This window comes from Gracilinanus agilis, chromosome 3 (genome assembly GCF_016433145.1).
Source record: "Gracilinanus agilis isolate LMUSP501 chromosome 3, AgileGrace, whole genome shotgun sequence".
In the NCBI taxonomy this organism is placed as follows: domain Eukaryota; kingdom Metazoa; phylum Chordata; class Mammalia; order Didelphimorphia; family Didelphidae; genus Gracilinanus; species Gracilinanus agilis.
This window is the reverse complement of record NC_058132.1, coordinates 502,761,077-502,833,165: the sequence shown is the minus strand read 5'-3', so window position 1 is coordinate 502,833,165 and position 72,089 is coordinate 502,761,077. Positions and strand designations below refer to the sequence as shown.

The window sequence follows — 72,089 nt, the reverse complement described above, 5'->3', positions numbered from 1 at the left end:
CTAACATGAAATTTCTCCCTAATTTCTCAGTTTCTCATTCTCCTTTTTTTTTTTACTATATACCATGCACAGTCCAGATTTTTGACTTTTGTTCTTAAGTTCTAGATTTTTATCAAAGTCCTATCTTCCCCTCCTCTTTATTTTTTTTAACTTAAATTTTATTTTCCTAGAGACAATGGAGGAACAAAATAGGAGAGGAAAGGAATCCAGAATAGATTAATAAACAATTATTAGGCATCTACTGTGCAAAGCAGTATGCTAAGTGTTGTGGATATAAAAAGAGTTCCAGTTTTCTTGTAGACCCTGTGTTTGTAAGATAGTTTGAGGTCTACAAATCTGGACATGGAACTTTTAAAAACAATTTTTTATATGCAAGAATGAATTTAACTTGCTGAATATAAAGATTGAACTTCAGTCACTGTAGGTTTAGTAATTGCTTAACATATTCAGATTTTATTACTATAAAAAGTTGAACTGCAACCCCCCCCCCTTTTTGTGTGTGAAAACATACTAACTTTATTACATCTTTTTGAGTATGGTTTGTTATTAGATTCATGACACAGGAAAATATTTTTTAACACAAAACTTGCTTGACAAAAGCATCTCACTTCACTTTGGGAGTGATTGTTCTTCCCCTTTAGTTTTATTTTATTTTAAACCCTTCCCTTCCCTCTTCGAATCAATACTGTGTACTTGTTCCAAGGCAGAAGACTGGTAAGGGCTAGACAATGGGGGTTAAGTGACTTGCCCAGGGTCACACAGCTGGGAAGTGTCTGAGGCCAGATTTGAACCTAGGACCTCCGATCTCTAGGCCTGGCTCTCAATCCACTGAGCTACCCAGCTGCTCCCTCCCCTTTAGTTTTAAAATATTTCTTCTTTGTTGTTATAGCTGTAAACCTTAGTAGTAGTAAACTCAGTAGTAGCTGTAAACCTAAGTAGACTTTCACCATTCAATTTATCACTATTTAAAAGGTGGGAAAGTATCCAAGTGACCCAAAGATTGCTGTGTGTTTGGTCTTTAAGATAACACAGGTCATCATGGGATATATGGGGAAGTAAATGACAGCCATCTTTAACATTGATTCTTTTTTTGGGGGTGGGGGTGGGATTGTCTTTAATATTGTCCTTTGGTTAATATGTTGTTGAAGATCAGAGGTGATTTTTTTTTTCAATTAAAAATGCCCATTGATTTTTCTAACTCCTTCTCAAAGACCTGAAATCTAAAGGTGAATTCTAGAGTCTTTAGAATTTGTGTAGCACATAATCTTTGATGGTAAGGAGATTTTACCCATATCTACCCACATATAGTTTCTTTTGCCAATTCTTCTTTATACCTTTACAATATTTCTCTTGTGTTTCCTTCTTTCCATTCACATAACCATCCTCCCCCCCCTCCCCAATCTGTAAATACTTTTGCAAGAAGCTATGTTGGCCAAGCATGATTGCTAGTTACTTGGTTGGAACACAGAATGAAGTAAGGGCGGTTGAGCTGGCATGAGACCTAAAAGTCAGCTGGGATGTGGCTATATAAGCAGAAAAACTCAGAACATCAGGGTCTCAATCTGGAGATACTGGTGGGAGGTCGGATTATCTCAGGATTGTCTCATAGCTAGGTTTAGGTGCCTAAGCTGCTCATAGACTATTCTGTACATAACAGCATCCAGCTTCAGTATTAAACAACATCTATAAAAGTAACATCAACATACCAACATAAATACCAACCAGAAGATTAACTACAAAAGCCAAATCATCATGAACTGAAATAAAGCTTCAAGCTATTAGGATCAGGCCACTGGCCTGGCCAGGCAGTTGGCCAAGCAGGCCTCAAGATACCAACTGCTTTACAATCAATATATTTAGATAAGGTCTAGGATCCTCCTTTAATCCCTCTCTCCTTCACAATTCACCCAATCCTTTCCTTTACCTAATTTCTTACTATTAAATAGTTGATATAAGAAACCATCACAGACCTGGTTTATTCTCAGAGTTCCAAGGAAGTTGTCAGTTAGAGATCCACCTGGCAACTGGGGAAGGAAACTTCATAACTATTCATCTTCTGAGTTAATCCAACAAATTGCAGTCAGAGATAGAGATCAAGGTTTATTATCCTTGAAGTTATACCATTGGATTATACAGCCACAAGGAATCCTACAGGAGGAGGTGGGAAACAATAGAAGATATTGATGAAACCTCCTATGTGGATGGAAAGATAAGTTTACTTAAAGGCTGCTTCTGTGGTCTAGCTGCTTCCTATAAACTGTATTGAACCTGCTAATAGGAATGAGCAGTTCACTTGTTCCCATCTGTTGTCATTGACTAATGAGGGAGTGATTGCTTCCCTCAATTAATAATCCAATGGTATGATAACTTTAAGGATAATAAACCTTGATCTCTATCTCTGACTGCAATTTGTTGGATTAACTCAGAAGATCAATAGTGTCATATTCAAACTCTGGGAGTTGAGAGTCACACCTTGATTGACAGGTGAAGACAGTTGGACATCAGAATGTTCCCAGAGGCCATGAGGACAGGAGGAAAGGCAGTTGGCCAGAAAGGATATAAATACCCTGGCAGCCCCCTGACAGGGACCCCTTGGACCCCTTGTCTTTTGGGACCTTGGCTTTTGTTTTGGCTGAGCCTTGCCTAAACTCTTGCCTTGGACATTTGATCTTGAACACTGATTGACCTGTGGATCCTCTGATTCTCTCTGAATCCCTAGATATTTAGGCACTTAAACCATTTCTAGATATTTAGGTATCCTGGGGCCCAGGGGGGATATGGGAAGTGGGTAGGAGAAGAAGAAGAAGGTGGTAAAGGGTGGCATTTCCTGAAGGCTGTAGAACTAGCAAACAACGAGCAGTAAGAAGCTGAGAGAAATCATCATCAATATTTGCATCATCCAAACAGTTTGCTTACTCGGGTTTGGCTGTGGCCAGGCTGAGCCAGAGGAGGTGAAGAACAAACCCAGCATTACTGAACAACCTACAGTCCTGAGGGATTATTGTCATAGCTTTAGTGATAGGGTCACCTATTCCCCAACCCATTCCTGATCATTCCTTTCCCTTGTTAAACAACATAGATAAAAGTTATTAAGTACCTTCCTGGAGTAGTTATTCCATCACCACTCTGGGGAGGGAGCAATGCAGTCAGATGAACATTATCCAAGGCTGATAGAGCCTAATACCAATTATCAATCAACCCCAGGTGGGACCTGAAAGGGTTACCCATCCATTGACCTTTAAGGATCCTGCCTGGGCACTGTTATAAAGAAGGGCAGTTATTATAACCTCCAGCTGGGTGGCACGAAAATATAAGTAATGGGGTCACCAGGGACATTAAAAATCAACTATGGGGTTTGTGGGAACACTCTCTGGGATGTAAGAGAGACTAAAACTGATCACTGAAGTCTTGTACAGCTACACCACTCCCAACTGGAAAAATAACAGCCAACTGTCACTCTGGCCAGAGGTCTTGAATTAACTGACAAGGTAACAAGGTGAAATTGGGTTTTAATTAGAAACAACTAAAAGGAGGGATAGGAATGACTACTCTAAAATCTTAACACCTAATAACAAAACCCAAAGGGACAGGGAAAGACTTATTCACTACACTAATTTAAGCTATCTAACTAACAGGGCCCAAGGAGCTATACTGGAGTCTCTGGGTTTCTGCCTCAAACCTGGAACCTGCCAGGCTTGAGTACAGCTGGGGCTTTTGTGGCTTTGGGATTTCTCACTGCAATCCACTGATGATGTCTGGATGCCAGGAGCTACAGCTGTCTCAGGAACTAAGCAGTAAGGGTTTTGCTTGAAGCACTGTCCTCTTCTCTTGTTCTTTCCTTAAATGCCACACCACACAGGATCCCAGGGGAAAACAGGATGCAAGGTGTCCTTTGCTCTGAGTTCTCCCAGGCTGGCAACAGTTTTTGCCTGCCACTAATGGAGTCCACACACAGAACACACATAGACTTCCTCCTCCTTCATTCCAACCTGGAATTCCCAGCTCCAGCTCCTTCCTGCTAGGTACTTCCTAATCAATATATAATCAATACCTAATAACTAGCTAATCTAATCTTACTCATAACAGTGGCAGGATTCAGGTGTCCCTGCACCAGCCATTAGGGAACCTAACCAAAGCTCCCTCAGATTAATATCTCAGATCACTACTACTAATAACCAGCCTAATAGTGGTAGTATACAGATTACACTATTCTTTTATAACAATAGTTATGAAGTTTCCTTCCCCAGTTGCCAGGTGGATCTCTAACTGACAACTTCCTTGGGACTCTGAGAATAAACCAGGTCTGTGATGGTTTCTTATATCAACTATTTAATAGTAACAAATAAGATAAAGGAAAGGATTGGGGTGAATTGTGAAGGAGAGAGGGATAAGGGAGGATCTTAGACCTTATGTAAATATATTGATTTTAAAGCAGTTGGTATCTTGAAGCCTGCTTGGCCAGTGGCCTGATCCTAATAGCTTGAAGGTTTATCTCAGTCCATGATGATTTGGCTTTTGTAGTTAATCTTCTGGTTGGTACTTATTTTGGTATGTTGATGTTGCTTTTATAGATGTTGTTTAATACTGAAGCTGGATGCTGTTATGCACAGAATAGTCTATGAGCAGCTTAGGCACCTAAACCTAGCTATGAGACAATCCTGAGATTATCCAACCTCCCACCAGTATCTCCAGATTGAGACCCTGATGTTCTGAGTTTTTCTGCTTATATAGCCACATCCCAACTGACTTTTTGGTCTCATGCCAGCTCAACTGCCCTCACTTCATTCTGTGTTCCAACCAAGTAACTAGCAATCATGCTTGGCCAACATAGCTTCTTGCAAAAGTATTTACAGATCGAATGCCCATCCCCTCCTACCTGGATACTGAAGTAGACTTCTGGTTGTTCTGTCTGCCTTGAGTATGTCTCCTCTCCAATTCACCAACTCAGCTGACAAAGTAATCTTCCTAAGACTTTATGATCCAATAACATTGACCTTTTTGATGCTTCTCGTACATGGTATTTTATTTCCTGTCTCTTTCCTTTCTACCAGATGTTCCTCCATTTGTGGAATGTTCTCTCTCTCTGCCTCTGCTCCTTGACTATCAGTGCATTTTCCTTCAAGACTCAATTCAAATCCTACTTTCCAAAGGAGATATTTCTCCTATTGGATCTCTCCTTTTCCCTTTGAGTTTATCTCCCAATTACTAAAATAAAGTTCTATCTAAAACATAAAAACAGCTAGGTACACACAAGATATAAATATCTCTATCTCTATCTAGTGATATCAAGAGGTATCTTATTTGTACTGGTTATATATGTTTACATGTTATATCTATCCATATTTCTAGATATAGATCTACATATCTATTTCTTGTGTGTATCTGTTGTGTATATATGCTCTGCCTCCATTAGAATGTGAAGTTGAGGGGGAATGATCATGACTTTACTTTTCTTTGTATTCCTATTACTTAGCACTGGTCAGGCACAATAGTCAGCTAGATGGTTCAGTGAAAAAAAAGTCAGGCCTGGAGATATGGGAGGTCTCGGGTTAAAATATGGCCTTAGACACTCCCTAGCAGTGTGACCCTGGGCAAGTTATCTAGTCCTTACTACTCTTCTGCCTTGGAACCAATACATAGTATTGATTCTAAGACAGAAGGTAAGGGTTTAAAAAAATGTTTGTTGACTGATTTAGGTGAAGATGTCTATTACTCAGGTGTGGGTCTGGAATTTATGAGAGTTTGGGGTTGAATATTTATTTGGTAGTCATTCGCTTAGAGGCAATTAGACTAATGGAAACTGGTGAGTTCACCAAAGGACAGTATAAGGAGAGAGAAGAAAGGAATGTCTAGAATAGAACTCAGAGTTAGGGTGTGAGTGATGGATGATGAGTCATATGTGATGGGGGTAACTCTGAAAGAACAGTCAGGCAAGAAGTAAGAGAAACAGGAAAGAACAGTGTCATAGAACCTAAGGAAGAAGAGTGGATACAGGAGCATACTATAATGCACATCTCCCTCCAACCAGTAATATAAACTTAAGCATCCCTGATATTCCTTTTTTGTTTTTATTTTTGCTTCCTTCTCTTTGCTCCTTATTTTTAGGGTAAATTATAAATTTTACCTCTTATAGAAAATTCTTTTAAGAAGTATTTGTTAAAGTGTCTACTGTGTGAAGGCACTGTAGGTACAAAGACAAAATGAAACATTGTCTGCCCTCAAGGAACTTGTATCTTTCTGCTGAGATAAAACCTGTAATACTACTAAAATTTATACAGTACCTTATGGTTTGTAAAGGCCTTACAGATAGTATCATTTTATCTTTAGAACAACCTTGAATGCATAGGTATACAAGTTTATACCACATAGTTTTAAGGGAGAGAGAATACTAAAATCCCAAGGGGAAAGAGGGTCAGGGAAGGCCTTTTGTGTAAGAGGTTGTATCCAAATTGTACTCAGAAGGAAGCATGGGGTGATATAAATTGTAGGTGAAAAGAGTGTGCATTGCAGAAAATATGTCAAAAAGCAGAGTTAGGCAATGGAAAGGTTATGTATGGGGAGCAATTGAGCCAGTTTCACTAGAAGGAAAGGGAAGTAGCATTCATATAGTACCTTCTGTGTGCCAGGCACTATGCCAGATGCTTTTTTCAAATACTCTCATTTCATTTTCTCAGCCTTGCAAGGTAGGTGCTAGGAAGAATGTTTGAAAGAGTAATATAAAATAAAACTAGACAGGTAGATTGGAGCCAGATTGTAGGGAGACTTTCACATTCCAAACAGGAAGTTTTTTATTTCATCCGAAAGACAGTAGACAGCCATTGAACATTTTTGAGCCAGAGAGTGATTTATATATGATTAGAGAGTGATTAAATATATGACTAATTTTTATGATGTTTGTATATACTCTACAAATAGTTCTGTTGTATATAGTCAGTGTGTAGAGGGCTGATTTTGCAATCAGGAGCTGGATTCAAGCTCTGCTTTAGACACATAGTTATGTGAGTCACCGTGTCAGTGTTCTAGTGGAGACTTAGAATACCAAAAATTAATATTATCTACTTTTATTCATTTTGTTAAACATTCCCCAATTATATTTTAATCTGGTTCTGCCTACTTGGGAGTTGTGCACAGACCTAAGTGATAAATGAGTTGCTGATCTGCCTTGATAAAATAAGTTTCTTGGGAAGGATTTCCTTACTCTGATGAAGTAAAAAGTTTAGACTCTTCCCTCCTATCCTTTCCCCTTCCTTGAAGATAATGTTATTTAAAAATTAGTTTCAGTGGGTTGAAAGCCAAGCCTGAAGATGGGAGGTCCTAAGTTCAAATTTGTCCTCAGACATTTCCTAGCTGTATGACCCGGGACAAGTTACTTAACCCCCATTGCCTAGACCTTACTGCCCTTCTGCCTTGGAACCAATGCCTAGCATCAATTCTAAGGTAGAAGATGAAGGGTTTTTTTTTTTAATTAGTTTCTTGTTTGGTTGTTGAGGCACATTAATTTTTTTACTTGTTTTTATAATAAAGTTTTTAATTTTCTATTTTTAGGCTTTTCAATCCCTTGGGGGGTTAAAATCATGTCCCAGCCCCCAGTCAGTCAAAGAAGAAAAAGTAGTGAGTATATATATGTATTTTTTTTTCTTTTTGCTAGTATTTTATTTAAGATTTTTAAAAAATTATTTATTTTAAAGTATTTTTCCATGGTTGCATGATTTATGTTCTTTTCCTCTCCTCTTTCCCTTCCCCTCTCCTGGAGCCAAAAAGCAATTCTAGTGGGTTATATGCATATTATCTTTTTTCTTTTTGCTAGAATTTTATTTAAGATTTAAAAAAAATTATTAGTGAGTATATATTTTAATTAGTCACATGATTATATGAATTATGCTTTAAATATGATTTCATGAGTTGATTTTAACCAAGAGACCTAGTAGATAACTAGTGTGATAGAGACTTATGCTTGACTTTATTTTATTTATTTAAAAACCCTTACCTTCCGTCTTGGAGTCAATACTGCATATTGGTTCCAAGACAGAAGAGTGGTGAGAGTTAGGCAGTGGGGGTTAAGTAGCTTGCCCAGAGTCACACAGCTAAGAAGTGTCTGAGGCCAGATTTAATCTAGGACCTTCTGTCTTTAGGCCTGGCTCATAATCCACTGAGCCACCCAGCTGCTCTCTTATACTTGACTTTAAATTTACCCATGAATGCATTCTTTAGTTAAAGCCACAATGATTGATTTAATAATTAGTAAGGATTCTCAGACTTTCTTATCTGAAAACCATTTCATCCAGGTAAGATACCTGGTTTCATATTCACACTAAACGAGGGGAAAATGCAGTGCCAGATCTCATAAACACTTAATGCAAAGAGTAGTCTTATTTTGATGGATGCTGTCTTAGAAAATTGTAGCTGATAAAGCTATACAACAGTAGGGAAAAGCTTGCCCCAAGTGGATTGTTAGTTCCCCTTTCTGCTAGTTTTAATAGAAAGCATGACTTTCTGAGGATGCTTTGTTGATTGGGGGATTAGACTAGATGACCACTAAAGGGTCTTTTCAGTTCTAAATTATTTTGTTTTCAAATAACAGAATGAGTTTAATATATTATTAATTTGGATTTAAAAGGAAGGCTAATTTGAACTAGTGGAAATTAGAAATTATAGCATTAAAGATGCCTTTTCAGTAACAGTCATTGCAGTTAGTTTAGTAATGCTCCTGTATTGTTCAGTGTTTCTCTGAATTGACTTCTTTTTAAAACCTTTACCTTCTGTCATAGAATTGATTCTAAGTATCAGTTCCAAAGCTGAAGAGTGATAAGGGCTAGGCAACTGGGGTTAAGTTACTTGCCCAGGCTCACAAAGTGAGGAAGTGTCTTGAGGCCATATTTGAACCCAGGACTTTGTAATCTTCTTCCTACAGAAGCTGGATATTCCTATTTTGGAAAAAACAAAACAAAAACAGACTAAAGCACCATAAAGCTAACACTCCAGTGAGCATATAAGGCATTTATTATCGGAGTTTTTACTAGTGCTTGAAATGAATAGCACTTGCCATGCCTTTCCCTGGCTCAGATTCCTGTTCTACTGATTTTGTATTCTCAGGTGAATGAGATTTTAGTTCATGTTCCTTACCTAGGTATATGTTTATAGAATCCCAACATGTAATAATAGTAAAGGGTCTTATATATCTGGAAGTTAATAATGAACAATATTCCATCTCAGCCCTTTATGATAGAGTCAGTGTCATGACTAAAGTCTTTTTAATGGTTTAGAAATTAAATTTTCTTGGCTAGAGTCCAAGGACTTTGATTTAGATTTTAGATTTGCTTTCTAATGAATATAGTCTTTTCTCAATTGGAATAAGATTTTGTTGCATTATTTGAAATCAAAGTATGAAAAGTATCTGTGGGGCAGCTGGGTGACTCAGTGGATACAGTGCCAGGTCTAGAGAAGGGAGGACATGGGTTCAAAGTGGCTTCAGAGACTTCCTAGCTGTGTGACCCTGGACAAATCATTTAACCCCAGTTGCTTAGTCCTTTCTGCTCTTCTGCCTTAGAACTGAACTTAGTATCAATTCTAAGACAGAAAATAAGGATTTAAAAAGAAAGAAAGAAGAACAAAAGAAACCTAGCAAAAAGTAGCTTTGAACGAGTTGGTCCTTTTGTGTTATATATATATATATTTAAAAAAAAAATTTTTTTTAAACCCTTATCTTCCATCTTGGAGTCAATACTGTGTATTGGCTCCAAGGCAGAAGAGTGGTAAGGGTAGGCAATGGGGGTCAAGTGACTTGCCCAGGGTCACACAGCCGAGAAGTGTCTGAGGTCAGATTTGAATCTAGGACCTCCCGTCTCTAGGCCTGACTCTCAATCCACTGAGCTACCCAGCTGCCCCCTGTTATATATATTTTTAAACTCAATTAATTAATTAAATAGTTAGGAATGTTTTTCCATGGTTCCATGATTCATATTCTTTCCTTCTCCTCCTTCCTCCTCCATTCTATAGTTAACAAGCAATTCAACTGTGTTTTACATGTATCATTGACCTTCTGATATATTTTAAAAATAAAGGTTTTTCTTTTTCTTAAATGGATTTATTAAATTATTTAAATTTCAGGACAGAATGGTCATAGGATTTAGAGTGGTAATGAGACTTCAGAGAAGATAATCTATTCCATACTTTTCATTTTATAAATTAGGAAACAGGTCCAGAGGGATTAAGTAATTAGCTCATAATCATATAGGTGGGCAACAATCAATAAGGTGAAGTAGGAAACGAATTTCTCCTCAATAATAATGTGAATTCTTGTAAAAATTGTTGTATTTTCTACTAATTAAAGGTTTTTATTCATAGGATGATACTCTTCGTTGTTTAAATATTAACGGCCGTGTTGGTTTTGAAAATTTGCCTGATCAGTTAGTTAACAGGTCCATTCAACAAGGGTTTTGCTTCAACATTCTTTGTGTGGGTAAGTGCCATACTTTCTGAACATTTTTTAATATTCCCAAAACATCCAGTACAATCTGTTTAAAAAAATCACAAATGCTGATTTAACATTGTCATAAGCCTAGGAAGTTGAGGAGTTGTACGTAGAAGCCCAGAGTATTGCCATTTTGATTTTTATTGATTTCCTACAAATTGTATGTGTAATTCATCAAGCAAATGTAGCCGTTGTTGATAGAATATATATTTTTTGATATATAGATGTAATTGATAAAAATTTAAAAGTTTTACTGAAAATTGATAGGAGCTTTTTATTAAAATGTGTTTCCTTCAGTCAACATATATACTAATAGTGTAGCTACTCTCATGTGCAGATCTATTAAAATTTTTTAACTTTATAAAGAGGTTCTCATAATCAAAACCATTTGGAGCCATTCCTTACATCTATAGCTTTATGGTGATGTTTTCAATTTGAGACAATGACTTAGTATTTTAAAATTAATCAAAATATCAAAATATTGAATTATTAAAATATGACACTTAAGTTGTTTTCTAATTCCTTCAAGAATTTTATTACTTTTCCAGAATTCCGGTATGTTCTATGTATGTTTTTTTTTTTTGTGTGTGTGGGAATCTGATGGGCTATGGAGGGTGCTATAAAATAGAAATAATAATAGTACCTCCTCTGCAGGTTTGTTATGAGTATCAAATGAGAAATGGAAAGTGTGGCAGAAACATAGTAGGCACTATATAAATGTTAGCTGTCATTAGTAACTACTATTATTAAGCTTTATCATTTCAAGTGCTGGGGAGTCCTGAAGCTGCATTAGATTTTTGTTGTTACTTATATACTCTCATTTATTTGTGAAATTACTTTTCATTGTAGGGGAAACTGGAATTGGAAAATCAACTCTGATTGACACATTATTTAACACTAATTTTAATGATCTTGAATCATCACACTTTCACCCAAATGTAAGACTTAAAGCACAGACATATGAACTCCAAGAAAGCAGTGTTCGGTTGAAATTGACGATTGTCAATACAGTAGGATTTGGTGACCAAATAAATAAAGAAGAGAGGTTAGTTTTTCCTTGTTGGTAAAACATTTACTTAAAATTGTTAATCATTTAAAATCTTGGGTTTCTAAAAAACTCTTTGTCTTTATGGAATTACTATGGCAGTAACACCTGTTACCTCTGTTATGCTTTTACCGTGTTGTATCTTTTTATTTTTGTCCAAATCACATTTCCTCTCCTAAGTTTTAAGGACTTTAGGAGCAGGGATCATATTGTTTGTTTTGTCTCTATTGACTAGAACAGTATCTGAACTTCAATAGGTATTTAATAAAATTTTTGAATGAAGGAAAAGTGAATCTTTCAGTTTTTTTGAAAATTAACTTGGATAAATTTTTTTTACATTTTGACATGAGTTACTGCATGTAAGATTACAATAATTTTATAATTATTTGATGACTGATTACTATTAAATACTACTATTTAATCTAATTATCACAATATAGTTTTATTATAGTAATTATTAACCATGACATCACAGTATTTATAATTGATTATTTATAACTATGTATTTTACTTATTCACATATTATAATTATTATTAAATTTTTATTGTTATTAACATTTATTTTATTGTATAATTGCTATTACTATTAATATGTTAATTCTAAATATAATTATTTAAGTGTTAAGAAATCATTTATAAAACTTAGTGAAAGGTACAGATGCTAAATAGTAATATGATGATTGGAACCAAATCAAGATAAAAAGTTTTTAAAACTTTTAAATTAATTTCTACCCAGAAATAAGGAATTTTCTGAAAAAATTTAAAAACATAAGCATATTTATTTATTATAATTTTCTACATTTTTATAACAAATCCTATTTATTATATTATTGGCATGTTACATATTATATTATATATTAAAAACTAAATGGTAACTCAAACCCAGTTTAAACAGGGTATGACACCAGAATCATGTAAGTAAACAACATTCCTTTAAGGAGTAAGTCCCCTCATAAAGATATTTTTCTTTGTGTAACAGTTCTTTTTTGTTTTAAAAATAGATTTACTGCTTAGGAAGCTTGATGTTATAATAATTGAGCCAGAAGAGTTTGAAATTTAGAGAATTCCTATTTTAAATCTTTTTATGAAGTAAAAAAAGTTTTTTTTGAAAAGCGAGTAATTCTTTCAATTTCTTTTCTTTCCTTTTTTTTTGGATTTGTGCTTTTCATATCTCAGGTTTATGTAAAGTAAAATACATCTGTTTTCTTCAATTGTGTTACACTTTCGTGAAGTTTTATTATTTTGGATGAGTGTCATAAATAGACTAATTAGAATTGTTTTAATTTTACTGCAAATGAATTATTAACTATTATTTTCAATAGTAGCTATTACTTGCAAATTAATAATTCACCTAAGTACTTAGAGAACAGTTGAATGATTAACCAGAAACTTCAGAAACTTTTCTGATAATAGAAGGTATTTATATTTACAGAGGAAATTGCTTTTGTTGCTTTTTTTTCAAACTCTTATCCTCTGTCTTAGTTCTAAGATAGAGTAGCAAGGGCTAGACAATCACGGTTAAATGACTTGCCCAGGAAGTGTCTGAGGCCAAATTTGAACCCAGAATTTTCCTGGTATTCTTATCCACTGTGCTATCTAGCTGCCCTGCTTTTGTTGCTTATAAAAAAAATTTTTTTTTTAATTTTTGTTCAGACCTGTTTAAAAAAAACAACTAAAAATCATTCACCTAACAGGTGTTCATCAGGTGTGAGATGGTGGGGGAGAAGAAATAGTGTAAATAAAGGCAAGAACAGATAAAATCAAATACACCTTTCCTTTTATAAAATTACAAATTACAAATTAAGTATCAATATCAACTTCAAACTAGTTGTGTGTGCTTTCTCCTATATCCATTTTCAGGCTTTTCTATGGCCACCTGTAGAAGAGCAAAGAAACTATTCTTGGTATTGTGCTACATTTTAACTTCCTTGTGCCCAGCCATTCTTCCACACATATCAGTGGCATGCCAACTACTAGCTTACATTTGTCAGTGGCCATAGATGGTACTTTCATAATGAGCCAATGATTTGACAAAAGTGAACCTTGATCACAAGGAGGTCTTGCTGAATTATAAAAGGGGACCATCCATAAGTGCCTCTGGAAATGGTTTAAAGCATGTGCTTTTCTGATAGTTTAGTTTCATTGACCTTTATATGAAGGAAAGCATATTATATTCATTTGTAAAAATTGTTGATTTACCACAAATCTCTGCTATAGTATAAATAAAATATCTTACTAGAATATGTATATATGGCATAAAATACTTGAATGATTGTATTCTTTTTCTTCAGCTATCAACCAATAGTTGATTACATAGATGCTCAGTTTGAGGCCTATCTCCAAGAAGAATTGAAGATAAAAAGGTCTCTCTTTAACTACCATGATTCTCGAATCCATGCTTGCCTTTACTTTATTTCACCTACGGGACATTCTCTTAAGACACTTGATTTGTTAACCATGAAGAGCCTTGATAGTAAGGTGAGATCTGGCAAGCAATCAATTCATTAATTTACTCATTTTCTATTCTTTTAACTTATTTATGTGGGGCTTAATATATATATATATGTACATATATCTTTAAAAAATACACTTATACATATTTAAATAACTATTATTATATGAGTGTGTATTTAGCCATTTAAAAAAATTGTTCAGTGATTAGGATACTTTAAAATATTTTTGGATATCTGAATATCCCCAAATTAAATAACTTTACTATGTTCAGGTATATTTTAAAAATATTAGAAGATACTGGGGGATTTGAAAAAAATAATATTTTATTTTCCCAATTATATGTAAGAACAATTTTTAACAGTCATAAAAAAAAATTTAGATTTCCAAATTCTTTCCCTCCTTTCTTCCCTCACCCCCCCCCCCAACAGTGAGCAATCTAATACAGATTTTGCATGTCCAATTATCTAAAACATTTTTCCATATTAGTCAGTTTGAGGAAGAGATCTCAGATTTTAAAAAAGAAGAAAGTAAAAAGTATGTTTTAGTCTGCATTCAGACTCCATCAGTTCTTTCTTGGAGGGCAATTGACATTTTTCATCATGAGTCTGGGATTGTCTAGTCATTGCATTGCTAAGAAATAACTAGGCTATTCACAGTTGTTCTAAAAAAATATTGCTGTCATTGTGTACAATGTTCTTATGATTCTGTACTCTTCACTTTGCATCAATTCATGTAAATCTCTCTAGATTTTTCCAGAATCATTCTGCTTGTCATTACTTCTAGCACAATATTTTTCCATCACAATGATATACCACAACTTCTTCAGCCATTCCCCAGTTGGTGGATATTGGGATATTTTTTAAAATAACTGATGATATAGACTGGACTTTATGTTTTATAAAGCACTTTTTATGTCTTATTTAAGCCTCAGCATAACTCTATGTGGTAGGTAGGATGGGTCATAGAATCATTGATTTAGTATAGGAAGGGAATTTGCAATTATACAACGTGACGTCTTCATTTCACAGATGAGGAAACTGAAGTTTGGGTGATTCTTCCATGGTCACACAGGGAGTATAGCCAGAATTAAAACCCACATCTTCTTACATCAAATCCAACATTCTTTCCACTAAATCATAGCTACCTTTCTTGGTGTATTATCTAGAGACTCCTAAATGTTTAACTCTTACTTAATGGTTCATAAAGTGACAAGGAACATTGAAGTTAAGACTTTAATTCCTTTTTTCAACAAGTTAATCTATTTTTGAATGAATTTAATTCATGAAATGGTAATAAAAAAAGAAATATGAATTGTTGCAATATGCTTATTTTAAACTACTAAATTCATCTCTTGGCACTATTAAGTAAGAGAAAAAGAGGAGAAAGTTTACCAAGCAAGATCTTAAATGAAGTACTCTAGTACTGACAATGGTATGAAGAGAAACATTTCAGTATGTGTGATGATCCTGGCTCCTGGTCAAACAAGAAGGCAGGATGCAGAAAGCAGAAGCATTTGTACTATAAATTCAGTCTTACATTGAAATAAGAAATGGGAACTTTGATGCTGAGACTTAGTTAATGTGCAGAAATGCCATAGCTGTTGATTGCTAGCAATTCCATAGTTGTTGACTAGACAAATAAAAAATTCTGTATTTGTAGTATTTTAATAATTTTAGCAGAATCTCAGTGAAACTTACTTGTTGTTCCCTTCAGAATGGTGAAGATGTCATAGCTGATCAGAGTCGTTTAACATATATAAATAAGAGAATTACTACTAGGAAACATTAAACTGCTTTATATTGATGAAGCAAGCATGCTTGAAGAGGGAGGTGCAAATGATTGACTTGTAGAGTCAGCAATACTGTAGATGGGCAAAAAAAATGAATAAAGAACAAATAGCAGATAGCAGTTGGAAAACACTCAAATGTCAAAAATTGAAGAATAATATGAGATTTAAGTATAAAATATTGATATTATTATTTTTAAACCCTTGCCTTCTATCTTAGAATCAATACTATGTATTGGTTCCAAGGCAGAAGAGCAGTAAGGGCTAGGCAATGGGGGTTGAATGACTTGCCCAGAATCACACAGCTAGGAATTGTCTGAGTCCAAATTTTAAACTTAGGACCTCCTGCCTCTAAGCCTGAGTCTCAATCCACTGAGTCAACCAGCTCCCCATAGATATATTATAATAGTAAAAGCATAGTAATGTGTTTTCATTTTAAGAGGATACTCATTTATTAATCAAATTGCTTTTAAAATGTCTGTTTTTGAACTTGCTAAATGTAGTGTTTCAATATCATCTTATTTCCTTTGCACCAAGAAGTTTTATAAAGAGTTGCCAAATCCACTAGATTATTAGTCAAATAAGCATAAAGTTGAAAGTTAACAAATTGATTTACTGACATAATAGGGAGCCAGTAGAAAGTCTTTTCTGGATTGTCTTCTTTTTTAGGCAAACTAGGTACCAATATGCCCCAATTTTCTGATGATCCCTACAGTTTCTGTCATGTAGACTTTTTCAGTTTCACTCATTCTTGAAATGTGCCTGTCCAATTTTTTTTAAACAAACAATGAGACTCTCAAATATAAGACTCAAGAGAATCATAAAAAGGTAAACAGGAAAGGGTCAATGTCAAAAGACATTCAATAAGGTTAAATTGTGCACATCCCTACATGGAGGGATGATTCTTCTAATACCAAAGAACGTTGTCGTTATTAAGGCAGTTAGAAGGAGTATACATAGATAGAAGGCCAGGGTATGAATTGAATATGATAGAATGATATAAAAAATAGAACAAAATTAAGGCATGAAAAAGAGGAATGCATTGGGAGGAGGAGAAAAGGAAAACATAACGGGGTAAATTATTGCACATTAGAGAAGCCTGAAAGTACATTCACTGTGGAGGGAAAGATGGGGGAGATGAGGAAGAGAGCATTTTAAATCTTACACTCCAGCAGAATTGGCTTAATAATGAAGAACATTCATGATCAATTAGGTATAGAAAGCTATCTTACCCTACAGAAAAATAGGAGAGAAGCAGATAAGAGAAGAGGGGTGTGGCTAGTAGAAAAGAGGGCAAATTCAAGGAAGTCAGAAACTATTTAAAGAGGGGTAAATGGGATGGAAAGTAATACACATTAGTTACAATAGTGTAACATATAAGAATGTCATTCCCCAGTTGATTAATGGTCAAAGGATATGAACAGGCATTTCCCAAATAAAGTAATTAAAACTTTTTTATAGTTTTGCCAAATATGCTCTAAGTCACTATTAATTAGAAAAATGCAAATTAACTCTGAGGTGCCACCTCACAACTTAATTAGATTGGCTGTTATGACAGAAAAGGATAATAATGAAACTTGGAGGGGAGGTGGGAACCCTGGGACATGAGTGCATTATTGTGGGAGTTGTGAACTGATTCAGTCATTCAGTAGGGCAAACAGTACTTACCCTTTGTCTCAGCAATACTATTATTAAGTTTGCATCCCAAAGAGATGGCCATCATTGGGAAATGGCTGAGTAAATTATAGTATATGATCATTTTTTTTCTTCAAAATTTTTTTTCTTAAAAAATTTTTTTACTATGTTTCCATGATTCTAATTGTCTCCCTCCCCCCTCCTGGAATTGACAAGCAATTTCATTGGGTTATACATACATATTATCATATAGTATATGATTATAACGGAATGCTATTATGCTGTAAGAAATGATAAGCATGAAGAGCTCAGAAAAACCTGGGAAGACTTACACTCTGAAGCAGAGTGAAATAAGCAGAACCAAGGGAACATTGAACAGTGGCAGGAATACAACAGTGTACAATGAACAACTGGGAATAAAAGCTATTCTCAACAATACAGTGATTTTAAAATATCCCAAAGGACTTGTGATAAAAAATACCATCTACTTCCAGAGAAAAAGAACTGAGTTTGAATCCAGACCAAAGCAAAATTTTTTCACTCTCTTTTTTTTTCTATTTGAATTTCCTTCCACAAAATGGAAAAATACCATCTCATGTGGGGTTAGTGGTTGGGAAGAAGAGGGAGAGAATTTGAGACTCAGTAGTCTTTGAAAAATATTAAAAACTGTTTTTACATGTAATTGGGGGAAAAATTAAGTTAAAAATTAAAAATACTTATAATTAAATGACTAATATCCGATTTTTGACATTTATTTGATAGGCAATTTGCCATGAGTAGGGCAAATAGATGTTAAATAAAAATCACATAGTGAATCAATAGAAATTGATGGAGTGGAAAGAGAAGAGGAAAAAATAGGCTCTTAAGTATTATTTTAGTGCTTTGTACTATGGGCTTTGACACTTTACTGTATTAGCATAAAGCTCTCACTTCTTAACAACCAAAATTGTTGTGCAGTTGAATAACTGAGTTTAGGAATAAGCAATACTTTTTTTTTCTTCCTTAAAGGATCTTTCCCATTACTGGCTTATCAGAAAGTCTAAAATTATGCTGGTACATATTTATTCATATTTTTAATGCTTAAAAACCTTTTGTGAAAACTTAGATGCTCTTGGGAGATAAAGCAAATAAACTAGCACCTTATTGGGGAAAAGTCCCTGATGGAATGGAGAGATAACATAGAGATAACTACTTTGGTGGTATGTGGGAAGAGAGCTAGAGGCAAATTTCTATTGCTTCATGTGTAGGGTTGACCCTGATCTCTCAGCATCTAAATTAAAAGTAAATAGAACTATTTTGTGAGTTAAACTATCCAGTTTGAATAGCTAAATATATTATTGTTACCTGAACTTTTGGAAGTAGGAGAAGTTAGGGAAGAAAAGACTAGATTTCTAAACTAAACAGATAGAAAATTGATTTTATGAATATTGGGCCTTTTTCCTTTTAAGCATTATTTGTTAGGTAAGTATCTATAGTTTATGTAGTGTATAAATGATACACACTAAACATAGGATCCCATGATTCTAAAGGTAAAAACATTTTTGTTTAGACTTCATTTTGACTAGGATGGACTTTATATAAAAAAATACAAAAATAATCTTGGATTGTCTGGTTTTTTACAAATATCAGGTAAATATCATCCCTGTGATCGCCAAAGCAGACACAATTTCCAAAACTGAATTGCAGAAGTTTAAGCTCAAACTAATGAGTGAATTGGTCAGCAACGGAGTCCAGATATACCAGTTCCCAACAGATGATGAAAGTATTTCTAAAATTAACTCCTCAATGAATGTAAGAGCTTAGAATTTGAATATATTTTTGTTCTACATTTACAAATTAAATACAAATGCAATTTATAGCTACCATTATTGACTACTAATGTGCTTTTGACTTTAGTTTAATGTACTTTTTGACTTTGAACTTTGAATTACAATGAACACACTGAATTAGAACAGCCTAATATGGATGTTTTGTTGATGAGGGAAAATTTCTTCATTCGAGTTCTTAAGAATTATTTCTTCCTATTCTTATTCTTCAAGCCCTCTTAGGGCTGAAAGGAACCTTTAAAACTGAATTGCATTTACTTATCTTAGAAGCATAATTTACCTTTTTTTTAAAAAAATGAGTGTGTGGTTAAAACTTTCTTTGTCAAAGCTTTCTAGACTATTTCAGTCATTTAAAGTCAAGGGGAGCTTTCTAATGTCTATTGAAAATTTAAACTAATTCTATCATAAATTAAAGTTAGAAGAGACCTTTCTGTTGCCTCAGTTCTTTTACTGTGTCTTCAATGAAAATAGAACATGTGCACATACATATAAATGTGTATATGTATACATATATATTTTTTAATTTTTTAAAAACATTTATTAATATTCATTTTTAACATGGTTACATGATTCATGCTCCTACTTTCCCTTTCACCCCCCGGCTGATGCACATTTCCTCTGGTTTTAACATGTGTCATTGATCAAGACCCATTTCCAAATTGTTGTTAGTTGCATTGGTGTGGTAGTTTCGAGTCTACATCCCCAATCATGTCCACCTCAACCCATGCATTCAAGCAATTATTTGTCTTATGTTTCCTCTCCTGCAGTCCTTCCTCTGAATGTGGGTAGCGTTCTTTTCCATAAATCCCTCAGAGCTGTCCTGTGTCATTGCATTGCTGCTAGTACAGAAGTCCATTACATTAGATTTTACCACAGTATATCAGTCTTTGTGTACAATGTTCTTCTGGCTCTGCTCCTTTCGCTCTGCATCAGTTCCTGGAGGTCTTTCCAGTTCACCTGGAATTCCTCCAGTTTATTATTCCTTTGAGCACAATAGTATTCCATCACCCGCATATACCACAATTTGTTCAGCCATTCCCCAATTGAAGGACATACCCTCCTTTTCCAGTTCTTTGCCACCATGAAAAGCGCAGCTATAAATATTTTCGTACAAGTCTGTTTATTTATGATCTCTTTGGGGTACAAACCCAACAATGGTATGGCTGGATCAAAGGGCAGGCATATGTATACATATATTAAGTATGCTAAATATATATAGTATATAACATATCCTATAATATAAAATAATAAATAACATACAATAAATATATGTACACATGTTTTTACGATAATTTTTTTTTTACATTTTTTTTGTTAGTGATAAGTTTATCTTATACAATGTGACCAAGGGGCAGCTCCAAACGTTCTGGTTCAATAGTTTGGTTAATGAACAGACCTTTTTAAGGAAGTCTTCATTGACTGTACTATTTTCATCCCACATTTCACTTTCCAGGGAAGTCACTTTCTTGGTGAAAACTGCCATCCCTTTCTTATTCTTGTACCTGTGAAACCTGTTCCTCTTATTGGAGGTATGAGTAGAGGAAGTCCAACTTAATTTTGATGATTACATAGAGATCTATTTTTCTCTCAGACCCTAAGTCACTGAAGGAACTAGTTGAGGTGGTCTCATTTAGTAGCTTCTTGGCTTCCTCTTTCTCCGTGTCTGGTTTAAATTTATCTTCAAATATAGCCTTTGCTGGTGAGGACCCAGTATTGATAGTGGCCTGAGGCAATTAAATCAGTTGATCCACTATGATGTAGAGGTGAGGTCTAGTGAAATTTCTCTTCCAAAACCCAGGCCATCCACATGCAATCTTTATAATACCCCAAAAGCATCCATTTTAGCATCTGATTAGTTGTTCTCAGTAGACATCCTATGGAATGAATTTTCAAGGAATTCCAATGGAATTCCAAGTTAGAAGAGATTAACTGGACTATCACATCACTGCCCACTGTAGTTGCACACAGCAACAGATATATAAATATCTTTATATGTAATATGCTTATTTTAATATATAACTCAATGTACTTATAATTCTTAACAGCTCTTATCAGGATCAACCATTCTTTCTATTGTTTCTCTATGTGCCCCAAGAATTATACCTACCTTATAAACTATTCCCATGATGGTTATGCCTGCCTTCCCAGCTATTGGAACTTATTCTAGTACTCTCCTTCCTTTTTAAAAATTTTTTTTGAAAAGTTGGTTTCAAGGGATGCATTTTTGTAGCAATTCTCAAAAGGGAAAGTGTCGAATGGAGCCTGGCATATTGATAGAGTCATCATCTTCCCTGTAGAGCATTCTGGGGCTCTGTATTCTTAACTTGAAGAGCATATGAATTCTTTATTGGCATTTTTTTCATCAGAACAAGTAGTCTCTTTTTAAAATACAGTTTTGCCTCAAATAATATATTTAACATATCTCTAATGATAGCCATACATGTTTTCTGCAGTTTTGTCTTTCAGCCTTTGCTTTACTCATTTCTCTCCTTGGCATTTCTTTGCCCTCCTTACCACCTTTGGAAATCCTATGTATTCTTCAAATTCTAGTCCAAGCCTTAACATCACAACTTACTGAGCTTAATTATTTTAGTTCCCCCTCTCCTTTTCCCTCCTTTCTGTAGCACTTATTATATATTACTTATTTATAATACGCTTGCTTGCTAATCATCCTTCTAGGCAGAGGTGCCCTAGAGCCAGCTTGAATTAACTTGTGAACCAATTGTTAAATTTGTGAGCATTTACATCTCAGAAATGGGCGTATTTGAAAAATCAGGATTTGATTTGTTTTTTTGATTGTCTATACTTAAGAAAGTGATGGGTGATTAAACCATAAAAATCTGTTGTGTGTATTTTTTTTCCTTTCAGAGAGCTGATGATTAAACATTTACCAGCATACCTCATCTTCTTAATGAGTTAAATATATTTCCAAATAAGGAAAAAAAATCTTTTACTTATTCCATTCAATGCAAGATCATTGCTATGATTTGTAATTAATCAGTATACAATAAATGTATTTTAATTGATCGGTTTCATTAAAGAATTTAGGGCCAGCCATTATAGAATGCAATTAGTTTATACATTAGTCACTGTACTTTTCCTTCTCCAAATCCCCTGATCATTCATTGTTAACTGTTTTATAGAATAACCCCTTAGCCAATTATGTGTCTATTTGATTTCATCCAAACCAGTTTTTTGAGTTTCTTGGTAAATATGTCAGCTAGACCAGAAGCAATGCTAAAGTCAATAACAATTGACATTTATATTATGGCAAGGTAATTTATTTACATTATCTTTTTAAAATCTTCATAATAGTCTTTATCTACCAGTCAGTATCTAAAGCTAAATTTACTTTCATTGCTATTATACAGTCAGTTTTAAGTTAATGTTAGCTGGAAGTAAAATGCGAGCTCCTTGAGGACAAGGTCTGTTTTTTGTATTTGCCCTTATGTCTTCAGTGCCTTATCCAATGCCTTGACCATAGTAACATTGAATAAATGTTTATTGAATTTGCATATGTTATATGTATATTGTTATTGATACTATGTATATTATTATTTATAAGGGTAAGATCTAAAACTAGGTAAAACCTAGTTTTAGAAATTTAAGATGTAATATAACATAAAAATATTATTTTAAGTAATTTTGTTGATACTCTTTTCATCCAATTACTTGGAAACTTTGGTGTGTCTATTTTCATATTAACATGTAGGTGTGAAACTGATAACATCTTTTCCAGGGACAATTGCCATTTGCTGTTGTGGGCAGTATGGAAGAGGTCAAACTTGGAAATAAAATGGTGAAAGCTCGCCAGTATCCATGGGGCATTGTTCAAGGTGAATATGCTGAATAGGAACAAGTATTTGGATGATTATTTTGTATATAGAATAATGATTATAATTTTCAATAAGATGCAATAATAATACTAATTTAATATTAATAGCTATTGTTAATTTAGAAAGGTATCTAGAGGGCAGCTGGGTGGCTCAGTGGATTGAGAGCCAGGCCTAGAGAAGGGAAATACTGGGTCTAATCTGGCCTTGATCCTGGGCAAGTCACTCCATTGCCTAGCCGTTACCACTCTTCTGCCTTGGAACGAATACATAGTATTGATTCTAAGATAGAATGTAAAAGCTTTTTTTTTTTTTAAAGGTATCTATAAAATGGAATTTGGACCAGCTTTCTGATCAAGGGATTATTGTAGATGATAATTAGTTGCAGAAAAAGTTTCTTAAATTTTTTTGGAGAGCTAAATCTAAAATCTTCAAAAAATAGAGCTAAATCTAAAATCTTCAAAAAATAAAATTAAATTAAATTTGAACAAATACAATAACGTTTAAACAGGTTTCTATGCAAATTAAGATGTACAGTGCAGAGCAAACAATGTCTTATGAATGAAAGTTTTAATTGCTTAAATGTTACATTTTTATGTATATACAAATATATATGTGTATACACACACCCCCCTTCCAAGAAGATTATTTAAAATAAATTTGATCAGCATTCAAATTCAAATTATGCCCATGTGTGAGGTTTTTAAAATATATATTTAATACTTCACTACAACTAAAGAATTAGTGTTTTCATTGGTGGGGCTATTTCTTCTAAGACAAATCACAATTTCTTTATGCTTTAGTAGTAGACAGCTTTGAAAAGTGTTGTGCCCTCTCTCCTCCCTCCTCCACCCCAAGCACATAGCTGGAGTCTACTGAATGCTTGTTGACTGATTGTTGTAGGGACAGATCCTTTTGTGCTAAGCTTCTGCTTGACTGGTCCTGAGATAACAGTCTGTTCCTGGGATCATATATCAATCCTTTTTTTTTAAACCTTTACTTTCTGTCTTAGAATTGATACTAAGTATTCGTTCTAAGGGTGTCAAGCATAAGGGCCAGGCAATGGGGGTTAAGCCCATGGTCAGACAGCTGAGAAGTGTCTGATGTCAGATTTGAACACAAGCTCTCCTGTCTCTAGGCATGGTGCTTTATCCACTGAATCACCTAGCTGCCCCTATCAAACTTTTCTAAGTACCTGTCATACTTGTTTCTTCTTCTGGATCCCCAATATAATAATAATAGTTGTTAACATATATGCATGTATTTGATATATATTACATATATTTCACTGTTGGCTATCTAACTCTGATAAGAAAGTTCCTGTTTTTTTCTTAATGTAAGAAATGTATAAAAATGAAATTATTCTTTAAAAATATTGGTCATTGTAGCATATCACATGTTATTCCTGGCAGGATGACAGCCATATTGGATTTGCAAACAACAGTTTATCAACCATGGAACAAAGAACCCAGCCAGCTGGCAGGGGGTGGCACATGCCAAGTTTCGGTTGGAAGATCCTCTATAAATACTGAGAGCTGAACAGCCTCTGGGCTCTCTTTTTTCTGGGTTAGGGAGGCAAGAGGTTGTCTACTGCAGGAGGTTAAATTGGTATTGACAGGCAGGGTTCAGACTACTTTGCTAATTATATCAATCACTTCATTATTGATAAGGCAACTGAGCCTTAATCATCTAATCATCTAACAAGATTATTCATCAACATTTCATCATTAATATTTCTGAAAATCTCTAATAGCTTCTGGAGACTCTCAAAGTCCCCTGGACTCAGCACCTAGGCCAAATCTCTATTTATATATCATCCTAATTTATTATACTTATTATTGGTTAAAAGCTCGATAGGGTTCACCTTTTTCCCTCTCTCCCATCTCCCAGTTTACTTTTCCTTCAACTTATCCAATAAACCCTGTTAAATCTACAAGCCTCTGACAGCCTTTACTTATTAAGCTGGTAGCCTACCTTGTTGAGGACAAAGTCATCATCTCTTTGTTAACGAGGTCAGATCTTGGAATCAAGCCAAGCTGATCCAATCACTTCAAGATCAAGCTTGTGCTTGGATTGTAAACACTATTAAGGTCCCAGAATGTCAAGATCAACTTTCTAGTTCATCAAGGCCAACTGATTCCTAAGGGAACTGTTACTAGGGCATTTAGCCTTTCACAAAATTCCATCTCCTTTCAGTGGAGCTTTTATCAAGCAGTTGTTGAAAATAATCCTCTGACCTTCACAACTTGGTTGAATATCAGTGCTCTACTATATGAATAAATAACAAGACCTTAACCACCATAACACACATTAAGGTTATACTCATTTGAACACAGCGTATTTAAGCGATAGAGAAAACATACTTACTGTCATATATACTATAGTAATATGAACTGTGGAACTTAGGTACTATTTAACTAAAATTGCTCAGAATCATAAATCTTAGAAAATTGTATCATTCGACTTTACTACTTTGAAAATAGAGTAAACTTTACTACCTTGAAAAATTTTTGTACAAATAAAACAAATATTGCCAATATTAGAAGGAAAGCAGAAAATGGGGAATAGTCTCAAGAATAGAAAAGTATTCTTTATCAGCACTAGATCAAATGACCTGATGACATTTGTTAATAGATTGTTATCAGAGTACTATTAGAATGGTGTAGTTATTTCTGTGTTATATACATGTATGCCAGTGGATAATTAGCAAATAGCATAAGATGCTATCTACCCATTGGACATTGAATTTTAAACATTTTCCTGATTAATTTTGCTGATAATCTAAGTATAATATAACTCTTTTGCCCTTGAATAGAATACCTGTCATAGATTATAGTTTATATACTTATTAAGCTTGTAATTTATAAGTTATTTTAATTGTTTATATCAGACTTAACTTTTATCTACTTTTCCTTTTTCTGACTAGTGGAAAATGAAACTCACTGTGACTTTGTAAAGCTCCGTGAAATGCTTATTTGCACAAATATGGAGGATCTGAGAGAACAAACTCATACTCGACATTATGAACTTTATAGGCGATGCAAACTGGAGGAAATGGGTTTTAAAGATGTAGGCCCAGAGAACAAACCAGTCAGGTAAGTTGGGAGTTCTTTTGTATGAGGACAGATAAAGTGTTGTAATATTTTTTAATATATTGGAAAGGAGACCACCTAAAGGAGAGATCTAATAGACTTGAAATTTTTTTCTTATTTTTTTCTTCTAAATTTTACAAAACCAAATAAAACAAGAATTTCTATATACAAAGAAAAAAAGATTGTACATAAATGAAATCACAAATCTCTTCTATGTATAGCTTACTTTTCTTCATATATATGTAATAAATCCCATCCATAAGTGTCCCAGCCCATTCCCATCATCCCCACATGACAGAAGGCATTGTCTGGGAAACTTACATGTTCATACAAATTAAGTTTTTCATATTTTCACTTTTTAGTTCACTTTCTGAGGGAACATTTACAATTTATTCTAGTATTATAATTCTGTAATTGTGTATAATATTCTCTTGGTTTTACTCATTTCACTGTTTATTATCCCATGTAGTTCTTTCCAAGTTTTTAAAAAATCAGTCTGTGCTTTGGGCTTTTTATAGCACAGTAGTATTCCATCACAATCATATATTACAATTTGTTTAGCCATTCCCCAGCTGATGGGTATCCCCTCAATTTCTAATTCTTTGCCACCACAAGGAGAGCTGCTATAAATATTTTGGAACATAGGAGTTCTTTTCCTTTTTTTCCTGATCTCCTTGGAAAACAGACCCAGCAAAATGAGTATACACAGTTTTGTAACTTTCTGGATGTTATTCAAAATGCTCTCCAAAATGTTTGGCTCAGTTTACAGCTCCACCAACAGTGTATTAGTATCCCCATTTTCCTGCACCACCTCTAACATGTATCATTTTGTTCTTTTGTCATTTTAGCCAATTTGATAGGTGTGAGATAATATCTCAAAGTTGTCTTGGTTTGCATTCCTTTAATCAGTAGTAATTTAGAACATTTTTTCATATACCTATTTATGGCTTTGATTTCCTTATTGGAAAATTATCTGCTCATATCTTTTGCTCCTTTATCAATTGGGGTATGACTCTTATTCTTAGAAATTTGACAATGTTCTTTATATATTTTAGATGTGAGACTTTTATCTGAGAGGCTGCCTATAAATACCCCCCCTCAATTTTCTGCTTTTCTTCTAATCTTGATAACACGTGTTTTATTTGTACAAAAACTTTTCATTAACTTTTTTTCATTAAAATGTACTCAGAATTGTTCATTTTATATTTCACAATGTTCTTCATCTCTTATTGATTTATAAAATCCTCTCCTATCCATAAATCTGGTAGGTAATATATTCCCTGTTTTTCTAATTTACTTATGATGTCTCTTTTTATGTCTAGATCATTTATATATTTTGATCTCAGAGAATGGTATAAGATATTCATCTATACTTACTTTCTGCCAAACCAGCTTCCATTCGTCCCAGCAGTTTTTACTACATAGTGATTTCTTATCCCCGAAATCTGGATCCATGTTTTTGTCAAATACAAGTTTACTATAATCTCCTACTGCTATTTGTCATATGTCTGTTCTGTTCCACTGATCAGATTTCTACTTCTTAGCCAGTACTAGATAAATTTGATAGTTACTGCTTTATAATTCAATTTAAAATTTGATACTGCTAGGCCTCTTTCCTTTATATTTTCTCCATTAATTCTTTTGCTATTCTTGATCTTTTGTTCTTCCAAATGAACTATGTTATTATTCTTTTCTAAATCAATAAAATAATTTTTGGGTAAATTAATAGATGTCATTAAATAAGTAGATTAGGTAGAGTTGTCATTTTAATTATGCTAATGATTTTATATTCTGCTATTTTGCTAAAATTATTTTGTTTAGGATTTTCATATCCATATTCATTAATGAGATTGGTTTATAATTTTCTTTTTCTATTTTTGCTCTTGTTTTAGTTATCAGAACCATATTTATTTCATAAAAGGAGTTTAGCAAAACTCCTTTACCTGTTATTTCAAGTAATTTATTTAATATTGGAATTAGTTGATCCTAAAATGTTTGGCAGAATTCACTTTTAAATCCATCTGGTCCTGATTCATTTTTCTTAGGAAGTTAACTTATGGCTCATTTAATTTTTTTCTAAAACAGGTTTATTTAAGTATTCTATTTCTTCTTTGATCTAGATAGTTTTTTTTGTAAGTATTCCTCCATTTCTCTTTCATTTTTAAATTTGCTTTCTTAGAAATGAGCAAAATAATTCCTATTAATTGCTTTAATTTCATCTTCATTAGTAATAAATTCATTCTTTTTATTTTTAATGCGACCTGTTTCATTTCTTCTCTTCCTATATTTTTTATCAGATTGGATTATTAATTTTGTTGATGTTTTTCATAAAACCAATTCCTAAATTTATTTATTAATTCAGTGATTTTCATACATTGTTTTATTGATCTCACCTTTAATTTTTAGGATTTCTACTTTGATGTTTAGTTAGAGATTTTTAATTTGTCCTTTTTGTAGTTTTAAAATTTTTATTCTCAATTTGTTGCTTTTTTATTTCTTCACTTTATGAATGTAAGCATTTAGATGTGTAAATTTTCATCCAATTACTGCTTTTGCTATATCCCATAGGTTTTGGTATTTTTGTCTCTTTATTATCATTCTTTTAAATTATTTTTTCAGTGATTTGGTCTTTAACCCACTCATTCTTTAAGATTATTATTTAATCTCTAATTAGTTTTTACTTTTTTGTTTCCATGTCTCCTATTATATGTAATTTTTATTGCATTATGATTTGAAAAGGATACATTTAATATTTCTGCTTTTCTACATTTAACTATAATGTTTTTGTGCCCACATATATGGTCAATTTTTGAAAAAGTGCCATGTACCACTGAGAGAAGGTGTATTTTCTGTTTCCATTCAGTTCTCTCCAGATATCTATCATATTTAACTCATCTAAGATTCTATTTATCTCCTTGATTTCTATGTTATTAATTTTTTGGTTAGATTTATCTAGTTTTGAGAGGGAAAAATTAAATACCCCCAATGCTATTGTTTTGCTATCTATTTCCATGTGTAACTCATTTAGTTTTTGCTTTAAAAATTTGGATACTGTAACATATGGCACATATAGGCTTAATATCTATAATGCTTTGTTATACTTTTTACAGCATTGTTGTCCTGTTAATCTTTTTTTGATTATATCTCTTTTAGCATTAACTTTGTGAGAGATCATAACTACCACCCCTGCTTTCTTTGAATCAGATGAGGCATTGTATATTCTGTTCCAGCCCTTTATTTTGACTCTATGTGTTTCTCGTTTTTTAAGTGTGTGTCTTATAAACTACATATTGTCAGGTTTTAGTTTTTGATCCATTCTGCTATGATTTTCATTTTATGGATGAATTCATCTTATTCACATTCAGTGTCACAATTACTAATTGTGTATTTCCCTCCATTCTGTTTTTCCTCACTGTTTGTCCTCTTCCTTTCTTTTTGCTATATCCCTCCTGAGATGTCCAATTTCCTCTGTCCACTACCTCTCCAGTTTGTGTCCCTTTTTAGAAATCTTCCATTATCCTCTCCCTTTGACCTCCTAGACCCAAATTAGCCTGCCTTTCTAAAGATCCCTTCCTTGTCCCTTACCCCTTACTTTTTAGTTCTTATTCTATCTACCTTTCCAAAAATCTCTTCCTTATCCCCTCACCTTACCCCCTTCTACTTTGTTTCAAGATTTACTGAGAATATGTTTTCACTTAGATGCTCACACTTAAGTGACTCACTCAAACAAGGGAATTGGTAATGTCTAAGTCATCTACTAAAGAGCAACTATCATATTAATGGTTTAGTTAAGTACCTATGTTAGCTGTAAAATTTAGGGAAGCTAGAAAATTTTTTCTTCTTGCTTTTTTTTTGGAGGGGGGAGCTTCACTTTCATTGCTTTTCAAAAGCTGGTAATTAGTGTTCTGAATTTCTCCTAAAACTTGACGCAAAACTGTATCCTTATGCAGTCTTTCTTCTCTTTTATAACTTATGATTCTTTCCCCCTCCCATCCCCACCATCATCTTCCATTTGTAATTTCATTGGCAGTATCCCTGGCTCCAATCCTATATCCTCTCACAGTTCCCAATCTCTACCACTCCAAAAGGGCACCCACAACCAGAGTCCTTGCCCTTATGATAAAATTAGCAAGGTAGTCTTCATTCTCTCTTTTTTTAAAAGACCTTTCCCTTCATATTAGAATCAATACTGTATATTGGTTCCAAGACAGAAAAGTGGTAAAGGCTAGAAAATAGGAGTTAAATGACTTAAAATTTAAAAATCTAGTTCACTTCTTTCACCTAAGAAGTGAGGTCAGATTTGAAACCAGTACCTCCCATTTATAGGCCTAGCTAATCCAATCCACTGTGTCACCTAGTTGCCCCTAGTCAAATCTTTGTATAAGAAATAGAAGAGCATCTAAGATTTCTTTTAAAATACAGCTAAATTTTATTTCAGTATATGGTTTAAGAGAAGATAACATTTTTATCTATGTGAATTTTATCTTTCCCTAAAAGTCTTAAGTAAAAAAAGAGAACGGGGTAGGCAGACCTCAAAAAGGTGTAGAGAGGAACTAGGAGCATAAGCTGCAGATTAAAATAAGGATTGGACAAAATTTTCAAGGACAAAAGTGAAGGTTTAGTTACAAGTGTAAGAAATTATGAAATTTAGTTCTACTTACATTCATTTGATTGCTAGACATTTTATTTTGAAGATGCTTGAAACTGAGTTGGGTCATGAGGCATGAGTTTCAATTCTAAACATTGATGATTTTTAGGTGTGTGACCTTGAGCAAGTCTCTTACTAGTGATCAGACTCTCTTAAGTATTTATAAAATAGGAAAAGTGATAATAATTATTCACTATCTGCTATTGTAATAAAAGCACTTTGTAAACATCAAAGCAATAGGTAAATGAATTTTAAAAACCACTCATCTACTTCCCCTTTGTTATTATTAAGATCTTTTGAAAGCATCCTGAGATTTGTGGGATTGTTTCCCTGATGAGGAGAGCAGAGCAGCCTTAACTGTACTTCTTCTTCAGTGGGCTAGCAGAGGCCAGAAACCTAGTTAGAAGCCACAGGTTGTGGTAACAATGGAAAGGGAGAAATGAGCAGTCCTGGGTTCTGCTGGCAGCCCCTGAGCCAAGTGTGACATTCTTGGAATCCAGAAATGGACCTTCAGATGTATTTTCTCTTGGAAACATCCGTGCAAGTGATAAGAATAAGAATAATATAGGTCAGCTTCTTAAATAGGCATATACTTTACAGTTTTAATCCAAAATTAGGTTTACAAAAAATTCCCATAATTGCAGAGATGATATTGAATAGGCTTAGAGTATAATGCAATTTTATGTATTTTTTAAGCTGACAGTTTTTATAGGGATGTTAGCAGGCACTATTTAGATTTTCCTCATAAAATTTTCATGCCTAGTACATAGCTTAAATAAGAATATGAAAAATAAGACCTATGAAGCTATTATATTTTTTGGAGAAAAAGGAACCTAGGGCTTTTCCAGCAACATCATATCTCATTCAGAATAGCTTCTATTGAGAATCTCTTCTCCCCACTTTGTTCTCAAAAACCTACCTCATTTCTGCTATTTTCTTGTTTTTATTTCTTTTTGTCCCTTTCCCATTGGTCTCACTTCTCTTTTCTCCCTTTACCACCATTTGAAAAATAAATCAGCATAATATATGAATATTAACAGATTTATGTTAAATAAAGCAAAACAAAGAAAATAGAGGGTGAAGAAAGCCGGTCTGGTCCTCTGGAGAAAGAGAAAAGTTGAAAGGAATCACAGAAATGTAAACTTTCATTGTATCTTGAAAACATCTAATTCAACTCTCTCATTTTTTATATGAGGAGAGTAAGATCCAGAGATGTGAGATACATATCTAATGAATGACAAATGTGATCCTGGAACTCAGGCCTTTTACTTCAAATCTGTATTCTCTTCACTTTTATAGACCATTTCCACATAAAGTATTGAGAAATGCAAATATAGGAAATGAAATTGGAAGGTAGAGGAAATAGGCTTCCTTATAGAAAGCTTATAAGTTGTAGAATTTATACATCAGAGGCTGTAGTATATAGTGAAAAGAATATTGGGGTTGGGTTAAAATACACATGTCTTTTACTTATTGTCTGTTTGACTTTGAGCAAATGACTTAAACCTTTTGGGCTTCAGGCTCTAATCTTTAAAAGGAGGAGATTGTATTAGATGGCTTCTAGGATTCTTTCCATCTCTTAATGTATGGCCCTATGAGCAGCTAGGTGGCATAGTAAATAAAGTGCAGGACCTGGAGTTTTAAATGAAAAAAGAGAATGAGGTGAACAGACCTGGAAAAGAGAGAAACCAATATATGTGTGTGTGTGTGTGTGTGTGTGTGTGTGTGTGTGTGTGTGTGTGTGTGTGTGTGTGTGTGGGTTTGTGTTCAAATTTAGCCTCAGACACTAGCTGTGTGATCCTGGGCAAGTCACTTAAAACTGTTTGCCTCAGTTTTCTTATTTGTAAAATGAGGTGGAGAAGGAAAGGGCAAACCACTTTAGTATCTTTGCCAAGAAAAGCCCAAATGAGGTCTTGAAGAGTCAGTCACAATTAAAATGGCTGAACAAAAAAAAATTCTGTTATTTACCTTTTCTTAACATCAGATGTATATGATTTCTACCAGCAAGATGCACAGTCTCCTCTCTGTGAATATATCTTTTCTACCACATTGTGCTATGTAGAAGGTTAAATGATCTCAAAATATTGTTCAGTTGCCTCTGAGAGAAGGTGATTTAGATAGAATAAATGTGGCATTTTTACTCAGCTTCATGCAGTTTTAGTGTGGTCACCTCCAAAAGAATATAAATTATTTTTACATTTCAATTTCCCCAAGTTAAAAGGCTTTATAGAAGGAAATCTGGAAGGAGAGCGAAATCAGAAGACTTAAAAAGGAAAGGCAGGAAAGCTGTATCTTTTCCAATAAAACTCAATTGAAGAGTCGAACACTGCTAAGAAACTAAACAACAAAGATGTATAAGGATGCATTTAAAAAAACAAAACAAAAAAATAACCTTACCTTCTTAGTATCTTAGTAGTCTTAATATCAATCCTTTATTTTTTTTTAACTTATCTCCTGTCTTAGAATATATATACTAAGTACCAGTTCCAAGGCAGGAGAGCAGTAAGGGTTAAGCAATGGTGGTTAAGTGACTTGCCCAGGGTCATACAACTAGGAAGTGTCTGAGGCCAGCTTTAAACCCAAGACCTCCCATCTCTAGGCCTGGTTCTCAATCCACTGAACTAACTAGCTGACTTATGAAGAGGCATTTAAAAAAAAATAACTATAGAACTAGTGATTTTTCCCCCCTCTAGCATCATGCCCTAAACATGCTATCCTATATATCCTAGCTATCCTATAACAACCTATAATTGCCTATAATTGCCATTAGAGAAAGTTCAACTGATCACTCTTCAGCTCAGCTCACCAGGCAGAATATATATTCAAGACCTCATTCGGGCTTTTCTTGGCAAAGATACTAAAGTGGTTTGCCTTTATACCTTTAAAGCCTATACCTATTACAGTTGTTATTAAACTTTTTAAAAATTGAGGGCAATTTTTATGGCTAAATGGTAGGGTTCATCTTGGCTTCTGTCTTCCTCAGAGAGAAAGGATAGAGGGAGGAAGAGAAAAGAACATTTATTAAGAGCTGAAGCTTAAATATTTTGGCCATATAATGAGAAGATAGAACTCATTGAAAAGGACCCTGATCTTGGGAAAGATCAAAGGCAGTAGTAGGGGATGGCAGAGGATGAGATGGATGGATAGTCATGGAAACAACAAACTTGAGCTTGGACAGTCTTTGAGAGAGAGTGGAGAATAGGAGGACTTGGTGTACTATGGTCCTTAGGTTTGTGAAGAATTGGACATGACTGAATGAGTGAACAACAATAGATATGTTTAATGGGGAAGATTAACATTTGAGTATGGAACCATGTTGAAGAGACTGCTAGAAATAGAATTGGTGTAGAAGTACTGCTTCCAAACAAGATAAAGCTAAAAAAAGGTTCACCTATCAGTGCTCAGGAGGAGTGCAGCAGGGAGTAGAATCCAAGTTTCTGGTGGAGCGGAGATGGCCTGAGAGTTGTGCCATAGTGAGGAGACAATGTCATGAGGATATATATTGATTGATCACCTAGAGAAAAAAACCTGAGAATAGAATGAGTAATTTTGGCTTTTAAGATCTACATTTCCTTTAGGAAAAGTAGTAGTATAAACTCAATGTTCAACATAACCTTTAACCTAAAACTCAAAAGTAAAGAAAAAGAAAAAATATTGAGCCCTTTCCTAGTTAGGCTTGTTGATTACCTTTAGGTAATTGTCTGTTTCTGTTATTATGAGGTGCACTACAATGTGTGTAGTTTAATTTTGTCTTTTTAAAAATTAAATAATGGTTAGGTAGCTTCTCTCCCTCTACTTTTAACAGATCTCTTGGTATTTTCAGATTGTGTGATATTTTTTCAGAACAATAGTACTGAATGCAATAATATATCTGACTTACACAAAGCCCTTGGAGTTTTACAAAGGAGCTTATATTGTTGTCTGCATATAAGTGTATAAAATGTATGTATAGGGAAATGCTGTCCTCCTACAAAGAAAGAACTGTTGGTGTCGGATGAAAGTGGATCAAAGCATACTATCTTTTCCTTCACTGTATTTACAGTTTTATTTGGGGGTTTTGGCTTTGTATGAGTGTGCTATGACAACATTGACTAGTTTGGATGTGTGTTTTGTATGATAATAAAAAAATAACTTTAAAAAATGTATATGTAAATATAATTTATGGGTATGGTAGAATTATTGAAATGACAGAGAAATGAACTTGGAGTCAAAAAGGGCTACCAGTATTTATTTACCAATCCTGTGACTGAGCAAATCACTTAACTCTCTGAGCCTCAAATTCCTCATCTTTGAAAAGGGGGTAATAGCACCTCCCTGAAAAGATTGTGGGGATCAAATGATATAATATAAGCATATAAGGACTTAAAAACTTTTTAGCTATGTAAATGTGTATATATCTCTATGTGTAAATATGTAGATGTAAAGCTATATAAATGTGACCTATTATTATTGCAGTGGACATTTCCTCACCTAGTCATTTCTTAATGTTTATTAAATTAAATTTTATAGATAAAGAAATACTTTCATTTGTCCAAGTCAGTACAGATAATATGGACTATATCAAAGACAATATGGACTATATCAACTCATTATTAAATTGTGCTCTTTCAAATTTGACTTCTTAATCTTCTGGCATTTATCATGTGCAGGTCATGAGACCTAAATAAATGGCATTAGAATGTCATGTTTTTAATTAACTGTGCATAATCTTATTTATATTAAGTAAAAGAAATTCCTAGGTTGCACATGTTTAATTATTTCAGATGTAAGTCTCCACTAAGTCCTAAAAACAGTTTGTCACCCTTGGTGGCTAACTAATATTTTTGCTAGTAACACACTAGTTATTAGAATTTGTACTTTAGAATTGTTTCATGGTGAAGTTTTGGAATCTTTAATGCCTAGCTTTGAAAAGCAAGGCATTTTCTGAAGTGTGGTTATTTTTTAATTGTTTCAGTGCTGTCTCATTTTTTGTAACCCTATTTGGGGTTTTCTTGGTAACAGATACTGGAGGGTTTATCATGTCCTCCAGCTCATTTTACAAATGAGGAAATAAAGGTGAACAGGCTTAAGTGACTTGTGCAGGGTCGCACAACTACTAAGTATCTCGGGCTGGAATTGAATTCATGAATATGAATTTTCCCACTTCCGAGCCCTGTGCTTTATACACTGCACCACTTTGCTGTTTCTAAAATACTAGTATCTTCCTGTAGTGAAAAGTGGTAGAGTTATTTAAAATCTTGGCATAATCATGACAGTAAAATTGTGGCCAGGGTTGCTCTTTGGGAGGATCAATCATTTTAAGTAGCTAAGTTTTCTAGGGACCTAAAGAATTTTTGTTATACTAGAAATCATTTAAAATTCACCATTTTCAATAAAATTTTAAAATGTATCACTCTTTAATCTTTCTTTACAGCATATTGAATATATTTTAGATCAAACCTCTCATGGTATCAGTGTACAAAGTTCCTGGCTAGGAAGCTCCTGCTTCAGCTCAAACCAGCAACTTGTCTGGCACTTGAAAGTCTTAAGAGTTGCTTTGTACACTGAGAAGTAAAGGGGCTTGTGCATAGTCTCAGAGCAATGATGTGTTAGTGGCAGGAGTAGAACCCAGATCTTCTTAACCTTAATGCTATCTCTCTTAAGCAATATTGACTTAGAATTTTCATTCTGAACACTGACTGTTGTGTTAAAGAGAATCAACTTATTTTAAAATGTTTATTGATCTTTTTTGTTTTTATATCACTTTCACTTCTGAATGTCCTCTTCCCTTTGCTTAGTGAGCCATTCTGTATACCAAAGAATTTTTTAAAAATCAGTTCAGGGAGAGAGAAGCTAAATGGCTCAGTGGATTGACAGCCAACCCTACTGGGTTAAAATCTGGCCTCAGACACGTCTTAGTTGTGTAACCCCACACAAGCCACTTAACCCATGGTGTAGCCTTTACCAGTGTTCTGCCTTGGAACTGATATACAGTATAGATTCTGAGATGAAAGGTAAAGGTTTTAAAACAAAAAATCACTTCAGTGGGGCAGCTGGGTGGTTCAGTGAATAGAGCACCAGGCCTAGAGTTGGGAGCATTTAGGTTCAAATTTGCCTTCAGACACTTCATAGCTGTTTGCCTAATTCTTGCCCTTCTGTCCTAGGGTTGTAATTAGGACAGAAAGTAAGTGTTTAAAAAAAAGTTAGCTTAGTGAAACTAATCAATGCATTTGACAGAGGCTGGTGGTATGCATAATTTGACAATATTTATTAATCACCTAATTGGTGTCAGATTGTGTGCTAGGCTTGGGTATACTAAACAAAATCAAGAGGGGCTCCACAGAGCTTGATGTACCTAGTAGATGCTTAATAAATGTTTATGAATTGATTCTGTCAGGGAAACCCACATGTACATGGGCACAAAATATATATTAAGTGTGCGTAAGTGTATACAAGGGGACTTCATATGGTTATTCATGTAGAGCTAGAAGAGATTTTAGAAGCTGTTGAGTTCAACTTCCTCATTTTTCTGATAAGAAAATGGAAACACAGAAAGGTTGGATGACATGCTTAGAGTCCCAGATGCCTCAGGTGGGAATTGAATCTTCCTGACTCCAAGTTCATTAAACCATAATCCCTTGTTATTATCTGAACTTTCTTTTTCCTCTGTATTCCTCATGCAATTACAATTCTGAGGCATCCATTCTAGGCTTTCCTCCCTGAGTGATTTCTGCCACTGCCTTATAGAGCTTGCTCATTTTTCATTTTTGCCCAACTCCAAGAATAATGCTAGTTATTGCAGATGAAAGAGATGACACTGCCTCATGGTAAGGCCTCTCCCCCACCACATCCCTAATTATATAGCTCACCCTGCCCCCTCAATTGTTAATCTCTCCCCCCCCCCCCCATTGGCTTCATAATCTCCTTCCAGGGTCTATGTTCTCCCACTTTCCCAGGTGCCAATTGCCCTCAGGAGTTCCAGCTTCCTTTTTTGGAGGTAGATTGTGTATACTTTTTAAGCACCAAATTTCTGAGGCCTTATTCATAGTAGCATTCTTCACTCCTTTCATCACCAAAACAAGGCATCTTTCCTCCCCCCACTTTCAATCTCCTCTCCTCCTCATTCTCACCTATTCTCTGTAGACTTTTCTTTTTCTGAGACTAAAGAGGTCACCTTCTCTTCAATTGCTAGCTCTTGATTTTACATCAGAACCTCGCATATTCCTCTCTATCTTCCTGCTTTCCTCTTCCCCTTTCAAGTACCTTTCCATGTTGTAATGTAGTCCCCCGCTGCCTTCCAAATATTGATTCATCTGTTGGCCAGGGTATTCCACAATACCCCATGCCTTCCTCTTCAATGTTACCTTCCCCCAGACTTTTTTGCCTTCACTCCCATCTCCCTGAATATATTTAGAAGGGAGTTTCTTACTCTGGTCTCTTTGCTGTCACTCTTCTGCCATTGTTGTTGGCTACTGCATTTATTGACATCCTCTGCCTTTCTTTTATTTGGGGTGTTTGAGAAGCAAAAATTTCTTCAGTTCTGATTTTCTGCCTAAAAAATGTTTCAATTGCCTCTTGACTATTGAACATCCATCTTTTTTCACATACAATTAAACTCAGATTTGCAGCATAGATCACCCCTGGGCTGCATCCTAAGGTTCACTGCTTTTTGGGGACATATAATTTCATTTCCTCCTGTACTTCTGGTTAGTACAGACTAGTCATATGCTATTTGAACTTTCTTTCCTTGCTATTTGAAGTCTAAGGATCACATGCAGAATTTGTTTCTAAATTGAATTGTGAGATTTAACTACTGAGTCTTAGAGTTTATAGTCTTGGGATTTTTTCTTTCTGAAGAAAGATTTGTGAATTCTTTCAATTGGTATTTCATTATTTATGTTTAGAAGTTTGGAGCAGTTCTTTTACTTCCTGAATTATGGTGTTAAGATTTTTTTTTTGTCCTGTCCTGTTCTTCAGGAAGGCTTATTATCCTAAAATTGTCTTGATACAGCCTATCTTTGAGCAAAGTTTTGCTTGCATGGTGAAAATATTTTCTTTTAATGATATTGGAGTATTTTTTTTTGTTTCTATTAAATTGTCCTTCACTTTTATATTATCTGTATTCCCAATCTGTTGTTTATCTGTTGTTCTCTCTTTTATTTCTTTGATGAGATTTGCCATCACAGATTCCAGTTTTTCTATTCTGCCTATTATTTTTGCTCTGCAGGCCATAAATTCTGTTCTGACAAGTCTCATTTCTCCTTTGGACACTAAGGAATAGAAGTCATTGTTCTGTGTTCTTATATTCTGCAAGATCCTCTGTTTCACCAAGTGTTGGGTCATTATCCTTTGTTTCAGTATTTATTCATCCCTCCAGATAAGGAAAGTTAGAACTTCTTAGGGCAACTGGCACCTGGGGAAGTGGGGGAACATGGACCCAGGCAGAAGATTTGAGGCAAATGGAGGAAAAAAATGAACTTGTTTACTAGATCTGGAGACTATATTTCTTTTTCTTGTTACTATTTTCCTGTTTGATTCATCTGCTTATATTCAAGGTTTTTGAATTTTCTTCTTCCTGTGATCTTTGATGAATTTTCTCCACTGATATTCCCATTTACCCTCTGACTCTGTCCCTCATTATAGTTGTTTCCTTGGGAGTTGTATCTCAAAGAATCTTAGTTTCCTTCCACACTGGGCAATTCATAGTTCTGGAGCCAAGGTCTCTGCCCTAAGTGACCTTTGGGTGATCAGAATTGGTCCCAACTGGATACTGTGCTTGTTCCCTCGAGCTTGATAGAGAGCTTCACTCTTGTACTCCCTCCCCCCACAATGGGACATCCTGTTCTACTCCCTCTGTTCCTTAGTTCTCTAGCCTGGCAGTTCAGAAAGCTGCCTTGCTAGTGTCCATTCCATATAAACACTGCTGGGGTTATAAGGTTACATCCACTGGCTATTGTGTTCTGATAAAGTTCTGCAGCCTGGAGTGAGGGTTTCCACATGATCTCCTTGAAGGAGGTTGGGAGGACCAAAGATTGGGGGTGGATTTTGTGGTGCTTTTGCCTGCCTTTGTTTTTTCTGGCAGTCTTGATGATAAGAGGTGGGGGAGGGGTGTTGGGTGAGCTCAGGGTCAGTGAAATGAATCATTTGGTAAATTTTTTTTTTGTCAACTTCCTTTTGGCCTCTGGATGTCCTAGACTATAGAGACAACTGAAGTTTCTTCTCTGTGGTACATAATTTATGTTTTGGAGAAGACAGAGATTTCTTGAGGATCAGAGAAAATGTCTAGTCTTCCATCTTGTTACAAGTCCTCCTTTTAATGTTTTAAAATACTCATTTTGATTTTCAGCTAAAGTACTATATAAATATGTGAAACCATTCCATATGAATGAGGTGAATTGGCCAACCCCAAAAAAAGGATGCATAAAGGAAAACAGTGTACAACAGACTTGGAAAGGTAGTCTAGAACTAGAATGCAAAGGGCTTTTAAAGGCCATTTGAGGAGTTTGTTTTTTCCTAGCATCAACTTCCAGTCTCCAGAGCCTGTTGAGCAGAGAATGATATATTTAGACCTGTGTTTTAGGACCACCATCTTGTTAGTTATGTGGAGGATGATTGGAGAGGCTTGAGGGAGTGAGACAAATTAGAAAGTTATTGAAATAGGTCAGATGAGAAGAGATAAGAACCTGAATCATTTCATTGTCTGAGTGGGAAAAAAGGGACAGATAAGAGATAGGTTTCAGAAATAGTTGATAGGATTTAGAATACCTAGAACAATGAGTATGAACCTCAATAGAGGTAGGAAGAGGGGACATTTTGACAAGAATGATAGAAGTTCTGTTTGGGGCATATTTAGTTTGAGATCCACACTTTTACCCTTGAGGAAGAATGTTCTAATGATTTTTTAAGGTTTAATCTCTGAACATTTGAAAAAAAAAGACACTCTTATCTACTGTCTTAAAATCAATACTTTGTATTGGTTCCAAGGCAGAAGAGCAGTAAGGGCTAGGCAGTTGGAATTAAGTGATTTGACAAGGGTTACATAGGTAGGAAGTGTCTGGGGTTAGATTTGAACCCAGAACCTCTTGTGTCTGGTCCTAGCTCTCAATTCACTGAGTCACCTAGCTGCCCCCTCCTCTGAACACTTCTTGACTATACCACTTAATCATCATTTATGAGCATAAACTTGAGCAAGTCTTTACTAGACTTGGTGAGCCTCAATTAAAGCAAGTGTCAAATAGGGATAAACTTGTACACACTGGCATGGTCAAGGTCAAAGGGAGGTGCTTTACATGAAAGTTATTTGAAAACTAAATTACTATACAAAGTGTGGTATTATTATGATACTGTAAATTGCCCTTAGCACCAGGCACATGTATGATGATTATCTGATGCCTACCGGTTTTTTTTTTAAAAATGCCTAACACTTACGACTCTTTTGCCTTGAAATGAATACACGGTGTTGATTCTAAGACAGAAGGTAAGGGTTTTTAAAAAACATACTAGAAACAAAGAATTTTTTAGTGATTAATAGAAACATTATGCCAGTGTTGGAAAAAAGTATTTTTATTTTTAATTACTATATTATTTTAAATATTTCATATTTAAACATAAAATGTTTTATACCACATTATAGTACTAATTTTAAAATGAAGTTGCTATTTTTCATGAATGAAAATCTTTATCACAAGATGACAATTTTGGCTTTTGGAATTCTTAAGAAAACACAAAGGGAAGAAAAATTTTTTTTTAATGTTGAAGAGAATTGGATAGCACTGAACCTCTACAAATGAGAAAATTTGCTTTCTGTGGAGAGTCCTTAGAATCACTCTTGCTTTCTTAAGAATTTCAGTAGAATTGTGCCTCAAGGAATTTCAGATTGAGTTAAATGAATCAAGGTTATGTGAATCTTGTTGTTAATTAGCAAGCCTCCTGCTTCATCAGTTTTACAAGATTGAAAATTCTGTGTGTTTGGTTGCCCTGATAGTAGGGTATAAAATGAAGTAGATTAATTATAGAGCTTTTCTATGTGTTTGCATTTTCATTTTAACCTACGAATGCATTGTATTGTATTACATTACTTTTAGTCTTCAGGAGGCCTATGAAATCAAAAGACATGAATTTTATGGTGAACGTCAAAGGAAAGAAGAGGAGATGAAACAAATGTTTGTGCAGCGAGTAAAGGAAAAAGAATCAATCTTGAAAGAAGCTGAGAGAGAGGTAAGTGTTGCTGGTTTGGGGTTTTGTTTAGTTTTTATGTATCCTGTTTATTTCATTCGAAAGAGTTTAATTAGTGTACTTTAGGAGGCCACCTGCTATTGCTCAGAAAGTTATCTGCTGGCAAGCATATTTTAAACAAATATTTTACATTTGAAATTAGAAATTTGGCTTACAAAAAAATTGACCCTTTAGGGGAATACTCATGTATTATTTAGGTCTACTTGTCTAAATGTGATTGTGCCAGCAAACCAAGAAGCATGTGCCACATGCAGAAGCGTGTGCTCAATGCTAGAAGAAATTAAAAAGTTTGGATAAGATGTAACCATGTTAAAAATGATTATTAATAAATGTTTAAATTAAAAAAAAAAGTTTGGATAAGAGATGGTCGCTTCTCTTCTAACGGGGGGTGGGGGTGGGGGGTGGGGAGGGTGTCTGACACATATATTGGTCATACAAAATAGCCCATGGCAAGTGTTTAGTGAAGTACTGGGAAATGGGGAGAGAAGAAACAAGCTGTACTGATAAATGGAAGGAAGGCTTCATGCAGATGATATTTGAGTTGATTTATAGCAGCTGAGTAAGGAAATGCTTGAAAGGGGCATGGAGATATAGGAGAGAAGATAGTCCTTTAGAAGGAGGAATGGTAGGATGATGCTAAATTGTAGAGACTCCAAATGACAGGCAAAGGAGTTTGAACTTTATTAATTGAGTAGTAGAGAACCTTAGGTTTTTTTTCAAAGCGAAGACTGATTCAGTTCATCCAGTTTTTTAAAACTAGGTCTAGAAGTGGTATGAGGAATTAATTAGAGGAAAGAAAATGGTAGTCACAACACCTATTAGGAAGCTATTGGATTAGCCCAGTGATGGCAGTGGGAATGGAGAGAAGTGGAAGGACAGATTTGTCACTGCTTGGGAAAGAGATAATTCAAAAGTAATATTAAGTTTTTGAGTCTTGGTGAAATAATTATATGAATGAGGAGCAGGCTTAGGAGGAAAAATTAACTTGGTTTTACATATATTGAAGTTGAGGTGACATCCAAGTAGAGATAGCTTTATAGGCAAATGGAAATAAATGGGGCTTTGGAACTCAGAAGAGAGCCAAGATCTGGATTAGCTATGTGAATTATCTGCATGGAGTAACTGGGAGGCATAGTGAATAGAGTACCAAGCATGAAGTCAGTAAGACTTATTTTTGTGAGTTCAAATCTGACCTCAGACATTTCTAATTGTGTAACCCTCTGCAAATAATTTAATCCTCTTTGCCTCAGTTCTTCATCTTTAAAATGAGCTGGAGAAGGAATTGGCAAACTACTCCAGTGTCTTTGCTAAGAAAACCCCAAATGGGGTCATAAAAAATTGGGCATGACTGAAATGACTGAATAACAAAAGGTATCTTTACAGAGATGATAGTTGAAGCTATAGGGAATTATGGGATAGTGGATGAAGTGGAAAGAATTCTGGATTTTGAATCAGAAGACTCATTGTCCTTTCTTGGTATGATTTATGATCTCAGAATAAAATTGCCAAGGGAAAGAGTAAAGAGAACGGTAGCCAAGGAGAGGCCCTTTTGGAAAGGCCTACTTTATGTGATAGAGATTAAGGAGATGGGGTCTGAAATTATAGCTGGGTTCACCAGAAAAAAAGTTTATTAAATGTTGGAATCTGAGCCTTTGACACTGAATAGTTTAAGAAAACATTGCTAAGATGCTTTTATTTTTCTCCCTTTTAAGCAATTTTGGACTTAACAAACATTAATGGATCTTTTCTTTTTTCTTTTTAAAAGAAACTTTAAAAAACTTTTTTATTCTGAACTTGACAAACAACAAATAAAATAAGCAATTTCCAAAATGTTTTAGAATAGGAGGCAGATATTGTACATCAAACTGTAAATCTTTTATATAGATCTAACTTTTCTTTTTAGTATGTGATAAATTCAGCAACTGATTTTCATAGCTGTCCTGTTTATGTGTTTAAGTCCTTCAGGCTTCTACTGTCCTTTTGGGAAGCACTGAAAAAAAAAAAAGAAAAAAGGAAACAAATATGCATAGTCAACCAAACAAACTTTCTCATTGTCTGTATCCAAAAATGCATATCTTATTCTGCATGTTGAACTCTTCACCTCCATATTAGGAGGTGGATACTGTGCATCATCATCAGTCCTCTGGAATCATCTTGATGATCACTACATTGATCAGAGTTTGTTTTCCTGGTTCTGCCTGTTTCATCCTATCTATTTGTTCTAGTCTACCCAAGTTTCTCTTGATACCATCCCCTTCTTCATTTCTTATGCCCCAGTAATATTCCATTACATTCATACACCCTATAAGTCCAAGCATTCCCCAATTGATGAACATCCTCTTAGATTGTAGTTCTTTGCCACTACATAAATAACAACTATAAATATATTTATATAGAGGAGTCAAAGAGAATGCACAATATAATAAACTTTTGGGGAAGAGTTTCAAATGTTTTGGAGCATAATTCCAGAATTGGAACATTTCTCTAATTGCTAGTATCTTAGAGAATTTTTTTTATAGGATTGTAAGAAGCTTAGATTTCTTCCTTTGATCCCTTTATCAGAGAAAATTGCTCCAAAGAATTTTTCCTTGCATATCCATTTCCTTTCTGATTTTAACTGCATTAATTTTGTTTATATAAAAGTAAAATTGCCCATTTAATTTTGTGAGAGTCTTTCTTCCTCTTTTGGTCAAGAATTATTTATTCATCTATCTAGAGATCTGCAAGATAATTTCTTTCTTGTTCCTCTAATTTGATATGAGATGACTTTTTATAGATGGCATATATCTATCTACCTGTAGCTTGTCTTGGTACGGAGGTTATTTTTGTTGTTCAGTCATTTCAGTTGTGTCCACCTTTTCAGGACTCCATTTGAGATTTTCTTGGCAAAGATACTGGAGTGGTTTGTCATTTCCTTCGCCAGCTCATTTTGCAGATGAAGAAACCGAGGCAAAGAGGATTAAGTGACTTGCCTAGAGTCATATAGCTGTTTTTAACTCACAAAGATGTGCCTTCCTGACTCTAGCTCTCCATTCTTAACAACTGAGCCACCTAGCTGCCCACACAGGAGTTATTAATTTTTTTAAAAATAAAGCCCTTACCTTCCATCCTAGAACCAATACTATGGCAGAAGAGCAGTGAGGACTAGATAATGGGAGTTAAGTGACTTGCCCAGGGTCACACAACTAGGAAGTGTCTGAGGCCAGATTTAAACCTAGGACCTCCCATCTCTAGGCCTGGCTCTTAATCCCCTGAGTCACTTAGCTGCCCCTTACTTATTAATTTTTGACAGCAATTTTTGTCAAATTGTGAGTCCTTTCCCCAATAGCTGGATTATGGGTGTTTATCAGATACTAAAGTATTAGGGTCATTTGCTTCTGCATATTCTGAATATATTCTGCTCCACTAACCAATTTCTGTTGGTTTGTAATTGATTAACCAGTATCAAGCAGCCCAATTACTGCTTTACAGATAGTTTGAGATGTGCTGCTGCTAGATCTCCTTCCTTTCTGTTTTTTCCCTCATTATTTCCCTTTTTTTTCCCCATGAGAAGAATTTTGTTATTTTTTCTAAACTTATATAAAATAATCCTTTGGTACTTTGATTGCTCTGACAATGAATAAATAAATTAATAGGGGTAATACTGGAATTTTTTAATATCGAGTTAGTTCTTTTAGGAATAACTAACCAGAATGGACTTATTTTGTGTGGTAAAATAGGTTATTGTTGAAAGAGTAATTTGAGTACGTAATGGAGATTGGGATTTACATTCATTTCTGATACTATTAGATGCATGACTGGGCACTTACTGGGAGACATAATTCCTAGGCTTTTGTGAGGTTCCCATTAGAAAATATACCAAAACCACTTTATAAACCTTAAAGGCTACATAAAAGGCAGCTATTATCATTAATATTATTATATGGACCAAACTAATCAGTGCTATGTAAATATTCATCTTTCCATAAAATGTTTGAGAGAGGAAACTTTTCCATCACCATGGTAGTGTTTCACATAAAATAGATGCTTAATCAATGGTTGTTGAATAAATGAATGAATCTAAATAAGAGTCATTGTTCCTTGAGAAGAAGCTCAGAATCTAAATACAGCTGATCCTCCCCATTGTAACAATTTTATAGAGCCCTGCAAAGTGGCACACAATTTTTTTTAAGTTGAATGATATTTTAATTGTAATAATTGAGCTTGCTATTAAATAGGATCTTCATGAATAATTTGAGAAAATGAGTCATTTCCTAATTTCTTTATTTAAATTGGGATTTTTGTTCACACACATTCAGATTTATGAAAAGCAAGTCCCATGAGGAATTGCTTTTGAACAGTGACTTGGTTCTTTGTAAATAGCATGAATAATTTAGCTGCTTTTACTTTTTATAATTTATCAAAAGGCATATATAGCACTGGTAACCTGTCATGGCTTAGTGGACACTGCTAATTATATAGATTCTCACTATCATGAAAAGGGGAACAATAGACAATTCTAATTCATTTGAATATTTATAACAACTATTTGAAAAGTTTAAAAAATAATATTTCAGAGGCAGTTTCCTTTATTAGAGTATCGGGCTAGGATTGTGTTGGCAAACCTATAGCACACATACTGTAGGGGACTGTGCTTGAGGATGTTTCTCAAATCACCTACCACTCTGCCCAGCAGCCTAGTGGGAGTGCTTCCTCCCTCCCCTGTCTGGGATAAGGTGAGGGGGCTCACATGTAGCCTAAGGTTTACAATTTGGGCATTTGGTCTCTAAAAGATTTGCCATCACTGGGCTAGGGAGTTGAGATAGCCCATATTTAGTTCTGGCTTTGTTGTATAAACTTAAGTAGGAAAATTGCTTTAACCCCCTCTGCATGTTGGTTTTCTTACCTTGTACAAATGGGAGGTTTAGATGATATAGTTTCTGAGGTCTTGTTCTTCTCTTAGAGTGCTATGATTTAAAAATAATTTTTTTAAACCCTTACCTGCTTTCTTAGAATCAATACAGTACATTGGTTCTAAAGCAGAAGAATGTAAGGACTAGGCAATAGCGTTTAAGTGACTTGCCTAGGGTCACATAGCTAGGAAGTGTTTGAGGCCAGATTTGAACTTGAGATCTAGGAGTCTAAGCCTAACTCTCAATCCATTGAGCCACTTGGCTGCCCCTTGCTATGTTTTTAAGTATACTCATCACCTATATTATAAATTGATCATAAATGGAATTGTGAACACATTTCCCCCTAGAAATCATTAATTATTAGGTTCCAAAACCAGCTTAAAAAAAACCAAACATTGTATTTCAAAATATTGTATATTTATTGCAATATAAATTTCTCTTGTTGTAACACTAATTTAGAAAAGGGCAGAAAGGCAATTAACTTAAAAAAAAGAACCTGTTTTGTATTTGTTTTGTTAAATAGTGTTTGAATATATGTAGATGTTCGTTTCTCTGAAATTCTCTTTTTTTTGTATCAATTTGAGGTAAATACTGACTTCTTTCCCTTCCCTTAGAAAGCTAGTTCTGCCTAGAAGTAAGCTTCTGCTCTTATTGTCCCTTTCCCACTTTTGTATGGAGAAGAGGCAGTAGAACATTTAGATTAACTTCATTAGCCATCTCTCTCACTTTACCAGATTCCCCACTAACACTTTGACTTAGGAAAAAGAATGAAATAGGCTCTTGGATCCAGTAAGATGAACTCAGGTCCTCTTAGCCAATTGATGTCCTGGTCAGGAAAAAAGGAGAGATATCTTAATTATTTTTTCTGTTACCCTCTTAGGCTAGGAAGAGTTCAGGAATCTTGTCAAAGAGTTGATGTACCAGGTCATGGAGGGTCTAAGGGATCCCTGTTTTTCCAGTGTTTTCCTGGAAAAGAAGCTAATTTAACCTTAAAAAAATTTTTGGTTATATTTTGTTTTTACTTCATTTGTATCTTTCTCTCTCAGAAAGTCTTCCATTATAATAAAATTATCATTTACATCTTAATTTCAGTGTTGTCAGAGAAAGGCCCAGTCTGAAATCGGTGTGTCTAGGTGTATTGGAGAAAAGATTCCTGAAAAAATAAATCCATTGGCTTGGAGAGAAGAGATAGAAAAGAGGATCATAGTTTTAGAGGTTTACAGAAGAAAGAGGTCATATAATCCTAATTCCTGATTTTGCTGATAAGGAACCTAGGCCCAGAAAGAAAAAATAATTTGGATTAGGTTATACAAGTAGTAAATTCTTTTTCATTGATACTTTCTAGACCGTTCTCTGTTGTCACAGATATTAGAAAAGTATTACTGATAACGTGTTTTGTACTAACAAATTATGGTCAGTGATATATGAGGTATCTGCTCTGGCATCCTTATGTAGAAAAGTAGTTTTAACTTTTTATTTTTTGACCAAACCAAATATTTTCAGCAGCTACTCCAAAATTTTCTAATATGTTCATAATAATTTAATAATACTAAACATCAACAGTTCAAAGGATACAGCATCAGTAAACTGGATAACATAGTTGACATTTTTTATGAAGCCTTTGGGCCAGTGAAAATATTTATGACTTGTATGGTTGTAGAAAGATTAAGAGTTGTCTCAAAGCAGAAATATATTAAATGCTAAAAAAGAAAGAGAAAGCCAGGTATAACTTAAAATCACAGAATCAAAAAATTCATAGAATGTAATCTTACAAAAAATACCTGACAAATGGTTAGAGTCTATACTTGAAGACCCTCTGTGGTATAGGAATCTGCGTCCTCTAAAAGTTGGCTCCTTTAGACTGATGAATATATTGAACCAGATTAAAATATGATTAAGAAATGTTTTAAAATAAGTCAAAATACAATGTAACATAAATAATGTTAACTTAAGGTTTTCCACATTATTATGAGGTCCACAGGGATCTCTTGCTATTTGAATTTGATACCATTGGTATAGTGAATAGGGCACTGGTCTTGGAGTCAGAAAGACCTAGGTTCAACTCTCCTAGATACTTAGTAGTTGTGTCAACAGATAGCCTCTTATCCTTACTTGTAAAATAGGGATACAGTGTAGTAATCTGGGCCAATCCTGAAGGACTTAAGACAGGGAATGCTATTTAGCTCCAGAGAAAGAATCAATGAAGTCATCTTTCCTATCAGTGTATTTATGATTTTATTTTTTAGTTTCATATGAGATTGCTCTTATGACAGTGACTAATATGGAAGTGTGTTTTGCATGACAAAAATAAAATAAAAAAAAAAGGATAATAACAGCACCAACTTCACAAAGTTGTGAGAGCAAGGAAAATTTTATTTATATGTTTATAGTCCTTATATTTTTATTTATTTATAAATATATTCATATGTTTGTTTATACATCTATATTATACATAGATATACAAACATACATAAATGCTGCTTTACAAACCTTAAATGTTGGGGAAAACTTTGAAAAGAACAATACTCTGAATATCAGCAGTTATTTTGTAATCAAGATAGCTTTAAAATAATGACAAAAGGCGGCGAGGAAATTCAATCCGAGTTTTTACATGAGCTGCATGCCTGAGAAATTGCTGTGTTGCTTTTAAAAAAAAGGCTCTTGTGAAATATTTTCTTCCTCTGATGATTCTTGGGATTATGCTGCCACCACATGTATGGTAACCAGAACTACACATTTGCTTCATAGCTGCAGGCCAAATTTGAACATCTTAAAAGACTTCATCAGGAAGAAAGAATGAAACTTGAAGAAAAGAGAAGGTATTTGGAAGAAGAAATAAATGCTTTTGCCAAAAAGAAAGCTGCATCTGAACTCCTCCAAAGTCAGCCATTAAATGCTTCTGGTCCCAGTGTGAAGAAAGACAAGGATCGTAAGAAGTAAGTATTCTCTAAAAATCTAGAACATCCTTATAGAAGAAGCTATTACACTGAAAAGGGATATGAGCCAGGAAAAAAGTATCACTTCTTCCTGAGTCTTACCTGTGACTAGAGTATACCTATGATAAATTCAGATTTGCTGTTATTCTGTACGAGCTCAAATGGAAATTGGAATTACAGGCTTTAAAGGCAATCTAAAAATATGTTTTTAAAAATTCAAGATAAAAAGGCCTTTATTCTTAGAATAATTTTTCCTGTCAGATTTTGCTGATATTAATAACTCTATGAGAATTTTTATTTCAATAAAACTTCCAGATTTCGAATTCTGGTCCTGTGATGCCATGCTTGTGAAAAGGATGATGAGCCAACATAAAGAGACAGAGGGGGCCACATTGATACAAGGGGGTGGCCAAGAGTAGCATTTGGATTATCTTGAGGGTTATGGGTATGTGTCCAAACAGTTAACTTATGTTCTGTATAGCTTTGGCATCTTCTCTTTTGAGAGTGAAGATACCCTTCTGCAAATTGCCTCTGTTCACCTTTCTGATTGTTGTTGGAATTCAAAATAACCCCTATTTATAGCAAGTAGTGGCACCTTTGGAGATCTGTGCTTCTGCTTAAACTAACAATCTTTTGTGTCAGTGGCTTGAAGATTGCCAAAGAATTCTCTTTATTGTTACTCTGTTACAAATCTTTTACAAACCCAGTATTTTCAGAAATTTGAACTCAGTCTTAAAATGTTCTTGAAAATATAACCATGATGCACAGTACCTTTTGGAAGAGATTTTCCAGATACATCAAAAGGAAAACAAAACAAAACAAAAAAACATTTGGGAGGGTTTTATGGAGATTTTTAGGCTAGATCAATCTGTTTTTCATAGCCTTTGGTAGATGTTTGCAGGAAGTTGCAGTTTCTATTTCAAAAACCTCAAAAGCAAGAAAAAGTACTAACATAATACCAATGATAATGAAATATAATGCTAGTTTTTAATACCTACAATTTATTCAAGTTCCATTTCCTTAAAATGTTATTTCAAATTTATAAAAATGCTTAATCATTAAGTCTGACAGAGGAGAGTTCTAAATTTGAAGTCAAGACCCAATGAAAGTCCCAACTCTGCCATTTTGTGATGTTGGGCAAGTCACTTAATCTCTCTAGACCTCAGTTTCCTCATCTGTAAGACAAGAGGGTTGGACTAAATGACCTTGACATCTAGTTCTACAACACTAAACCATAATGCACTTTTTTACTACTTTTCAGTATGCTTGTCTTACATTGATTGGGAGGAGTCCCCCCCCCCCCCCACCCATTTTTTTCCTTTTCACTATTTTTGGATGCTTTGGGTAACTTTTTCTAATATTCTTGTTAGGAGAACCACTAGTTTAGTTTCTAAGAACTATAGACCATGGATCTTGAAAACCCATATGGCATTATTTTCAAAGTTAAAGAACTAACAGCTCCTCATATTCTTGTCTAAAAATTCAAACAGTATTTTTTCCCCTTACTCTAATGAAAATGTAATAATGTAGTTTTTGGAAATAGATTTTCTAAATATTGATTTTTTTTCCTAGCATTATTAAAAATAAAAATTGGTTGTTAGTAAAGGCCATACCAAACACAAAGCTCTAGGCATTTCAGTTTTCTGTTTTCTTTTCTTAGATGCCAGTTATTCAGTGCTTTTTTTTTCCTCTTTCAGCTCCAGCTTTATGTAATACAGAAGTTCCAGATTTATGTAGCACACAAGCAAACATTATGATGTTTGGAAGTATGCTTTGATTTTCTCATATTATGTAGTATTTTTTTTTTGCGCTGTAACTTTTTGCTAAGGAGATGTATTGGATGATCATAGCAACTAGAAATTATGTAAAGATAGTTTGAAAAAGACCAATACATATGCCCTAGGTTATTGATAATATTAGTGTTTATTGCTGCTACCTTGAAATGCACTTAGACTGTTTCTTTGTATTGCCAAGTTATTGACCTTTTGCAAGTGCATTGTACCAAAGATAAGACTCAATGCCATTAAAATTCAGCCCTCTGTCACAATGTTTCAAAGGCTGTATTGTGTTTATATTCACATGAATATGTATAAGAATCATTCTTTAAGGAAAAAACTAATCATTTTGATGGTTTTGACATACTAAACATATACCCGACCCTGTTTAACTACTTACTAGTAATTCATGATTGGTAAGAACTTTTTATAGCTATATTATCCAATTATGGAATATGATTGTGAGCATGTCTATCTTGACTTGCCCTGCTAATGAATGAGGACATGAGCAGAAATGCCCAAGTTTGGCAGCTTCTTTTCCAGCAATTACTACCCTGCCCATTTTTATTATATTTGCTTACATTCGTTGATTCATACCACCTAATCATCTGAGTACTTTAAAATCCTATTTGGCAGTAAGGAGAAAAAAAAAAGAGGTTGTAAGTACATAGAGATAGAAGTCAATACTTAGACAATAATCAGATGTATATACAATTTTAGGTATCTCTGTCCTCTCCACATTTATTGAATGTTTGAATTCAAAGTGCCTTAGTATCATGCCTAAGAATAACAAAATGATTCTAACTATTAGTTAATGATAAGAGTTTTTGGTTAATAGTATTCTTTTTTGTATTTGCATATCTTTTAATAAAACTGACATTTAACTCTTGACAATAAATTGCTATGTTTATATTTACAATATGTGTCTAAAATCACTTCAAGTCTAACTCATTGTATTGAGAAACATTTGAATTTGTCTTTCTGATTTATTCAACCTGGACTCAGCTGTAAGCTTTACTTTGCTTTAGGGATCTTGGCACATGCATGACACAGTTTCCTATCATTATCACCTTGAATTTTCTTTACAACCTGATGAGGCAGGTGAGACAAGGGCTCTATCTGCCACTGCCATATTGATTTAGGGAAAGCATCTCAATTCATACACCTGGTTTCATAAGGTTACTTTATATGTATCCTAATTCTTGGTATACTTTTCATGTTCTTTTCATAGTAGATTAAAGATTCCAATCCTCTTAGACTAAAGGGCATAGTTTATTTTCCTGTTGTCATAACTGTCTAATATAGTTTCAAGCTTACTCATTCTCTTGATCATACTGACCACAGAAATTTTCAGTGTTTTTAAACAGTACTATTTGACTATTTGAAAAGTTAAATTGGTGAAACAAATGCATTGGGAAATGATTATTTGAATAGTGAAGGAACTTTGGCTAGACCAAAGCATTCACCATAAGTTTCCTTTCAATGCATCTTGAGATCCTCTTGAAATTTAACTTAGACACTTTTGCAAGTTTTCAGTTACACAGTCTGAAGGTCACCTCTATTGTAAGACTCAAATGAATGAAAAAAAATTTTTTTGAGGAAGTAAGTCAGATTTTAAAAGTTTACATAAAGCATGCAGAAAATGCCTACCTTTCCAGCTATACAAGAGTAATGCCTCTGTATATACCTTCTGTTTGTTCTGGCTGTATACCAAGCTTTAGCAAAACTTTAAAATCTGCCTTCTCTTAATTTCTCTTTCCACTTGATTTTGTGAGCCCCAGACACCTTGTTCTCTGTTATTTTCCTCCTAGTTAATGATTTCTATTTTTCACTATAAGTGGCTAGAGTAGTCTGTTCTTTTTATCTCTCTCCTCTCTCAAAATCAGGGAAGGAGTCAGTATCAGTTATTTGAACAGGTTGGTTGAAGGACTTGAGTCTGAATGAGTTTCAAAGAGTTAGCCCAACTAGCATTTTCATTTTAAGTATTTATTTCCTTTATATATAGAAATCTTTAACTACTTATTATTATTCATATATTTATTAGTAATATGACATGTTACTAATAGTTATTATTCTATGTAATTATAATCATTGTTAACAATAATATAGAAATAGTATTATAATATAGACATTTATATGCACATATTATATATAAAATTATAAAAATTAGGATTTAGATTACTGGTTATGGTTACAGTTTTTTGGAGGGAAGAAAGAAGGCCTAAGGGGGATGGGCTAGTAAAAGTCTATTTCTAGGGCTTAGATAGGATGGACTTGTGCACATTTGCTAAAATCAGGACACTACAGTTCCATAACACACATTTACAGTCAGGCACTTTCCTTACAGAATTCCTTATTCCCTTTCTCCCTTTCTTTAGGCACACATCACATGCTCTCTCATTATATTTTATCCTACTCTTTCCTGAGCACCCAGAAGAATACCTTTTTTTTCTGTACATTTAATTAACATCTAGAATTTAATAATACTTTGTACCATAACTGCCCTTTTGCATTCTGGTATTCTAGCCTTATGTCTTCTACTAGATTTCTTCAAATTGTAATGGAAATTTGTCACCAAAGTGCATAATTAGTAATTATTACTAAGAAAAGAAGTGGGAGAGAAAGGTGAATGACATTTACTTTTTGTAGGTCAGTATGACATTATGTTCAGAAGCATCAGTTTTTGTAGGATAGAAATCAGCCTGAGTGAATAGACTGCTTGGAAACATTTTTCTGGGATATCTTAATCCACAGCTATGTAAATGATTTAAATAGCATCCCTGAACCTTGTGGCAGAACCATCTCCAAGCCAACCTACCTACCACCCACAAAGTGGCTTCAGTTCTCTGCCCCTGTTATAGCTTTCATCAAACAAATGTAGGTAATTTGCTGCAAATCAAAATCTTTTACTATTGCAGTGAGACTGAGCAAAGAAAACTTCTGAGCCTTGGCTGATGGTGCCACTGTTCTCAACCAGTATAGGAATCAATAGTGGTACACAACCTCAGTGAAATGTGGAATGTCCCACCCCGACCCCTGACCTTGAAGAAAATAATGCAACCAGTACCCTAGTACAACTTCGATTTCCCTCAAAATGAGTCACGTCTCTTGAGCAGTGTTACTTAGCCCTGTATGTGGATCAGCTGCTTCCCCAATGATGCTGAATGAAGATGGCATTAGTTACTTTAGTGTTAATTCTCTGTGCAGTTCAACAAATATTTATTAAATACTGTCTGTATATAGGACACAATACTAGGCAAAGATGAAGTAAAAATAATCCTTAGCCTCCAAGAATTTAGTCTCCTGGCAGAATGCAACAGTTTTAGGGCATGGTGTAGTGGAAAGTGTACTGACCTTAGACTTAGAAGTCACAGGACCTGAATTTGAGCCCCATATGACCTGTGTATATGTACTGCCTTGATTTACAATAGTTTGTTCATCTGCAAAATGAGAGGGTTGGCAACTATGATCCAGGTAAGGATACCATGTTCTCATACAGAGAGATCCAGACACAAATAGCTATAAAACTTCGAAGAGGAAGAGAACACTTTCAGAGAAGATGAGATTCAAAGAAAACCTTTTGCTGGGAAAATCAGGGACGATAGATGGAACAGAAGGAAGTGGCATCTATTATTGAGCCTTTGGGAGACAGGCAACAGCCTGTGTTCAGATAATTGCTACATCCTTGGCTGAGTGACCCCAAGAAAATGCTATGCAAATTTCATTAGCACATTAGAACTGCAACAAATTCAAAGTTCAGTAAAAATTCATCAAACTCTATGCATATGGTACAGAGCAGTAGTTAGACAAGAGCACCAAAGGAATGTGATATTTCTGGAGCAAAAGGCTAAGAGAATATTCAGATGGAAGGAATGATCAAGAATATAAAATCTTAGAATGGAGTCAAGGAGGATGAAGACAAAAAAGTCCACTGGTTTTGACAATTCAGGTTCTTTAGCAACTTTTATTGAAGATGAAAGCATGATAACTCATGTGGCAAAGAAGTGAACAGGTATAGACATCTTTTTTTTCAAGTTTGGAGATAAATGGGAGAAAACAAGATAAATATTAGATGAGTAGAAGCTAACAGCTGGGGAGAACTGAGCATTTCTGTAGGAAAATGACAAGGAAAAATTAAAGATGCATGAAAGAGGGGATGATGGTGGCTGGAGTGAGGTCTAGTTGTGGTATGAAAAGCACTTTATTTAGAGTCAGAGGAATTGGATTTGAGTCTACTTTTGCTGTTTATTATCCATGTGACACTGAGTGTATTCTCTTGTCCATACAAAGAAATTAGTGTTCTGTCAGTTTCATGATGGTGAAGAATTAATGCAGACTTTTCTGCTTTATATTTTTAAGGCATTCATGGGAAAATCTCCAGCACAGAGTCTGAGTGTTATAAAGAAGTTTTTCCTCAAACTGTTCAAGTCTAAGCATTTTTGGGGGGAATAAAATTAAATAGGGATTGTAGACAAGATAAATAAAAGGAATACAAAGTAGAATCACTAAGGTTTGGCAGCTATAAAGGTTTTTGTTTTGTTTTTTAAGTTAAGAGATAAAACAATCAACAGGCATTTATTAAGGACTTATGGGTCAGACAGGCCTCATGCTGGGTGCTGGAGATAAAGACAGAAATGAAATAGTTCTCTCAGTGAAAGTAACATATTATAGATGTGTGTGTGTGTGTGTGTGTGTGTGTGCACAAAATAAATACATAGTAATTTGGGATGAGAGAAGGGAAAATATTAGCTTATGGGAGAGATCTGGAAAGGCTTTTTCTTCTCGTACCAAAAAAAAGTGGAGCTTGAACTGAGCCTTGAAGGAAATTTGAGATTTCTAGGGGCAGAAGTGTGGAGAAAGTACATTACAGGCATGGAGGAGAGTCAGTGCAAAGCCATAAGATGGTGAGTAGATTGCCGTGTTTGGAAAAAAGTAAGAAGGCTAGTTTGGCTGGACCCTAGAGTATGGGAAAGATAGTAAATATAATAAATGTGGAAAGGCAGATTGGAGCCAGATTGGGAAGGGCTTAAAATGTCTAGCAAGGCATATAGATCTAGATAGATATAGAGATAGATAGATAGATAGATAGATAGTCATTGGAATTTGAATATGGCTGGTAGGTGAGGATAGGGGGACTGATGTCAGATCTTTGTGCTCTAAGAAAGAAACTTTGGCTGGGTGAAGGATGAATCAGAAAGGAGAGAAATTTAAAGCAGAGAAGTCAGTTTTGAGCTTATTACAGTAATCCAGGCTAGAAGGGATAAAGTCTTGGAGTATGATTGTGGCCTATGGTAGCAATGTAATTGGAGGAGTAGGGGAATGAATGTGAGAAATGTGGAGGGAGAAATGATAAGATTAAGGAACTGATTGAATATACAGCATGAGAGAGAATGAAGAGTCAAAAATAAAGCAAACGTGATGAAAGATGGTAGTGCTTATAACAGAAATTAGAGAGTTCAGGAGAAGAGCGAGTTTGGGCAGGAAAGATAGAGCATTCTCTTTTGGACATACTGAGTTTGAAATATTTGTGCAATATGAATTTTGAAGTGTCCAACAGCTGACAATACAGAAATGGAGCTAAAGAAAGGGAATGAATATACTGTGTGTGTATATCCATACACACATGCATAAACTCACAAAGGTATATATATTATATAAAATAGTTTACTTGAAATATTAATGGGAAATTGATCATGGCAAGTTTCACAAGTATGCTATTCAAATATCTCATTGTTCTTCTTGGAGGCAGAAAGATTTCCCATTTGAAAGCACCTTTTTATAGTTTTTCAGCATAGCAGTGTCTACCTAAAGCCCTTCGTAGTAATGCCAAACTTTTAGAAGTACCACAGGGGGGAAAATTGTAGGTCTAAGATCTGGTAAGCCTAGGATCATAGTTGCACATTTATTCTTTTTGTTGCTCCTAGAGGAGTGTTCTTGGTAGAGTGGGAGGTGGGAAAGAGGAAGGAATCGGGATCCCAAGAAGCATGTGATCAAACACCCAATGTGGAAAGTTGGGTCACATCCCATTGTCCCATCATCCCAAGATAGCCGATCTAGGGTTTATGTCCAGTCCTTCACCTTGTGCACTTCTTTCAGCAAAGAATTCCCTGCATTCCATCACCATTAATACCAGGATCTGTTTAGATATTTTTGGGAAAATTGCTCCATTTCTGCCTTTACATCACATCATAGTTATAGTAGGTGCTCCTTGGAAAGTAGGCTTTAGGTTCTACATCCAAAACATTCCTCTCATCTTTTCCTTCTTATGAACCACCACAATAGACTTCCATAATCTCTGGCTTGAACTATTAACAAAGGCTTCCTACTTGTATCAAGGCTCTCCCCATTCCAATCTATCCTCCATCAAGGCTCAAAGTAATTTTCTTAAAGTGCAAATTTGGCTATTCCATTCTCTACTCAGCAAACTTTAATGCCTCCCTGGCACCCATTATAACCTGGTTCCAAGCTACCTTTCCAGTGTTCTTATACATTACTTCCTTCCTCAAAATCAGCAGTTCAGTCAAATTGACCTTACTGCTGTTCTTCACCAATAAGATAACACATCTAAAGTATCTAGACATGAATAAAAAATTAAGGTCTGAAACCATCCTTTACAGAGAGTCACTTAAAAGTGGGAAGAATGAATTTATGCTGAGGACTTATTGCTGAGTTGAAATCAAAGAAAATTTACTTTTGCTTCTTTTTGGAGATGGTGAAAATCTACCCAGAAAAACATGGCTCCTGTTGAAAAACTGTTATATTCACCTACTGTAATAACTTGTTACTTGATTGTAATGTTACATATTTCTCAATAAAACAAAGCTCTAAAAAAACTATCTTCTTTAGCTCCATGCATGAAATTGACTGATTAATTACTAATAGTTATGTACATATTTGACCTATTCTCAAAAAATATGCAGAGATTTTTTGGAAAATAATGAAATATGCAATCATATTGTTTTCAATATTATTTTGTATTATATAATTATAAATAAAATTTTAAATGTTTATTTCACTTTATCTTTAAAAAACTTTTATTTTGTATGTTCTATGAAGTAAATACAGCCAATCTTCAACTTTCACAAGGTTTTTATAACAAAACATTAATTTTGATAACACATAAACTTGCCTTAACACAGTAATCATGAAATAATCCATAAAATGGAGTACACACAATAAAATTGGCAACATGCAAAACATTTTTCTTGCTAGTAATTTTCTGGAATTCTGTAACCTTTTGTGCTGATGTTTCAATTTCTAAAAAAAAATCTTCATTTCAAAAAACATTGTATTCTATTGCAGTAAGCCACTATCTTGCATACCCTCTGAAAACCAAGGGAGAAATTGCTGGCACTTCAATCACTACTGACCAAGCATGGCAAGATCTTGACCTCAGCTCTGACACTCTGAATGAATAGGAAACTCATAAAAAAGGTTTTTTTTTAAACCTTTACATTTCATCTTAGAATCAATACTAAGTATTGGTTCCAAGACAGAATAGTGTTAAGAATTAGGCAATGGAGGTTAAGTGACTTGCCCAGGTCACACAAAGCTACAAAGTGTCTGACACTAGATCTGAACCCCAGGATCCTCTATCTCTAGGCTTGGCTCTCAATCCACTGAACCACCTAGATGGCCTTTTTGTTATGTTTTGATAATTTAAAATAAGAATGGAAAGTATGAGAAAGAAGAATACACTAAGTTGGAAGTGAAAATGAAGAGAACTATCAAATAATTGGGTTGTGAATGTAGAAAACTGCAACAGGATGAAGGAGTTGGCCTATGACCGTATTTAAACACAGGACCTCCCAGCTGGGTAGATCAGTGGATTGAGAGCCAGGCCTAGAGATGGGAACTCCTGGGGTTCAAATCTGACCTCAGGTACTTCCTAGTTGTGTGACTCTGGGCAAGTCACTTAACCCCCATTGCCTACCCCTTACTGCTCTTCTGCCTTGGAACCAATGCACAGTATTGTGTTCTAAGATAGAAGGTAAGGGTTTAAAAAAGAAAGAAAACCTAGGAAGAGTTGGACAAGAAAAAGCATTCTAATGTACCTTTAAAAAAAGAAGATTCAGCTATTGAAATGTACACAATTGTCCCTTTAATGAGAAATCCTTCCTGTGGTATTTGAATGTCCCTACCAAAAATATATAGATATGGCTTTTTGTAAGCATGACCCTTTTCTTTGCAAATCCAATGTGGTTTTGACTTTGGCCAGTAGATGTTGCTAAATAGCTGTTCTGGATCTAGTGTGGAATTACGGGACTGAGTGACACCCATGGCTATCTTCCTGACATTCATCAGTCGTGAAGGGACATATTAATTGATTTTAATATGAGGCTTATACAGAAGCAAAAAGGCATATCTTAGTCCAATGTGGAGAAAATGGTATTCTGTTAAATTGACTGAAAGTGCCTAAGAAATCCAAGGATGGCATGATTGTGAGTAGAATTTGATGAATGTTGGGAATAAGCATTGAATGTGCCCAGTGAAGGCTGACATACAGAAAGCGGCACGGGGAGCATAAATATTCTATTACCCAAATAAGAATAATACAAGCGGTCAAGCATATCGATAGAGTCAATGAAAAAAAAAAGGGTAGGAAAGAAGCTTAGCAGTATTTGATCTCAAAGAATACCACAAAGCTAAGATTTTAAAAAACAATTTGATACTGGCTAAGAAATAGGCTGATCTATGGAAATGTGATGTGCAGAAACAAGTGAGCATAATAATCTGATGTTTGGTAAATCCAAAGAAATCACCTATTGTGACAAGAATTCGCTATTTGACAAAAAATTTGGGGAATATTAGAAGTAGCCTGGTAAAGACTAATGTCTTACACTATTGTGGGAGAGCTTTAAGGTAAAACCCTGGATCCGGACATGTTGCCAAGAATGACAGACTCCAATAGCTAGCTTAAAAATAAAAGAGATTTATTAATTTGAATGTAAGTCAAATGGGATAGCCTTGGGAGGTAGAGCAGGTAGAATGCTGCCTCCCAGAGGAGATGCGTTCTTTATATACCCTTTCAACAACATGGCCTATGTGACTAGAGATGGAATTATAATGGCATGTTCCTGAGTCTCTGGAACCTGAGAAGGGTCATGTGGTTATGTCCTATTCCTCAAAGTCAAAACGGGTTGAACTGTTCAGTTTAGAGGATAAACAGATATCTGAGATATAAAATAGATGTTTATCAGGGGCAAGTTGGGAGGTGCCTATTTGCTCTTCAAGAATGAGAGGAGAGGACAGAGGGAATCTTTTTAGTTCAAAGTCACCTTCCTTTAACACTGCAGGAATGCAAGGAAAAATGGGTCTTTTATGTATTTTCTGACCTGGAACACAATCTGAGGTTTTGGGGTATCTAGGGGAAGTTTGTACCCACATATCAAGACCATATATCAAGATAAACTCAAAATGAGTACATGATTTCTACATAAAAACAGATATAAGCAAATTAGTAGAACATGGAAGAAATTACTTGTCATATTTTTTGATAGGGGAAGAAATCATGACCAAATAAAATAGAGAAAGATTCCTAGGAGGTAAAATGGACAATTTGAATTACAGAAGATTAAAAATTTTTTTCATAAAAAACGAATGTAGCTAAAATTTGAAGAGAAGCAGGAAAATGGGGAGAGGAATTGTTGCATCAGGTTTCTCATAAAAAGAACTTATTTCTAAGATATATGGGGAAAGCCAAATTTATAAATATTAAAGCCATTCCCCAAATGATAAATGGTCAAAGGATATGAACATGCAGTTTTCAGGAAAAGAAGTCCAAACTATCAACAGTCATACAAAAAAAATTCTCTAACTTAGTGACAGAGAAATACAAATTAAAATAACCCAGGTATCACTTTGTGCTCATCAAATTGACTTGACTGACAAAGGAAAAAAATGAGAAATGATAAGTTGCTGTAGGAAAACGAGTGATTTAATGCACCGTTGGTGGAGCTGTAACTGCTTCAGGCATTCTGGAAAGCAATTTAGAACTATCCCCCCCAAAGCTATGAAACTATGCATCCTCTGACTCAGATATAGTACTACTAGAGCTCTACCCTAAGGAGATCAAAGGAAAAAGAAAAGTTTCCATATGCACACAAATATTTACAGCAGATCTTTTGTGGTAACAAAGAATTAGAAATGGAGGGAATGCCCATCAATTGGGGCATGGCTGAACAAATTATGATATATGAATGTGGTGGAATAGTATTGTGGTGTAAGAAATGACAAAGGGGATAGTTTCAGAAAAAAAAAGTATAAACTAATGCAAAGGGAAATGAGCATATTCAGAACAGTTTATGCAATAACAACAGTTCTGATCAACACAATGACCAAAGAACTGGACCAATTTCAAAGGACTTATGATGAAAAATACTATCCACATTCAGATAGAACATTAATGAACTAACTCAGTGTGATATGGGCTGACAATGGGCAGTTAGGGATAGTAATAGGAACAGGATCCTCCTATTCTTAACATCTTGCATTTCTCACTAGTTAGCACTGGTTAAACATCAACTGCAAAATCGATAGTTTCAGCATTAATCAAGCATGAACTGTAGATTGTTCAATTATCTACTCTGTGTACTAGATCTGTAACATTCTATATTGGGCATCAGCTTTGTACCTACTCTGTTTTATTAATTACTTATATTGTTCTTAGAAATAATTACCTATAGTGGTCCTCCAATATACTGCAACACCCACCCCCACCCCATGTTCTCATTCTAGTAGAGCAGCAAGATCTCTCCTGTGTTGACAAATGATGACAAGGAGGACAATGGAGAAATATGGAACCTGTGCACTGGGGACTCTGGGATTCTGGAAGAATCCCCTAATCTTGCCCATGCTCCTTATTCCCTATGGTAACAAATCCCAAAACATACCTCCACCAGAGTTTGGAAAGCGAGATACTGACCCCAGTAAATATTCCAACCCTCATCCACAGGGTGTGGAAGCTGCCATCCTACAATGGAAATTGCCATTCTACAGTGGAGCTATTATTCCATGCTATCAGCTCCAAAGAGGCTACTAGCACCTGGGTTTGTCCATCAGCCCTAAGGCTACCGGATTAGCCCCCAGACTATTCCACCAGCTATTAGGCTATTATGTCACCATAAACCATTTCTTCTTCAGATAAAATTCTTTTCTTCTGGATTGAACAGCATTTGAATCTCCCATTCTTGGGACAAAACCCTGCTACAAACTTGGGTGTGTTTCTTCCACATGAAATGCAGATGGAAGTATAGTTTCTATTTTCTCTTTCTTTTTTTGTGAAGAGGAAGTATGGCTAGTATAGGAATTTGTTTTGCATGACTGTATATACATAATGGATTTTGTTTTTCTTTTCTTCTCAATGGGTAGAGAAGGAAAAGGGAAGGAGAGAATTAGGAACTGAAAATAAAATAAAATAAAATAAAATGGACTTTAAAAATTATTTAAAAAAAGAAGTTACAGTGTGTTCCCATTGATTGGGAAATGGCTAATTGAAGTGTGGTACATGAATATAATGGGATATTACTATGCTGTATGAATTTCTGAATATGAAGAATTTAGAGAATATTCTGAAGGTATATAAACTGATACAAAGTAAAACAGGTAAAATATGTTAACTTACAATGACTTTAACATAAATTGAAAGACTATTGTTGAATTAAATATTGTATAACTATGATATCTTGGAAAAGAGTTGAGAAAATGTACCTCTTCTTTCCAGATGTGTGTGGAAAATTGGCTATAATATCAGACTTAATTGATGAGTAAGTTAATTTTGCTGAACTACTTTTCTTAGTTCTTTTTAAAAAAACAATTCTGGGGGCCAACTGGGTAGCTCAGTGAACTGAGAGCCAGGCCTAGAGATGGGAGGTCCTAGGTTCAAATCTGACCTCAGACATTTCCTAGCTGTGTGATCCTGGGCAAGTCACTTAACCCCCATTGCCTAGCCTTTACTGCTCTTCTGCCTTTGAACCAATACACAGTATTGATTCTAAGATGGAAGGCAAGGGTTTTTAATAATAATAATAGTAATAATAATAATAATAATTCTTTTATAAAGGATGTTTGGAACATGGATTGTAAAATGTTAGAAAATAATTATTAATATTCTATCTACATGTAACCTGGAAAAAACCATGAAATAACAAAAAAGATGTCTGGAACTGCTTTTGCTTCATTCTTTTTTATACTTTGTTATTAAGGATTCCTGGTACTTCATTCTCTTCCTATAGTCTTTTCAGCTTTGAAGATCACTCTGTCCCTGAGCTTCCTTTCTCTGATTAGTCAGTTTCTCCTGAGACCTCCATTTTAAGGAAAATACCCAGACCAACAATGTTGACTCCTTCATTCTTCTCTAGGCTGTGCTCTCTAGACTTCTTTCTCCATCATATCTCTCACTTACTTCCCCCCCACCCCCGCTTCCTTTTATGTATTGTCATCCTTTATTAGACTATAAGCTCCTCCAAAGAAGGAAGTGTCTTTTTGCTTATATAGTTCCAAGACCTATAGTGGAAACCTCAGATATAAGGGAACATCTGTTTGTTAACCATGGATAAACAAACCAGAGGATTACCAAATCAGTGGATTTGGGGGCACAACTACACTGTCACCAGCACTACTCTTGAACTTTGGAGTCATTATTCTGGTAAATAAGGGCTTTCTTAAACAAAGACACTGTAATAATGCTACAACAAATGTGATCATCAAGAACACCAGAGGCAGACTGGAGGAAAGTTTCACATGGGAGTGTGGTATGGGATGAAGGAAAACGAGTCATGTACTGGGTTGGCAGATTTCATGATGTTACAGCCTGTACTGGGTTGGCAGGTGACTTTAAACTTATAAACTTCTTTTTAATTTTCTGGAATTTTCTAATTTTTTTCATTTTTTCCCCTGCAATTAACTTTGAATAATTGAGTCATAAGATGCTGAATCAGCAGATACAGGGTCACAATTTGTATTACTAGTGCTAATCAAAGTACTTAATACATGCTTGTTGACTTGGGGAGGAAAGTGGGAAAGAAATATATTCAGAAATGAAGGTAATTTAGAAACAAAAGATTAATAAAAGTTAAAATCAAAGAAGTTAAAGCAATATAAAAAATACCTTAAGGCACAAGTACAACCTTTTTCTAAAACTAGAATTTGGTATTAAGAGAACATCTCTCTAAGATGAAGGATTTTGAATTATTTTCTCTTTGTTGTGGGTTCTCCTCTCCTTGCTTTTGGAGCTTGTTTAATTGCCAATGAAGGTGATCATGCAAAAGTTGGGATTGGGGCAAGCTTCTGACCATGTATGACTCATTGCTGTATTGAGTCTTCCAATTGGCTGCCAAGGCTGAATTCCATGGATATACTAAACTTTAGTAACTAAAGGAGCAATTTGCCCCTTGCCTGGCTTTCTTCCTTCTGAATTCAAAGAAGTGAGGATGACATTTTAAACTGTTTAGCCATGGATGAACAGACATCCTGCCCAGGTAAGTCAATGCCCAGTATGGAGCCACCTCTCTTTTATGTCTTCTTTTCTTTGATACATGACCTTATGAAAGCTTGAAAGGCTTGTAGATGCACTAGCATCTCCTTTTGTTAAGGCAGCAGCAAGGATATCCCCTGGAGCAGCAATGACTGATCAATCAATTGACGATTATTAAATGTGTTCTATGTGCCAGGTACTATGTTAAATGCTGGGATATAAGAAGAAGCAGAATAGAATCTCTGCCCCCATGGAATTTACAATATAATGGGGGAGACAACAAACAAATACTATATACAGAGCAAACTATCTACAGAATAAATAAGAAATTATTAAAGGAAAGAAGGAATTAGAATTAAGAGATTAGGACAAACTCCTTGTAGAAGGTAGGATTTTAGTTAAGGCTTAAAGGAAGCCAGGGAAGACAATAGGAAGAAATGAGAAGGGAGAGCATTCCAGGCAAGAGGAACAGCCAGAGAAAATGCCCAGAGGAAGTGATGGCAAAGGGAAATGTCTTAATCCAGTGGTTCCCAAACATTTTTTGGCCTACTGCCCCCCCTTTCCAGAAAAAAGTATTACTTAGCTCCCCTGGAAATTAAATTTTTAAAAAATTTAATAGCAATTAATAGGAAAGATAAATACACCTGTGGCCATCACAGCCTCCCTGGATCACTGCAGCACCCACCAGGGGGCAGTGGTGCCCACTTTGGGAATCACTGCCTTAATCAAATATTTTGACCACTACCAGGAGAGAATGCCCAAGCAGCTACTGGAATACACTGGCACTAAATGAAGAGTCAGTATCATAGAGAAAGAAATTATCATTAAGAAAACCAATGTTGGTATTTGATTAGATTACACAATAAAGGTGATTAGATTAGATTAGATTAGATTTGATTACACAATAAAGGTGAAATATAAAATGGCTAATTAGTAACCTTGCAAAAACTGTTCCATGTCCCAGTGAAGTTGGAATATTAACCTCTCAACTGATTGTAGTAGTAATGATAAGTTACTGAATTCTGTTCAAATCAATCTATAATGCACACTCTTCTTTTTGTTTTTTTATCATTTGCTTTTCTATGTGGAAATGATGAATCTGTCCCCAACCTAATTCATGTTCATATACTATTCATTCACTGGGAACTTTGATATCTCTTTTGGGGGAAATGTTATTCTAGAGTTAAAAATAGAATTGTCCCCAAAGTAGACAAAGTGAAGATGATGAACAAACTAATGTGAGATTAGATTTCTCCTACAGAGTAGATAGACTTCCTTAGCAATGGATTCAGTATATAGCCATGTGGATGGATTCAGAGAAGCCCCTATGAGTCCCAGAATCATTTACTTTTAGCCCTTATGTGAAATCTGTCAACTCTTACAATGCTATTAAAATCAGTTATTGAGTTGTTCCATGATGTGGCAGTAGTACTTTAAATGGAACAGCATGGTGACTTGGGATCAGGAAGACTCATCTTCATGATTTCAAATCCAGCTTCAGACACTAGCTTTGTGACCCTGGGCAAGTCACTTAGCCCTGTTAGTTTCCATTTCCTCATCTGTAAAATGAGCTTGAGAAGGAAATGACAAATCACTTAAGTATCTCTGCCAAGAAAACCCCAAAATGGGTTCATAGAGAGTGGAAAATGACTAACCAATATTACCTCAGTTAGGTAGGGATTGACATGTGAGGTCATTTGCCCAGATTCTAAGACTTGACACTGACAACTTCCTCATCAGCTTTGGCCAAAACTTTGGTTAAACTTCTCAGGGCTGTCAGATAATTCTCTAAGACTGTAAGGTGCAGAGCTGGCACTAGTAGTAAATGAGATCACAGGTGTGGTTAAAAAAATTACATCAGGTACCATCATTTAATACTCACATCCCAAATTATTATCCTCCACTTGGGACTTTATTATAGTCTCAAATGATCCCAGATTGGTCATCATCCTTGATAATTTCCATTGATGATTTTGTTCTGAAGTGATTCTTCCTTCATCCTGAGCTCTTCTGTTTGGAAGAAATTTGCTAATAAACTGTAGCTTATTGTCTAAAAAAAGATTATTGGCAATAGGTACTTAGTTCATTAAAAAAAGAAAAAAGAAAAGCCAGGTAAAATCTTTGTTTTAACTTGACTTTTTTCTAAAGGGGAAAAATAACCCTCTTAGTGTTTTTATCCTTTCTTTTTTCCTCCTGTTCCCCTGGTAATTGATGCATTGGTTCTAAATACTGTAGCAGTGGCACCCTCCAGCTGGAGGGACAAGCTGTGCTGTTAGTTAAAAGTGTTTCCTGCTGCCGAACCCTGCTGATTCAGGCTATTACTCAAACAGTAGCCACTCTGTGGTTGGTCCCATTCCCTTTACAATTCTTCCTATGAACAGCTCTCCTCTGACTCTCCCTCTCCCCTTGATAAAACACCAAAGAATGCTTGAAGGATGTGCTCCATTGTGTATAGAAAGACAAAGACAGTGGGATATAATAATAATTTTTTAAAAAGATCTCTTCTCTTTAAATCCAGTGAGATGAGTTTTCCTAAATCTTTGTTGCATGGTGCTTTACATAAAATAGGTGTTAATACATATTAGTTAGAATTGAATTATCAATGAGGCTTCCTCATATAAATATAATAAGCTAGAGATCTGAGATCAATGGATTTTTTGTTGTTGTTCAGTCTTATCTGAAACTGTCATGGCTTGCTATTTCCTTCAGCTAATTTTTACAGATGAAGAAATTGAGGCAAAGTAACTTGTCCAGGGTCACACAGCTAATGCCTGAAGCTGGATTTAAAATCATATCTTCCTGATTCTAGACCCCATGTTCAATTCACTACATCACTAGCTGCCCTTACTGAACTTAGAAGACTACAACTAGAAGAAGTCAACATCATGGCAGAGTAGAAAAAGTACTGAAGTTGGAGTCAGAGGACCGAGGTTCAAATCCTGGTGTGAAATAGCTTCAGTTCTTTGGGTTTTAATTTCTTCAATTGGAAAACAAGGAAATTGGACCAGGTTATCTCTAGATCAAACCTTGCAGCCCCAAACAAAAGACCATAGAATCACAGGTTTAGAGAGGCCCAGGGAAATAAAGTGGATTGAAATGATCATATAGTTTTTGCTCCCTCATTTTACAAAGAAACTGGAGGCCCAGATAGTTGGAGTGATTTGTTGAATGTCATAGATCTAAGATTTGAATTCAGATATCCTAACTCTGGTGTTTCTGCCACTTTGATACATAGGTTCCTTTCCACTGTTAGATTAAAATGAATATCCAATAACTCTAAGTATTATATTTTATAAGATTTATTAATAATCACTTGAGGTAGAGGAAATAAAAAGACAGAAGTAAAGCCTGAGTAAAGAAAAGTTTCCGGACCACATTAGTGGGAGAAGAGAGCTAGAGGGTGGAGTTACAGAAACTTTATCTCCAAAACATAAGGACTTAACATAAGGACAAAAGTGGGATTCTGGGAAATGGAGTCCTGGGGTACAAAATTCTACTTACACACCACTATAATGAACTGCCTTTAGGAAAGGGTAAAATGAAGAGAGGGAACTGTTACTGACCTCCAAATAATGGTTTAAGGAGGGAAATACTAAGAGATTCAAGAGGTATGAAGAAACTTATGAATGCCAGTCATGAGTGGTATCAAAATAGATTTTGGATATTCTTAATCTTTTAGGTCAATGTTGTCCCCCTTGAATTAGCCCTGAGAGGTCTCAGATTCTTGACCTGCCAAGAATGAATATTCTTGACTACAAGAGTGTTTGTTAATTATACTTTATTGCTTTACTGAGAATCATCAAGGGATAGGCATCAAAGATATTGTGAAAAATCAGCCCTTATAGTAGTTGTGATCCAAGTCTCTCACAGAGACTGAATGAAGGGCCCAATGACAATAGCTACATGAATGAATGGTGAATGCCTCACTGGGGAAGAAGGGGAATGACCCTGACTTCCTCATGACCAGGGATTACTGTTACTACCCTTAGCACTTTTGATCCCCAAATGCTTCATGGCATTTCATCCTGTAGGTCACAAGGGTAAATTGTCAAAAGGGTCTACTTGACTTAGAAGTCCAATGTCTCTAGACCTTGCCACTCTCCTATTTTGTAATCTTAACTTGGAGATCCATGTTTCTAGATCCTGCAACTCTTCTGTTTTATATTATTTTATTGCTCCCTGCTAGTGAAATTTTGACAATGTCTCCTGCTCTTAGATACAGTACTTAAGTTTATTTCTACATATAGCAATGGGAGTTAGTGGGGATTACTCTAGGTCAATTCAAAGTCTACTACATTCCACCTTGGTTTTGGTCATTAGTCTGCTGATTGCCTACCCCTTGGGACCTCTATTGTCTTCTCTTGTTTTTTAATTTGGAATATGAGTCTGGCTTATATAGCAGTTTTTGTGTTCAAGAAACCTGTCTTATCATTAAATAATTGCATATTCCATGGTAAAGGCATCTATTCCACGTCCTCTCCCAGGTGAATACTTATAGAAATGGAATCTTGTACTTTAAAGGAAATGAGTGGTCATCTAGGCCGACCTTCCCCAGAAAGCAGGGCTCCCTTTCATCACATCATGAATAGGCAGTCATCCAGATTCTGCTTGAACTCTTCTGGATGGGCACTCACTAACTTAAAGAGCAGTCCAATAGAATAGTTGTGTGAAAAGGAAATTTGCCCTTCCCTCTTTCTACTACATGTACCTGGCATGAGGCTGGAAGGAAAGACTGCATGAGGAAAATTATCAAATAGAGTAGGTCACGAGGATAGAGTGGCAGCCAGAAAAAGGCAGCAATGGAGTCAAGAATATCACTAGACAGAGGGCTGGACAATCTTCCCCTGCACTACCTGCCCTGGACTGCCCTCCTGGGTGGTGCAGACAAATTAGAAAGCATAGTTGGCTCTGGCGATGTCACGTGTGAGAGTTAGGGGACAGAGAATAGATATGATAAACTGAGGCAAGAGTGAGTTTCAGGCTCTTCTCTTCCATGTTTGTTGCTGACTGGATCTGCCTATGAGCTTGGCTAGGGGCCTTTATGGTGGCTGTAGAATAGCCAGCTAAATGAAGCAATAAGGAAAGTATCTTTATATTTCTCTCTTTTTATTTTTTCTCTTTCTTTTCCCCCTACTAACTTTGATTAATAAAATTATTTATTTATGGCCAGTCTCTTAATTTTAATTTTTACAGTTGTTAGCTTTTGTTCAGTCATGTCTGACTCTTCATGACCCCATTTGAGGTTTTCTTGGCAAATATACTTGAATGGTTTGCTATTTCCTTCTCTAGCTTATTTTATGGATGAGGAAATTGAGGCAAACAAGGTTACGTGATTTACCACCCGGGGTCATACAGCTAGTAAATGTCTGGGTATGGATTTGAGTTCAGAAAAATGAGACTTCCTGAACCTAGGCCTGGAACTTTATCTGTTGGGCCACCTAGCTGCCCTAGTTGATAGTAGTTTTACTAAAAAAAAAAAATTAAAAAAAATTTTAAAGTTCTTCCTTATATTTAGATTAATCTGTTGCTTTGCAATGTCTATTTTGTATTATCTTCTATCCCGTAGTGTTACAAAGAATAAACCTACTCTCTTATAAATATGATAATTTTTTAAATACTGGGAGACAGCGAATTTCACCCAACTTCTCTTCTGAAGGTTGAACATCTTTCAGCCCCTTTAACATATTTGTAGTCTTTCCATAGTTACACCAAAGTTTGCCAATGTTCTTCATAAAATGTCATTTTAGATGACATACATTTGAACACAATATATTCCAGATATGATCTGACTAATGTAGGGTACAGTGGGAATATTATATTATTTAATGTAGACACCATGTTTGTATTAATACAGGACCAGATTGCATTAGATTTTTAGTAGCCACATTATACCAAAAGGTTGATATTGTCTATAATAATGTAAAATCTATAGCTCTTTTTTTTTTTTTACGTGAACTGCTAGAAGGTGAGATTTTCCTATTTTGAGTTTATAAAATCAATTTTTAAAACCCAAATTCAACACTTCATATTTATCCTTTTTCCATTTCATCTAGATCCTTCAGCTCACTGTTTCATCAACATCGTAAACAAGATCTTCAAGATATAAACACTCTGAGGGCAGAGAATGTTTTGTTTTATCAGTCTTAGTATAAATTCTATTCTTGGTCATTTAAACTTCTCCTACCACCTTGCCAGAATTTAGCACAGAAAATATGTAGGAAAGCATCAGGATTTTCTTTTGGCTAAAGTACAATTTGAAAGCTATGGAGGTTTGCTGCTTCTATAATTAATGAAAATGCAATCTCACTATTTCTGATGCCTTGATTATAAAACATTTTTTACACAATGTCAGATTTAAATAATTGGAGAAATATTAATTGTTCATGGGTGGGCAGAGACAATATCATTTATTTATTAATTTTTTAAAACCCTTACCTTCCATCTTAGAGTCAATACTGTGTATTGGCTCCAAGGCAGAAGAATGGTAAGGGTAGGCAATGGGGGCCAAGTGACTTGCCCAGGGTCCCACAGCTGGGAAGTGTCTGAGGCTAGATTTGAACCTAGGACCTCCTGTCTCTAAGCCTGGCTCTCAATCCACTGAGCTACCCGGCTGCTCCCCCTTCCCCCTCCCCGACAATATAATTTAAATGACAATTCTATCAATTCTACCTAGGCTAATCTACTAATCCAAAGCTATCCCAATTAAATTACCAAACATATATTTATTGAGATAGAAAAAATAATAACAAATGGAAGAACAAAAGATTAAGAATATAAAATGAATTAATAAAAATGTAAAGAGTACAGGCTAAGAAATAGAAAGGAAGATCAGTGGAATGAGATAGGCATACAACAAACTATAGCAAAAGATTATAATAACTTTACATTTGACAAAAGTATAAATCTAAGTTTTGGGGATAAGAAATCACTATTTGTTAAAAATTGCTGATGCAATTGGAAAGTAGTTAGGCAGAAACTAAGTATAAATTAATTATCTTCCAATGCTTG

At 34.9% G+C, this 72,089-nt stretch overlaps 1 protein-coding gene across 2 annotated transcripts; it reads left to right on the top strand.

Moving 5' to 3' along the window:
- The first annotated feature begins 13,945 nt into the window (after positions 1-13,945).
- On the top strand, positions 13,946-58,498 carry SEPTIN10 (septin 10). 2 transcript variants are annotated; one of them, XM_044670494.1, is made up of 7 exons: positions 13,946-13,994; positions 19,021-19,182; positions 22,957-23,053; positions 25,977-26,145; positions 41,854-41,986; positions 49,645-49,832; positions 58,225-58,498. In XM_044670494.1, the coding sequence occupies exons 1-7, from the start codon at positions 13,974-13,976 to the stop codon at positions 58,274-58,276; spliced, it is 822 nt and encodes a 273-aa protein (XP_044526429.1). In that variant the 5' UTR covers positions 13,946-13,973; the 3' UTR covers positions 58,277-58,498. The 2 variants fall into 2 exon arrangements, with proteins under 2 accessions (XP_044526429.1, XP_044526430.1); XM_044670495.1 differs by lacking the exon at positions 58,225-58,498 and adding an exon at positions 51,530-51,673.
- Positions 58,499-72,089: the final 13,591 nt, after the last annotated feature.

What these genes read in the sequence shown, in the direction of transcription:
- SEPTIN10 (XM_044670494.1), top strand. Translation starts at nt 13,974, where the DNA reads ATGAAGAGCCTTGATAGTAAG. An exon ending in AAATTAACTCCTCAATGAAT is followed by an intron (nt 19,183 to 22,956) that starts GTAAGAGCTTAG and finishes CATCTTTTCCAG; the next exon opens with GGACAATTGCCATTTGCTGT. An exon ending in AAAGACAAGGATCGTAAGAA is followed by an intron (nt 49,833 to 58,224) that starts GTAAGTATTCTC and finishes CATCCTTTACAG; the next exon opens with AGAGTCACTTAAAAGTGGGA.